The sequence below is a fragment of the Leptopilina heterotoma genome, unplaced genomic scaffold, assembly GCF_015476425.1.
Source record: "Leptopilina heterotoma isolate Lh14 unplaced genomic scaffold, ASM1547642v1 Lhet_181, whole genome shotgun sequence".
Classification (NCBI taxonomy): Eukaryota; Metazoa; Arthropoda; class Insecta; order Hymenoptera; family Figitidae; genus Leptopilina; species Leptopilina heterotoma.
Window position 1 is genome coordinate 8430 of NW_025110898.1, and position 64885 is coordinate 73314.

The 64885-nt window shown below is 24.2% G+C and overlaps 2 protein-coding genes across 2 annotated transcripts; one reads left to right on the forward strand and one right to left on the reverse strand.

Annotated features, from left to right (window-relative positions):
- Positions 1–31195: 31195 nt before the first annotated feature.
- Positions 31196–54826, reverse strand: LOC122500076. The gene is made up of 9 exons (XM_043608799.1): positions 54517–54826; positions 54376–54399; positions 54262–54285; positions 52540–52560; positions 32100–32135; positions 31894–31937; positions 31591–31708; positions 31414–31457; positions 31196–31323 (listed from the first exon to the last, which is right to left on the reverse strand). The coding sequence occupies exons 1-9, from the start codon at positions 54617–54619 to the stop codon at positions 31288–31290; spliced, it is 450 nt and encodes a 149-aa protein (XP_043464734.1). The 5' UTR covers positions 54620–54826; the 3' UTR covers positions 31196–31287.
- A 1045-nt stretch (positions 54827–55871) lies between these two features.
- Positions 55872–60724, forward strand: LOC122500074 (neprilysin-2-like). Its single transcript, XM_043608797.1, has 10 exons — positions 55872–56422; positions 57456–57553; positions 57725–57856; positions 58005–58253; positions 58392–58609; positions 58723–58863; positions 59013–59465; positions 59581–59872; positions 59985–60235; positions 60363–60724. The coding sequence occupies exons 1-10, from the start codon at positions 56391–56393 to the stop codon at positions 60699–60701; spliced, it is 2205 nt and encodes a 734-aa protein (XP_043464732.1). The 5' UTR covers positions 55872–56390; the 3' UTR covers positions 60702–60724.
- The last annotated feature ends 4161 nt before the right edge of the window (positions 60725–64885 follow it).

The window sequence follows — 64885 nt, forward strand, 5'->3', positions numbered from 1 at the left end:
TTTAATTACTCTAATAATCTGAAAATTACCTGAGTTCCAGTAGGGACTGAGCTCTACTGAATCCTACAGAAAAGTTAATTTTATTTCAATTTTTAAGTAGTAGCACCATCACCCGAACGCCATCAGACAATCAAAATTTGGTAAAAACGAAAATAAAAATTTATTTCTTCCAAATTTAATTATTCTAATCATCTAAAAATTATTTGAGTTCTAGTAGGGACTGAGATCTACTGAATCCTACAGAAAAGTTAATTTTATTTCAATTTTTAAGTAGTAGCAGGTCCACCCGTACGCCATCAGACAATGAAAATTTGGTAAAAACGAAAATAAAAATTTATTTCTTCCAAACTAAGTAATTCTAGTCATCTAAAATTTACCTGAGTTCTAGTAGGGACTGAGCCCTACTGAATCCTAAAGAATATAGAGTTTTATTTCAATTTTTAAGCAGTGGCACCATCACCCGAACGCCATCAGACAATCAAAATTTGGTAAAAACGAAAATAAAAATTTATTTCTTCCAAATTTAATTATTCTAATCATCTAAAAATTACCTGAGTTCCAGTAGGGACTAAGCCCTACTGAATCCTAAAGAATATAGAGTTTTATTTCAATTTTTAAGCAGTGGCACCATCACCCGAACGCCATTAGACAATCAAAATTTGGTAAAAACGAAAATAAAAATTTATTTCTTTTAAATTTAATTATTCTAATCATCTAAAAATTACCTGAGTTCTAGTAGGGACTGAGCCCTACTGAATCCTGAAGAATATAGAGTTTTATTTCAATTTTTAAGTAGTAGCACCATCACCCGAACGCCATCAGACAATCAAAATTTGGTAAAAACGAAAATAAATATTTATTTCTTCCAAATTTAATTACTCTAATAATCTGAAAATTACCTGAGTTCCAGTAGGGACTGAGCTCTACTGAATCCTACAGAAAAGTTAATTTTATTTTAATTTTTAAGTAGTAGCACCATCACCCGAACGCCATCAGACAATCAAAATTTGGTAAAAACGAAAATAAAAATTTATTTCTTCCAAATTTAATTATTCTAATCATCTAAAAATTACCTGAGTTCTAGTAGGGACTGAGCTCTACTGAATCCTAGAGAAAAGTTAATTTTATTTCAATTTTTAAGTAGTAGCACCATCACCCGAACGCCATCAGACAATCAATATTTGGTAAAAACGAAAATAAAAATTTATTTCTTCCAAATTTAATTATTCTAATCATCTAAAAATTACCTGAGTTCTAGTAGGGATAATAATTTCTGGGATATAAAAGAAATTATTCTCGTTATACAATATTTTTCAAACTTTTTAACTTTTTATATATATAACGATTCCATCGAACTTAATATATACATATATATAGATTCAGTTCCATAGAATAAAATACTTACTCACAGAAGCATTGTTTTAGAAAAAAGTTTTAAAATCGATTTTTTTTTAAGTTTTTGACATTTTCATTAACATTTTAAGAAGTTATTAACATTTTAAAAATTAAAAATTTTAAATGTCGGAAAAATATATAAAATTTGTTCTTTTCTTCTCCTTATGCTTCGCCATACTTTATGCCGATGGTTCAAAAATTAAAATTTAAAAAAAAAAAAGTCAAATACTGCTCTAAATTAATAGTTTAAAAAAAATGACTTAAAAAATTTAATTAAGAAACCTTAATGAATACTTTAAGAAATATGCTTCTTCTTTTAAATAAAGACACTTGTGTGGTTGGCCCTGTCATTTTGTTTGTCGAAAAAGAAAATAACAATGACAGCCGTGTCGTTTTTCCATGTCATATGCATTTTCATTTAAGGGTCTACAGATGGTTCGGAACTAGAAACAAAAAACTTCCTTAACTGAAAGTAGTTTGCCTAGAAACCATATGAAAAATTATTATCGGAAGTAAATACTTGAATTTTATTAATGATGAAAAGAAAATCAACTAATCTTCATCAAAAAGTTTATCAAAACTAATTTTTTTTTTCACAAAAGAAAAGGTTGTTTAACTTTTTAAATTAATATACAATTTGAAATAAAAATTCACCTTTTTTTAAAAATAAAATTCTTCACAAAAATATTTTTATTTAATGGGTGGGTTCGATTTTTTTTTAAAGCAAGAAAATTATTTAAATCCTCCATAAAATTAATTTTATAGTCATTTTTTTAAATGAATTCAATGCGGTCATGAAATAAAAAGGCTCGGAAAATATTTTGACCCCCTTTGAATTTTTATTTTTCTTAAAAATTGATAGACTTTAAAATCGATCGGTAATTTTCTAATAAATTATATTTTGTAACCACAAATGAAGTAAAACATTGTTTTTATTTTAATTTTAGTTTCTAAGTCTTTTTTAACTAATTTAGAAGTTGAAAGTTTTTTAAATGTCATTTAACTTCTTATATATAATTATTTTTTCTAAAACAAATTTTTTGGTAAGAAATAATTTTTATTAAAACAAAATGAATTTTTTTCAAACTAATAACTCGATTTTGAAGCGAATAATACAATTTTTATATAGTTTTGATTTTTAACAAAAAATTGTTTGCCTAAAATAAATTTAAGAATTCAAAATTAAATTTTTCACTTTTGACCTATGACTTTGACCTAAATTTCCACTTTCGCTCTTAACCTGTTACTTTTTTTTATATCTAAATTTTAAAATTCTTTTCGCCTTTTGACCTAAATTTTAGTATATGTTCTCCTTTTTTATCTATTAATATTAACCTAAATTTTAAGAATCTCCACGTCTCTTGACCTTTTATTTTTCATTCAAATTTTCAGATTATCTCATAACTTTAATCTTCGAATTTGAATGTCATCATTTAAAATTATGTATCTTTATTCAGAGGGTTCTGTCTCTGTATATAATTATTAAAATTTCCAGTCAATTTAATTTCAATGAATAATTTAATTTACAAAATTGATTTAAAATTTTGTCCAATTATCAAAAATTTTTCAAAATTGAAAACTTTTTAAATGGAAAATTTGTAAATTTTTTTGCACTGTGAAAATTTAGTAGTAAATTATAAGAAAAATTATAATACCTTTTAATTATTGATGAGAATGTAAAAGAAAAAGAAAATTAACAAAAATTAACAAATTGTACGAAAGGGCTTCAAGCCCGTTAAAAATAAATAAATAAATAAATTAATTAATTCAAAAAAAAAAAAAAAATTAAATTAAATTAAATTAAAATTAAAGTAAAGTGTTAAAATGAAAATTTAAGTGTAAATAAGAATTGACAGACTAAAAGGAAAAAAAATCAATTTCTTTCCAGAAGATTTCTTAAAGTCTTCTATCCGCATAGTTCTGCGGTTGTTTTTTACGATGACAATAAATATTGATGACAATTAGATATTGACTTCCGTTTCTGTGAATTGGATGAAACTCGAGACGAACCGCTTGCATCCGTCAAACAGGAAGTTTCGTAAACGTGAGACGAATATAAAGACGGTTCTTTTCTTTTAAAGTATATACTTAGCGTTAGTAACAAAACCAATATAGTAACGTCTGTTTGTAAGCATCTCTTTTCTCATTGTTATAATATACCTGAATCACTCTTTAAACTTGTACTACTTGAGAATGTGTGGGTTTCTAAATGGCATTTCATGAATTCATTATTTCTATTCATAGAAATTCCATTAGTTAATTAATATTCTTCTTTTTCTATTTTACAAGAATAAATAATTAGCAAATTTTCATTTTATAGCAATTTTTAATTATTACAATTTTATTGCATTTTTAATGTTTATTTTTAAATACATATCATTTTATATTAAAAAAAAAATACTCTATTAATATTAATAAATAATAATTAATAATATTAATGAATAATAATTAATAATATTAACATTCATTAATATTAATAAAATAAATAAAGTTGTTATTTAAATGCTTCTAGGATCGTTGAATTCGACTCTTAAGTCAGAATTTCAAAATCCAAAATGGCGGATTCAATATGGCGGACAAAAAAAACTAAAATCAATTGGATTTACTTGAAACTTGATAATTGAGGGTTTTTTTACCTCGCAGAATTCGATTCCAAAATTGAAGTTAAATTCTTCTAATAGTTAAGAAATGAAATTTAAAATTAAAATTTACTATTTTTAAAGAATCAAAATCTGTGGGGTTAAAAAAAGGAAAAAAAATTAACATTTAACTTCGAGAACATGTAATTTTTATTATATATACTCTCTCACGAGTAATTTGACCCGCATAATTTTTAATTTTCACGTTCCCAACCCCTCAAATCAACCCCTTATTTTTTTATATTTTCTTCTTTTAATTTAACGGGTGTCTATGAAATGCTGCGTAAATAAAAATTATGGGAGACGGAAATATACAATTTTTTACACATTGACACCAAAATTACAATTATTCATGACCTAATTATTATTATTGTTATTACTATTAATATTATTATTATTATTATTATTATTATTATTATTTTTATTATTATTATTATTATTATTATTATATTTTTCATTTTAGTTATTAATTATATTATTATAATTTAATAGTGTATTTTTTTTTTTTTTTTTTTTTAAATAATAATATTATTATTAAAAAAAGATAGTTTAAAAATATGAAATTTGTTGAAACACACTTTTTATCACAATATTTATTTAAAGAAGTTTAATGAATTATAACAATTTTTTTTGTTGAGAAAACTGTTGAAGATGAATTTCAAAAATATAATTATTATTATTATTAATATTAATATTATTATTGTTATTATTATTATTATCATTATAATTTAATAGTGTAATTTTTGTTTTTTTTAATAATGAATTATTATTTTTTACTAATAATTTTATTTAAAAAAAAAATGTTTAAAAATACGAAATTTATTGAAACACACTTTTTATAAATGATTTATATAAAAAGAGTTTAATGATTTATGATGTTTGGAGATAACAATTTTTTTTTGTCGAGAAAACTGTTGAATATCAATTTCAAAAAGGTAAAAACCCATTAAATGGTGTATAGAAAAAGGGGGAAAGTTTGGGGTAATTTGTGAATGGAGTTGGGGTTCCTAAAATTTAAAAGTGACATAGGTGAAAATACTCGTGAGAGAGTAAACTATACAAATCCCACTATCCCATCAGCTTAACGTTAACTTTCTTTTAAAACCCCGAGAGAATGATTTCTGTTTTTTAAAAATTTTTCCCATTCATTATTTGCTAAATTTAAGTATAATAATTTTTTTTTATCCGCCATTTTGGAACCGCCATTTTGAATTTATTAAAAATGGCAGATATAGTAAAAATGTAAATAAGCTTAACTCTTTGGATTTGTTTAACATTTTACTATTTTGAACGGATATAGTATAAAAAATATGAATTGTTTTATTAATAAAAATAAAAATAAATAAATAAAAAAAAAAAAAAAAATTTGTGAAACTACAAACGGGAGAGCAGTTGACAATTGTATTCAAATAGTGAGTAAAGAAAGACAATTCTACAGAGAGTACTATTTACAATCGCAAACAAAGCAAAGAGAATATTCTGTACGTTATAAAAACGAAATCCAATTTAGAATTCCTATCTGACTAATTAGGATTTAACGGTAGGTTAAATTTTTTCTTTGTATCAATTTCAATTAGGGGGTCTATGGTCTCATCTCTATATAGAACAATATAAATGCAAAACTCACCAAAATAATTGTGGTCAATGTTCGTTAGGATGCCACACTACTGTATGTAATTTCTTATCGTATTTCTTTTAGGCCTTCTTTATTGCAGTAATCTTGTAATTACTTCCTCCGTTACGTAGCGAGATAAGAGCAAAACACGAATCTAACATCCTTTATCCTCCCCATCATCGTGCAGCGTAAACTACTCGTTGGCATATCGCAGTTTGTCGTAGGCCAATCGGATACCTTCAAAACCGCTTTTGAGCACGTGATTTACACGACTTTATTTTAAATTGAGAGGAGAAAAAAAATATTCATGTCGAAATCGATGAAAATTAATCATCATTGTTCATCACTTTTAGGCAGCTTCATGTCTAAAACAAACAAGAAAAAAACCTTTTACATATAAAGATACGAAAAAAAAAAATTTTTTTTTATTTACAGTAGGAACAAGAATTTTTTTTAATTTTTAGCTAAGGTCAAAATGTAACAAACCGTGGGCAAAAAAAAAATTAGTTTACACCTTAAAATTTTTATATTATAAAAATTGTTGAAATTTAGCGAATTTTATTTTATTTAGCGAATTTTATTCATGAAAAAATTTAAATATTTATAAAAAAAATTTAATTCTTGCGAACGATTTTATTAAAACTTTTAAAAATAATTGAATTATCAAGAAAAATTTTATTATTTTTAAAAATAATTGAATTCTTGTGATAAATATTTTTATTTATGAAAATAATTGAATTTTGCAAAGAATTTTATTAAAAAAAAAAAAAAAAAAAAAAAAAAAATAATTGAATTTTCGGGAATAATATTGTTATTTATCTTTAATAATTGAATTCTTTCGAAGAATTATTTATGTAAATAATTGAAGTTTCGGGAAGAATTTTATTAAAATCTAAGAGAATAATTAAATTTTTTAAAAAAAAATTTTAGTAAAATATTGTATTTGAAAGAAATGATTTCTTTCGAACAATTTTATTAAAATATTTGAAAATAATTCAATTCCTCTAAAATATTCTAATATTTTTGTAAATAATTGAATAAAGGAATTTAAAAAAAAATATTTTTTAAAATAATTAATTTTTTCGTGGAATTGAAATTAAATTTTTAAGAATAATTATACATTTTTCGAACAATTCCTGTAAAAATGTATTAAAAAGAATTGAAATCCTGCGATGAATTTTATTATTTATGAAAATAATTGAATAGTTGCAAAGAATTTTATTAAAATTTTCAAAAATAATTGAATTCCTGAGAAGAATTTTTTGTAATTTATAAAAACAATTGAATTCTTGCGAGAATTTAATAAAAATTTTAAAATAATAGAATTTTTGAAAAGAATTTTATTATTTTTAAAGATAATTGAAATTTTGCCCAGAATATTATTAAAATTTTCAAAAATAATTGAATTTTGAAGAAGAATTTTATTATTTTTAAAAATAAAAGAATTCTTTTGACGAATTTTATTAAAAATTTTTTGAAAATAATTGAATTTTGGAGATAATTTCATTATCTTTAAAGACAATTGAAATTTTGCAAAGAATTTTTTATCAAAATTTTTAAAAATAATTGAATTCCTGAGAAGAATGTTTTGTAATTTATAAAAACAATTGAATTCTTGCGATAATTAAAAAAAAATTTGAAAATAATTGAATTTTTGAGAAGAATTTTAATATTTTAAAGGACAATTAAATTTTGTCAAGAATTTTGTAAATTTTTTTGAAAATAATTGATTTTTGGAGAAGAATTTTATTATTTTTTAAAATAATTGAAATTTTGCCAAGAATATTATTAAAATTTTCAAAAATAATTGAATTTTGAAGAAGAATTTTATTATTTTTAAAAATAAAAGAATTCTTTTGACGAATTTTATTAAAATTCTTTGAAAATAATTGAATTTTGGAGATAATTTTATTATCTTTAAAGAAAATTGAAATTTTGCAAAGAATTTTTTATCAAAATTTTCAAAAATAATTGAATTCTGTGAAAAATTTTGTTATTTTTGAAAATAATTGAATTCTTAATAATAATTTTATAAACATTGTTTAAAATAATTATTTTTTTTTTTTGAAATATAATAAATATTATGAAAATTTTATTTTAAATAATTGAATTCTTGTGAAAAATTTGACAGAATTTAGTCGGACATGGCTATAAAATTTTAATTTGAAATAAAAAAGTGAAAAAAGTCACTTCTTTTTTTAAAAAAAAACTATAGTCGAAAAAGTCACATGCTATCCGTGACCTGTTCTCTTAATTTGACCGCTAAATTAATTGCAAAATAAATGCGAAAACAAAAATACAATTTTCCCAGGCATTTTTCACTCCCTAATTGTACACGTGTTTAATCTTAAATAAAATCTTCATTGCTCCGTAATAGCAGTAAATGTCGTGACAAAGAGTGCAGGACTCAGGGTTCGTATCACTCTATATATAGGTATGCCTACAAACAAAATCATTAAAACCTTGTCTCAACAAATATAATGTATTCTATGTGTCCACCTATTATTGATAAATAAAAGTATTTACAAACAGATAATTTTCTATTCTTCAAAAATGAAATAAAAAAATATTTGTTTCATTTTTGACGAACAGACGAAAAGAAAATTCTTTTTTCATTTCATGCTTTTTTGAATTTTTTTTTTATTTTTGACAATTTAATAAGAAAAGAGTAAATACTTAAAATAAAGATTAAATTTTACCTACTTATTAAATTTTCACGTTGAAAAATGTTTAATAATAGAGAATCGAATTTTTTAATTTAGATTTTTTTTATTATTCTTTATTTTTATTTTTTATTTGCTATTTTTTATTTTTTATTTTTTTTATATAAACAAAAAAATTTATTTTGTTTGAATTCTAGAAAGACAGAGATAGAGAATTTAATTACTCATTCTTTTTGTTCAATTTGCGCTAAAATTAAGACCTGTTGAGTGATTTGAATGAAAAAAAAAAAGTTCATTTTGTCCCTCTCTTTGTGTCAGATGGAAGTCATTAAAATTCTGGTAAATAAAATGTCTCTACGCCAGGAACTTAATTTTCTGTCACACAGGATATTTCGGTAAAAATAAAATTTGTGAAACATTCTCATATTATACGTTCTCAACCTCTGATTTATTGATACACTTGAAAATGTGTGCTGCTAATTGGTTAAAGAAGAATTTTGCGCTGTTACACAGTAAATTATTGTAATTTACAAAATTTTATTCATTTTATTAATTTTATAATTGAAATAAAATAATTTTTTTTTTATCTAGGCGCAAATTTATAATTAACTGCATTAGCGCGAAATTCAAAAACAGAAAATTTAAATTAATTAAATGTTAATATTTATAATACGTAATTAATTAATATCTATAAAAAAATAATTCAGTCAAGAAAATTTTGTGACGTAAATGTTATAAAACAATATAACTATATTGTTATATGATAAATAATATTTTATTTATATTTTATTATAATTATATACAAGTGTAAATAAATATATAAATTTAAATATATTTTTTAATTAGAATTTAAAAATAGAAATTTTATAAAACATAAAATTAATAAAAGTTTTTAGACTTTATTTTAACTTTTTGATTTTTTTTTGTAATAAAAGTCAATCGCTCACTGTTGTAAGCACTTCACAAGCCATAGAACAGAACAATTTTTCCCTCAGTTACTAACGATCCATTAACAATTATATTAGAATGATTTCATGATTGAAAGTTAATCCTGACTCAGGATTAACTTTATTCCTGCAAGATTTATGGCTATTCCCGTAAAAATTGTTATGTATTTCCTGGGAAAAAAAGTGCATGGTAAAAATAGATCGAAACTTTCATCTTTTTTTTTTTTTTTTTTTTTTTTGAGAAGATACTTAATGAGACTTTAACCCTCTGGGTTTATAACGTTGACTGATCCCCACTTCAGTGCTACGAGGCACGTTCCCCATAGTTCCTGTCACGTGTCCAATTTGACACTTTTTAATTTGTTTATTTAACGACATTTTTACTTAAATATTAACAAGAATTTGTTTTTCCAAAAAAAGGGTAATTTTTTTTTTACTTTTTATTATGTATTCTATTTTTTAATTAATTGAGTAATAATTTTTTTTGTAATATAATTTAATTATTTGCTTTTTCTTTAGTTAGTTAACTATTATGAAAAAATTATTTTAATAAAAATTTGTTTAATAAATAAGTAGTACAATAATTCACTCTTATGCAAATATTAACCAAAAAAAAAAAAAAAAAAATTCGTCATACTCCTCGGGAATTTGAATTTAACATTGTAGAAATTTAACATCGAAATTTAACATTTGTTGAAAAAAAAAATTCGCCTTACACCTCGGGAATTTGAATTTAACATTGTCGAGTATCGTTTGATATTCGACAATGTTAAATTCAAATTCACGAGAAGTATGACGAATTTTTTTTTTTTTTTATGTATGTCATCTATTCTTATTTGTTATTCAACTAGCGCATCAGTCCGTTTTTTCCCCTTCACTTTACGATTATAGTTTTGTTTTATTTTCAATTTAAAATTTTTTTTTCTCCTTTTTTTTGAGTTGTGAAAACAGTAAGAATTATAAAAAAAAGATTTGTTTTATTTTCTTTGTTTCTTTATTTGTGATTTATTTTTTAGGGATGTTTATTGTTATCTTTACAATTTAATGCTTCTTTTACTTGATTTTTTCTCATTCAAGAATTTTATTCCTTTTTACAAAATATATACTTGTACTTTAAATTCTTCTGTTTGTTTTCCTATCCACTTTTATTCATTATTTCTGCCTCTTCTCTTTTCATTCTTTTTTTACGATACGATTTTCTCTTACATATACGATGCATTGAAAGTGGGTTAAGAAAATTTTATTTTTGTCCTGCGAAAAAATTATGAAACACTTTTTTTTATTTTTTAGTTTAAAAATTGAATTTAAAAAAAAAGAAAATTCACGAAAGAGTGAATTTTTAAGTTTTTGATCAATAAACCGAGTGTGGAGAGAAAGCACATTATTTATTGATGGGAATGTAGAATGAAACGTTTTTCATTAAATTTTTTACAAGCTCGAAATAATTCGTTTGATGAAAAATAAAGTAGGTATTAATAAATAATTAAAAAAAATTTTTTTTTATCATTCACGCTTTTTCATGTCGATAGAATTTTAAATATTCTTTCTGAATATTTTTTTATTAATGAAACTTTCTTAAATATGAAGCTAAATGTATTTTATTATTTTTCTTATAAAACTTTTTAGAATTAAAAGAAGTTTTCAAAAGTATAAAAGAGAAAAGAACTATTTAGTTTTATGAAAATTTTTAACAACATTAATTATTCAAACTTTTCAAAAATAATATATTAAATTTTTTCTGTAAAATAGTTTTGTACTTGTTTCTCTGAAAGAATGAAAAATAAAAATATACAAAAAATTAAAAATTTCTTTGTTACATATTAAATAAAGTGAAAGAATATTTTTTTTGTTCTTTTACTTAAAAAACGGATTTATTTTTATTTATTTACCTAAAATAATATTGAATATTTATAATTTCAATTTTTTTATATGTAAAATGTCAAACATTTTTTTTTATGTAAAAAAATTGAATATTTAGTTTCAATTTTTTTAATTGTAAAATGTCAAACATTTAGTTTTATATTTTTTATGTAAAAAAAGAAATTTAATATTTGTTTAAAATTTTAAGATAGATTAAGCGAGTATTTTTTAAGTTATGTATTTTTTAAGTTATGTATTTTTTTTTTTTTTTTTTTTTTTTTTGAGAAAAATGATTACCACTTGTACATGAGAAACAAATTAGGAAAAATTGTAATAATTTTGAGGATACAAGACATTTCTTAATTAAAGACGTATGCGTCGGGCCGTCCATCTTATAGCCTTAGTCGAAGGGATGAACGCACATGTACGACGGCGACACGACTCATACGACTTTAATTTAAAAGTTACTTTTATCTTTAAAATTTTTACCATTTCTATTTCTCTTCGCAGGGTTTCTGAAGAATATAAAAAAACTTATTTTATTTCTAATTTTATTATTATTATTACTATTATTATTATTATTTTTTTTATTATTATTATTATTGTTTTTATTATTATTATTATTATTATTATTATTATTATTATTATTATTATTATTATTATTATTATTATTATTATTATTATTATTATTATTATAATTATTATAGTTATGCAAAAAAGTTTGAAAAAAATTAAATTATTAAATTTTACAAAATTTTATTATTAAAAATCTTTTTAATTCTATATTTCGAAAATATAATTCGAAAAATTAATAATTTTGGAAAATTTGATATAAAATGTCTAGGAATTTCAATTAATTTTAGTTTTGAGAATAAAATATAATTATAAATTCTTATAATGTATATAATATACCCCCTATAACTGTCAGTTGGCCTGAATGATTTCAATGATGTTCCTGTGTAGATTAGTAATACCCGCTTTAAAAAAAATGTAATTCGGAACGTTTCTTTTCATCGGTGAAAATGAATAGCTCGTGACGCATGAATAATTCTCAAATTTCATTTTTTTTTTGTGTGAGGCGCAAAAAATATCAAGTTACCAAAAAACCACCGCGTTAGCAGGGGGTGTCTTTAATACTCTAGGAAACTCGATTGAAATTTCAAGACATTCGAGGAATCATTTCTTATTTCTCCAAGAATTTTTTTTTTAAATAATTTTAAGGGTGTATTACCATTTTTAAACACTTTTTTAAATTTATGTCTAATTGAACAAATTCTTTTTTCGATTTTAGAAAAATATGTGTAAAAGTATGAGAGAAATAAACACTTTCTTAAAAAAAAATAATTAAAAAAAAAATTTATAAAATGTACGTTTTGGTGATCTGATATAAAACATTTTTATTTTGTTATTACTTCATTTCTTTTTATCTTATAAACATTAATAACTTAATAAAAAAATTTTTTTTTATTTTAATAAAAAATTCTTTCTTTTTTACTTTTTATAAAATTTTTTTTAAAAGTAATACGTGAAAATAATAATTTCTTCGCACATTTTAGAGCACAAAAATTCAATTAAAATTAACATTTTTTCTGCTATTATATAAATTTCCCGAAGATAAAAAAAAACTTTATTGCTTTTAAATTCTAGATAAAGTATGAAGATGAAAAAAAGGCTCCCACGGTCATTTAGGATATGGCATGAAAAAATTTTGTTACGCTCATATTACTAAGGTCAAATACATATGTGAAAACTATCAAGGTACATTAAATACTTTTTATACTGTAAATTAATTTACCATCTGCTCTTATCTAAATTTTCATTACTATTGGAATTTTTCATGAGTAAAACAATTTTTTTTTTATTCATAAGAATTTTAATTCTCAAGATAAATATTCAAAATTTACATATTTTTGACTAAGAATTTTTAGATTTCAAACAAAAATGTATTTTTTTATTTATTATTTATTTATTAATTTGAATTAAATATTTTTTATTATTAGGATATAAAAAAATTATTATTTATTATTATTGATTATGATTGATATTATGTATTATTATTAATATAAGTAACCTTTTTCTTTTTTTCGACTTTTGTTATTAAATAAAAGAAAAAATTTTTTATATTGAAATTGAGATTCAAATTTTAAATTAATCAAATGACTGAATAGAAAAAATAGTGTTGTTTAAAAACTAATGTCGAATGTTCTATTACAATAGCCTCGTAATAATTCAAAGAAAAAACCGAATTAAAGTAATTCATCATAAAGCTTTCATTAATAAAAAAAAAAAAAAAAAAAAAAAAAGAATTGCGTGTTTAAAAATCATTTCGCTTGGCTATAATTAATTAAATTTCCATATGCTTAGTTATAAATCTGACAAGACTGTGTCAAAATGAATCATTAGAAAGTAAACTAAATGAATTTTAAAATCCATTAGGACAAAAAATATGAAGAAACACAATTTATTATCAATTATATATCAAAGTTTCTTTCTTAAAAAAAAAAGAAAAAAAGATTTCTCCTTCATTGATTTTAATAGTAAAAAAATTATAATATATTATGAAAAAGATTCATAGAAATAAAATTGAAAATTTCTTAAACAGTTGTTTATAGTATACATATTAATTTTCGGTCAGAAAAATTTTTGGGTAAAATTTCTAATGCCATATGATCGTTACCACATGCGGTTCGAACAATATGGGCGTAACAAATTTTTTATACCTTATACCCATAAGATGACCGTGGGAGCCAACCTTTTTTTTCCTTTTTTAGTTTTATCTATAATATCTCTAGAAATAAAATTTTTTCTCTTTTCAATCTTTTCGGGAAACAGGAGATGAAAAATAATTTAAATGCCAATTCATTTTTGTGCATCTCATATTTCGGTTAGTTTTTAAATTTATTCTATAGGGGCATTTTTATTACTATTTCATTTATTTATTTATTCAATATAAAAAGTTCTTTATAAAATTTTACTATTTTATAAATTATTCAGTTTTAAAAATAAAAATGTTTATAAATAAAAAATTATTATTTTTATAATTTTTACTTATAAGGATTTTAAAAAATTTCAAATAAAAATTTAAAATAAAGAAGCATGCAAATAAAAAGATATTTTTAAATTTATGAATTATTATTATAATATGATTATAATTATATAATTTATAATTTATTACACAAAATTTATAAACTATTTATAAGAAACAGTCTTCTATCATTTATTATTAAAATTATTTAACTTTTTTTTATTATTAAAATTCATTATAATTACAATTTGAAAATATTTTGTATTCCAAAAATAAAATTAATTAATTAATTAATTAAAAAAATTGAAAAAAAGAATTGAAAATAAAAAAAAAATTGAAAAAAAAAATTGAAAATAAAAATTTTCAATTTCTTTCAATTTTTTTTCAATTCTTTTCATTCAATTTTTCTTTCAAGTAAACAAAAACACTGAATTCTATATTTTTTGCTTTTAAGTTCTATAATTCTCTCTTTTAATTTACTTCAAAAAATTGAATTTTTAACTTTATCGTTTTTTTCATTTTTCTTGAAGAAAATTTAAAAAAAACCAACTTTACTATTTGCGTGAAATTAGAAAGAAGGAAAAACAATTAGGAAATTAATTATAATTTCTTTAATTTCAATCTATTCCAGCCTCGTTACTGGCTACATAATAAGATTTTCCGGAAGATTTCACAGGACGCTTGAATAAGCTCTAAAATTCATTAGCCGGAATTTTCTGTTTTCTACCTTTTTTTTTTATTTTTTTGGAATTTTCGTTCAATATTGAATTAAAATTAATACAAATTTTTAGTTTAAAACAATATGTTGTAATTTAATTGTATTATTATTAAAAATTTTCTTTCTTCACTTATTTTTTATTTATAGGAGAATTTTGATTAAAAAGAATTTTTAAGAGGCTTTTAAGTGGCTATTTTTCTTTATATTTAAGTTTTTATAAATTTTGACAAATATTTTTTACGAATTTTCATTTTTTTAGAATTTTGAATAAACTGAAATTCCAAAATTTAATAAAACTTTTCGGGATTGAAAATCTACATTTTTATATAAATTTTCATTTAGCCGAATTTTTACTAAACTGGATTTTTAATTTACCAAATTTTCATTTTTACTAAGTATTTTGCAAATCTTTCTTTTTACAAAATTTCATTGAAAAAAATTTTGAAAAAAACAAATTTTAAAAAAGTTTAAGTTTATAAATTTTTATTTCTTACCGAATTTTTATATTTTTCAAATTTTTTCTCTTATGAATTTTTATTTAGCAGGTATTTTTTTTCCTACTAATCTGAATTTTAAAAGTTAAATAAATTGTAATTTAGAAAAGAAAAATGACAAGCTGAAAAAAATCATCGTAATTTTAAAATTAAGTATTGGTAAATTTCTAAATATTTGCTCATTCTATATGGGATTTGGGGAATTTAAAGATTCGCGCGAGTCTTTTCATTGGTCGTTTGTTCGGCCATTTTGCAGTATTTCCGCGACGGGTACGAAAATTTTCGTTTTTTGTAAATATACTATATCAAAAGGATTGTAATTTATATCAAAAATTAAAATTTAGGTGTATTAAATAGTTTTTCTTATATTAAAAAATTCGATTTATTCGCAAAATTCTGAATAGAATTTTTTTTTAAGTTTTATTTTATTTAATATTTTAATTTTTAATTTTTGAAATATTAGCCTTGAATTTTTAATTCATACCGATTTCTTATAATTGCAAGAAAAAAATTTTCTATTCATTTTTGTTTAAATAAGGTTCAAATTTACAACCGATTTGAAAATTTTAATTTTTATACAGAAAAATTTCCATCAAAAATCAGAATTTTAACGTAAATAAATTTTATAAAGTTGAATTTCTAAATATACTGCAGATTTTTCATTCTATCGAATTTTTACGAGCTTTAAAAGAAATTTTAAAAAATGTGCGATCGAGTTGAAAAACAAAGGTTTCGGCGCGAATTTTTAAAAATATAGAGAACAAAAATTAAATATTTAAAAATTCACGCCTATATTTTCTTTTTGTCGACATTTTTTACAATATAACAATTTTTACTATTATTATAATAAAAAAATAAAGATTTCGGCGTTAATGTTTAAAAATATCAAATTAGAAGTGAAAAAAAAATTTTTTAATTTAAAAATTCGCGCCTTTTTTCCGTTTGTTAAATAATACAATTTTAATTAAAGAGTAGGTTATATAAATAATATAATTATGATTGAAAGAGTATTTTAAATAATTTTTTTCATTCAAAAATTGATTAAATAAAAATTCTACAAAGTAAAAATTTTTATTATTATTATTATTATTATTATTATTATTATTATTATTATTATTATTTTATACAATTTTATTATTATTATTTTATGTAATTTTTTTTATTTTTTTTATTTTTATTAATTTACATTTTTGTATTTTATTTTTACAATTTGGTAAAATTATCTAAATAAAATTCTGTTTTTTCAAAATAAAAATTAACCAATTTTCGCTATAATTTCGCAAAAATCTAAATGTTATAAAACTCAAAAAATTTATATTCTTTTTTTCCTCTATTTTTAGAATTAAAAATTATTCTTCGGCATAAAATATGAAATAACCTGCAAACTAAAAGTCGGTTCTTATATTGATTTTTACATGCGATATATAATGATCATGTAAATTTAAATTACCCACTAAAATCAAGGAAAACCTATAGTTTTAAGCAAAAAAAAAAAAAAAAAACAGAACCCACATGCGGAATAATTTTTAAAACCGCAAGTTGCAAATATTACTCTAGGCGCTCTTCACATATACAACTATATTCACACACATATTTTTATATATCTCTATTCCCATTGTTTTTTTCCTTTGGCTTCTTTGGCGCCCCAGGCGGTTCGGCTAGACCTAAATCCGGTCCTGCACGCGAAATCCCAAATGAAATGTGTACTAATTACGAAATATTTGTATAAAATATAACCAAAAAGTATAGTAGAATTTATAGCTAAAAAATAATTATATAAAATAAAAATTATATACTATTTATATTATATGCTATTTTTTCGAAATATTTGCTATTTCAATCTAAAAAAATCAAAAAAATTAAATCTAAAGATTTAAAAAAAAGGGTATAAAGAATTTTTCTGATATTGTTAGTAAATTTTGTTTATATTCCCCATATGGAAACTTTTGTATGTTTTTAAATAACGGACTTGTCTGCTATCTGCTATTTTGCGATTGCAACAATATTTAGTGGTTTTGATTTTTAGCGCCTGTTTTGGGCCCAAAATTTTGATTTTTACCCATTTGTTTGCAGTATTTCTTCTATATTCTATTTTTCTAAAATGCAAATTTTTAAATATTTTTCGCTATCAGGAAAATTTTCAAATCTCCAAAAAAACAGCATATGCGAAATTTCACTTCTAGAACGTTTTTTTTTTTTTTTTTTTTTTGTGATATTTTTGATATTTTAGTATTTTGATATTGTTACACATTATTCGCTTATAACTTTTCTTCAATTCTTTCTTTTTGAATATTTTTAAATTTTTAGAATTTTGTTGATACGTTGAATTTTGAATGTTGTTGAATAGCAAGAATTAAAATTCGCTTAGGTTCTCGTCAAACATTGAATTTTAATAAATTTAATCTTAATGATGCTGTAAATGTAAATGTTGAGTATTATTGAATATTGTTGTAGGATCTAATACAGAGAGCTTGTTTGGACATTGTAAACAAATTGCAGGAACGCATCAAATCTGGCTTATGTGCTATTCCTGCAACTAAAGATGAAAGAAATATGCGAGAAGTCTATACAGTTTATCAACAATTTGGCCCTAAAAATAAATTTTCCATTTCGAAAAAAAATTTTTTTGCAAAAAAAAAGGATTTGAGACAAAAAGCAGTAGTAGTAAAATTTAACTTACAAGGACCAAGGTGGTCAATATTATCCATTATATACTGATTCTCTTAATTTTCCAAATATTTCACATGCACAAACACATTCACATTATCAAAAAATTGTTGTTGTTTTGAATCTAAAGACTTTCACTAGATTTCGAGTATCATTTCTTTAACGTCTATTTATTCGTTAATTTATTCTCAAAAATTGCAAAGAATTTTCAGAATATTTGTCCGAATAACCAGGACTTTTGTATGCTACAGCCGACGCAATTTCATAGAACTTCAAAGTATGAAGCAAAAGTATATTTTCGTGCATATAAGCGTTGTGACGACAAAATATTGTAGAAAAAAAAAATTTATACAAAACAGAGAGAAAAGAGAGTCAAAAAAGAGATAGAGAGAGAAAAGAGAGAAGAGAGTTCACGTCAACCCACATCAGCCTACTGACTGGAGTTAGTCAGTCTCCTTCTATACTCGCTGAGAGCGCCAGGCTGCCAGGAGGGTTGGCAGCGGGGTGTGGTGGATTTCCACTATAGTGGGGGACATAATCTGTATCGCTGGATCCTTGTAGATACTGCGGATTGTCGTCCACTATATACGCTATATAACGAAACGAGATGAGATACTTTACATTTGGCTGTGTACTATATGCTATACTACAGTGAAACGAAAGAGATGGTTGGGAAAGAAGATGAGAGAGAAGGAAGTGCTTGAATATTTAAGATCTTAAGTGCTTTGTATCGTATTAACCATTCGTGCATTCAACCAGACTTTCAATAGATATATATTTCTCTATATAGAAATCTTCTTTTGCGCAATATAACTTAATATTATATATTTTCTGAGAATATCGTTTTTCCCCCTTTTTTTCCCCGTTTTTACCCCATATCAATTTTTATCTTTCTCTTTGAAAAATTATTGACAATCAATGTTTCCGTAATTAATCGTTTCTTCAATGACACTGTAACGGTTGTTTCAGATAAAACTCTAATGTGAAAAAATACTTCCGTCATTTAAATTTTTTAAAATCTGACATTAAATTCGTAATCACTGCTCCTAACAATATCAGAGTGACGAATTTTAACTGATTCGATGAATTTTTACAAAAATCCTCCGCCATTTTGAATTTTTGAAAACTGACCTTAAATTCATAATCAGCGACCCCAAAAACCCCCGAGTGACGAATTTTAACTGAATTTGATGAATTTTTACAAAAACCGTCCGCCATTTTGAATTTATGAAAACTGACCTTAAATTCATAATCAGCGACCCCAAAAACGCCCGAGTGACGAATTTCAACTGAATTTGATGAATTTTTACAAAAACCGTCCGCCATATTGGATCCGCCATTTTGAATTTTTGAAAACTGACCTTAAATTCATAATCAGCGACCCCAAAAACCCCCGAGTGACGAATTTTAACTAAAATCGATGAATTTAAAACAAAAAAACCTTCCGCCATATTGGAAACGCCATTTTGAATTTTTTAATAAAATTTTCGGAAGAATTTTATAATTTTATTCTTAAATAATAATATTTTTTGCGAAAATTCAAAATTTAAATTAAATTTTCTCGAAAGAATTAAATTATTTTAAAAATTCAGTTATTTCTAAAATATTCAATTTATCTAAAATTTTAATTGAAATTCATTTTTAAATCAATTTAAATTAGAAAACTCTACGAAAATACAATTATTTAAATACGAAAATTAATAACTTATTTGAATAATTGAATGTTTCTTTAAATTTATTGAATTCTGATAAAGATTACATTTTTCGAGGAATTTTAATAAAGAATTATTTTATTACAATTTTGGAGGAAAATTTCATTATTTATAAAAATGATTGAAATTTTGAAGAGATTTCTTTTTTAATTTTTGAACATAATTGAATTTCTTACAATGAATTTTATTATTTTTGAAAATAATTGAATTCTTTTGACGAATTTTAATAAAATTTTTAAGAAATTACAGTTTTCGGGCAATTCAATTACAATTGTATTAAAAATAATTGAAATTGTGCAATGAGTTTTATTATGGTATGAAAATAATTTAATTTCTAAAAAGAATTTTATTATTTATGAAAATAATTAAATAGTTGTTAAAAAAAATTTATTGTTTATGAAAATAATGAAATGATTGCAAAGAAATTTATAGAATAAATTTATAAATGATTGAATTCATGTGAAATTTTTATTATTCTATGAAAATAATTAAATGTTTACGTAGAGTTTTATTAAAATTTTTTAAAAATATTTGAATACTTTTAGATAATTTTATTAAAGTAAGTAGATATTGAAAATTATTGAATTGAGGAAAATTTTTGAAAATAATTGAAATTTTGCGGAGAATTTAATTAAAATTTTTTAAAATAATTAAATAATTGATCATTTTAATTTATTGATTTTTTTCGAAAAATTTAATAAAAATTGTGTATGAAAATAATTAAATTCGTGTGAAAATATTTAATTATTTATGAAAATAATTGAATTCATGAAACAAAATTTTTTATACGAAAATAATTGAATCCTTGTAACAATGTTATAATAAATTTTTGCGAAAGAATTTTATGAAAAAAATTTGATAATTATTGAATTTCTTCGAAGAATTTTATTATTTTTATGAAAATAATTGAATTTTTAAAAAGAATATTATTAATAATATTATTATTAACAATTTGAGTTATTTTTGATAATCTTAATGAATTCTTTCGAAAATTTTCTTTTTTTTTAATTTATTGAATACAATCGAATTTGTTAATAATAATTATATTGAATATAATTGAATTCCTGAGATGACTTTAATTATTTATAAAAATAATTTAATATCTTATTGAAGAATTTGGTTATTTCTCTAAATTATTGAATGTTTTCAAGAATTAAAAAAAAAAATTTTTGAAAATAATTGAATTTCAGAGAAGAATTTTATTAATTTAAAAAGATACCTAATTGCCAGCGTTCCCACCCATCCACGCGCCTATATCAAAAAATCAAAAAATTTGAAAAAACTCAAATAGAAAAATTTCAAACTTTAAAAATTTTTTGACTAAAATTCTTTCTCTTGGTCACGAATGAAATAGTAATTATGGATATAGAATTAAATGTTAAAATTTTCTATTAAAATTATTATTATTTTATAATTATACACTTTTTGCTTATTTATTACAGAGGAAGCTGTAAGGCTAAGTGGTCTTGAGTGGTCTTTTAAATTAAGAAATTTTTCTGAATACCCCGAACACACTTTTCTTTATCTAGAAAATGTGTTACAAGAGTTTCTGAACAAGTGCCCGGATGCGTGTGTGCGTGAGTGGTTGTCACGCTTTTTTTGTGAACACGATGACTTGAAAAAAGAGTGGATTTAAAAAAAAAAAGAAGAGATTTGGTAGGCTTATATTTTTTACATTAAAATCTCATGTCTCTGACACAGAAGCGGCTTTTATAATAAGGAAATTACTCAACAGAACACAATTTTTAAATGACTTAAAAGATTTTTTTTTTCAATATGCAGTACACACGCAATAATTTAGTTACTGAGCATTATATTAAGTTTATATAAAAATTTATATTACTCGAAAATCTTACAGCAGAACAACTTTTATTTATTTATTTAAAAAAAAAAAATTTAATTTAAGGGGCTGTAATATAAATTACGTAAGACATTTTTTTTTGGAAAATTTTACCCCCCCCCCCACTCCTTTGTATGATATTTTACATACATTAGCGCCATTTTTTCTATTGTTCGTAAGATCTTGCTGACCCCCCCTGGCCCCTAAATGTCTAACGTAATTTATGGCCGACCCTTTTAAGATATTGACTCTTATTTTTATTAAATTTGAAGTAAAATTAAAAAATATGGGTAAAATTACTAAAAAATAGTTTTAATATATATTTTAAGGGGTTTAGAAGCATAATAAAGGGATTTTTTTTAAATTTACAAGTTAGAAAAATCTTTTTTAGAGAATGTGGACATATTAAGAATTATCACCGCACATATCTTAATGGAACATCAGCCTATATGATATTCTGCGAATTTCGCGGAATATCTAAAGGACGTTCAAAGGATATAATTGTAAGGTATTTATAAAACTTCTGGGAATCGTCGCTCTCTTGAATATATTCTAAAAATGTCCAAACAGATTTGAACATCAAGGGAATACCCTAATATTGTCTATTCTGAGATATATTCTGTTTTGATGGTCGTACAACAAAACTGTTATTGTTTAGCGTCATTCTATGCCTTCAATAAAAGTTTTAGTGCATAAAGGTTAGTACTTTATTTGTTACAACATAAAATATTTATTTTATGTTAAAATAACAATGAAACTAAATTTTATGTTGAAAAACTTGATTGAAACCGAGCTTGAAACAAATAAAGTACTTAAATCAAAATACATAGTAAAAATAATGGTTAAACTAACTAATAAAATAAAAAATAGTTAGTACCCCAACTAAGATAAAAATTAGTGCAGCAAAACATTGTCCCCGAAAAAAATGATCATTGTATTTAAGTATCCGTAAAACTATATAAACTTTTTTTTTTCATTTCAGGAATGTGATTACCACACTATGTCAAACTTTTAGCCCATAGCTCTGGTATTATATTGAATAGAGCCTCGGCTGAAAAGACCCTCTCATAAAACTTATAGCGTAAATAATAAAATGGAAAAGTTTTTAAATATTATTTATGAGAATTTCAATAAAATTTTGCAGGTGTTCTATATTATTTTTAGTTTCGACTCTTTTTTTCCTCTTTCACGACTCTTTAAAAAAGATATTAATCCAGTACATTTTTGTTTAAATTTTAAATTCATACTACAAAAAATTATTTTATGTTCACTTTCACTTTAATTACTTTTCTATTTACAAAACCTCAGATTTTTCCATTTTTTATATAAATTTTTCTTAATTTGTTATTTTAATTAATTTTACTATATAAAAAAAAAATTTTAATTAAAAACGATAATAATTTAAATAAAAAAAAAAAAATTTTTTTTTTTAATTTAAAATTACTTGAGATTTTAATTATTTAGTTTGACAAAATTAGTGTATTTATAAACTTTTTTTAATTTAAGTTTAGAATTAATAGAGAAAAAAGCAATTTTTTGCGCTTTTTAAATTGAATAATTCAAAAAATAAATATCAACATATGTAAATATTGAAAATTGATATTGAAACAATTTGCCAAAAGGTGTAATTTGAATTTATAAGGGTATTGAAAATAATTTTCAACAAAGTGGGATATTTACATGTTTTCTTCTCATATCACTGAAAAGCATCTTGTCGTTTAAGCAATATACTATCTTCTAAACTGAAAGAATTTTAATTTATCGTTCGGAGAAATTATACGATCTGGCCCAGATCGCTGATAAAACTTAGGATACTCGATCAGATCCCGACTAGATAAATTTTAAATTTCCATAGGAGAAAAATATTTCTCCGCACATAAAAACTAATATAAAAGTCTCGCAGTATATTTTACTTTGTTTCTCTTCATTTATTTTTCATCAATTTTTATTTAAGAAAAACGGATTTTTTTTCATTTTCATTTTTTTTTAAATTTTATTAATTCGAATTTTTATTTTTCAGATAAATGAATTTTCTCTATGAATGAATTCATATTTCTAAATTTTTCATTGTCCTCACATTCATTTTTGGGTAATTTTTATTTTTGTTAAAATTTTATTATCATTGAACTTTTCATTTTTCATTTAATGAAAAAAAATTCTGATTTAAACGAATTTCAATTTCCTGCTTAGTAATTATCGTATGCAGTAGAATATTTTAAGAGAGTTTAAATTTTAATTTCAATTTAAATATAAAAATTTTCATTTCACAGATTATTTTTTAAATGTTTAAATTTTTATCTGCATTAAATTTTATAAATCATAAAAGTTTGAAGACCTTAAATTTCCATTGAAAGGAAATGACTCGAACAGACGAAAATATGCTAATTTTTGTCCAGTTGAAAGTTAATTTATAACGAATATTATAAACATTTGATAAAAGACATTTATTAAAAAACCCTAATTAATTATTATTGTAATATTAACAATAATTATAAAAATATTATAAACATTTATTTAAAAAAAACATTTTTAGTTAATTTATAACGAACATTATAAACATTTTATGACAAACATTTATAACAAACATAATTAATTGTAATATAAGTAAAGAATTTTAAAAAAAAATTTTATAGTAGCATGAACAACAATTATAACAAATATTATAAACATTTATTAAAAAAAAACATTTATAACGAACATTATAAACATTTGATGATAAACATTTATAAAAGAACAAAATTAATTGTAATATTAGAGTAAAGATTTAAAAAAAAAAATTTCTATTGTAATATTAACAAAAATTATAACAAATATTAAAAACATTTATTTAACAATAAATGGCTCAGAAAGAAAAAAGTGTTGTTTTTGTTTTGTTTGTTGAATTATTGTAATTTTAGTTAAAAAAAAAAAATTTAAAAAGGCAAAAATATTTTTTAATTTTCAGAAAAAGAGTCAAATATTAAATTTTTGTAAAATTTATACAATACATTAAAAAACAGAGGTGAAAAAACCTTTTGAAAATTCAAAAAGTAGAAGAAATGGTACTTGAGAAATTTTGACCCATTTACAACGCCTATTATATGAAATTTTGTTTTTGTTCCATGCAATTAGTGAGAGAGTTGAATTTTATAGCAATTATGAAATAATTTAATGAACCAAAATGTATAATTCACAGTGGAATTTCTATTTTTCTTAATAAGGACAAAATATAACATTACTACAAACAGCTCTCGGAACTCGACAAATTTTAAAGCTGCCCGAGCTTCCAGAGCACATGATCTTGTTGAGAACACGTCGAGTTGTACTTTCATTTCTCAGGGCTGCTTAGCCAAAGTAAAGTGGCTTACGTCCTCGACAGTTTCAAAAGAAAGAAAAAAAAAAAAAAAAAAAAAAAATTGAAGAACATTTTTTAGCACTTCGTCAAGTTTAGAGAGCTGACTGTTTATTACGTCTTTTTTTTATTTTTTCTCTAAAATTTAATTAAACTAGTCCGCACTACTTTTTACCTTTTTCTTCAGAAATACCAAAGAAACGCGATTTTGCGCCTAATTTTATTTACGAATCTACAAATTTTCAGGTTTTAGTTTTAATTTTCATATATTCAAATTTCTTTTTTTTCAATTTTCGAATTTTCAAATTTTTAAATTTCTTTTTTTTGAATTTTTGAATTTTGAAATTTTGAAATTTTGAAAAATTTTCCAAATAAAAAAAGAAAACAACAAACAGTTGATAAAATCTGACTAAAATTTTACCATTTTGGAATAAGAAATCGAGTTTATTTTCTATACACCCTCCTCTTCTCTTATAATACATCATTTTCAAATTTTCTTTTCTCAAATTTTATCTCGCATTTTATTTTATTTTTTTTTTTATTAAAAAAATTTTCTGTCAAGAAGTTGAAAATTTCAGCAAACTTCTTACATATATTATAAATTTTCCCTCGAGTTGGGGGTTAAAGTTTCATATATCGATCAAAAGAATCCTGAAAAGAGTCATCACTAGAAACTTGAATAGGTATATCGTCTTCTATTTTTGAAAATATATATTTTAAAATTCAAATCTTAAATATTTTTTAAAAATCTTTTTTAAAAAGGTTTTTTTTAAATCTAAAACTTAAATATTTTTTAAAAATCTTGTTTAAAAATCTTTTTTAAAATTAAAATCTTAAATATTTTTCAAAAATCTTTTTTTAAAATTGAAATCTTAAATATTTTTTAAAAATCTTTTTTAAAATTAAAATCTTAAATATTTTTTGAAAATCTTTTTTAAAATTGTAATTTTAAACATTTTTTAAAAATCTTTTTTAAATCTAAATCTTAAATATTTTTTGAAAAATCTTATTTAAAAATGAAATTTTGAACATTTTTTTAAAATCTTTGTGTATAAAAAATCACGAATAAAGAATTTTAAACTAGTTTAATTATAATATTAATAATAAAGGTAGAAATTAGATTAAAATTCTGAATCATAAAATTAAATTTAACCAACATTCGGATAAAGAATTTAAAAAAAAACTATAAGTTCATAAATTTTTGTCTTTTTTTTGCACTAAATCTTTAAAGAATCTTTTTCACATACAATTTTGACAATAATTCCAAATATTGTCAATTACATCGCAAAAAAAATTATTTTAAAATATATTCTTTAAAATTATTTAGAAAAATTGCATCATATTCAGCTGCTCATATATGTATTTTTCCCCTCTTAAGTCCTTATCTCTGTTTTTGATTAGGCGGCCTGTGATTGAGTTATGGTGGTTCAAAGACAGGGGCTTTTTTCAATAGTAGGTACTCGCGGTAAGCAAAATCGAATTTTTATTTAAATTTCTGAATATTCAAGAAAAAAAACGGCTCCATTGTATAATCAATGAAAGTTTTAGGTTTTGAGAATAGAAATAAAAATAATAATAAAAAAATAATAATAATAATAACAAAAATAATAATAATAAAAGTAATAAAAATAATAAATAATAATAACCATAAAAATAATAAAAAATAACAAAATAATAATAATAAAAATAATAAAAATAATAAATAATAATAACAATAAAAATAATAAAAAATTACAAAAATAATAATAATAAAAATAATAAATAATAATAATAATAATAATAATAATAAAAAATAATGTATTATATTTTTTCTATAACTTTTAGTTACAAGAAACTTAAATCTTCTCTCTCTCTCACCCCTATAAAATTAGAAGTGATAACATAAATATTCAAGTAAAATTTGTTGACAACTCTCCTACATTTGATCTCTTGTTTGATAAAAACGAGGGAAAGACAAAAGATTAATTGCTTCTGCTCCGTATTGACATTTCACTAAAATTTTAGCAACTTGGTCAAGCGGAACTTCCTGACTAAGAGTGAGTCATAGATTTACCCTCTAGTCTCATCGTCAGTGAAGAATAAATCTCTATTCTTCTTCCTTCCTATCTTTTTTTCTCTTCCCCTATTCTCTCCCTCCCACAATACATTCTTTTTTTGCTGCAAAATAATTATACGACTGAAAGAAACTAGCAGCAGAAATTGATATTAACATTTAACACTAGTTCTATTTATTATTAATATAATTATTATTAAATAAATAAATTATTTCTTTAATAAATAATTATTATTTTTGTTATTATAATAATAATAAAATTATTATTATTATTATTATTATTATTATTATTATTATTATTATTATTATTATTATTATTATTATTATTATTATTTTAGTTATTATAATTATTATTATTTTTATTATTGTTATTATAAGTTTTATTATTTTTATTATTATTATTATTCCTTCTCTTAAAAATTATTTTTAACTTTTATCTCCAGTTAAAAAATAAAAAAAAATTAATTTCAATATTAGACATTTTTTTTTAAATATAACGAATAAATAGTGAATGTTTTAAATATTTATAATTTTTTTTACATCTATTAATTTGTCCACTTTAGATTTATAACTTTTTGATTATTTTATTAGAGCGACTAATTAATACCCTTTTTATCGAGTTTTATTCTCTTTCAATCAATTCGTTAACTTTAGATTCTTTAATTTTTTATCATTTTATATATAACTTTTATAGGAAATTTCCTTTAATAAATATATTATTTTTTGTATTTAATAAATTCAATTATAAATATATTTTTCAATTATTCGTATATCTAATCGTTTGATATAAAAAATTTTAAATGTCTTAAAATATTTAAAGTTAAGTTTTATTTTAAGTTTTTAAGGGCATTTGAACCTTGATGACGTTACAGATTGTGCAAAGCATGTGTGACGTCATCAAGGTTCAAATGCCCTTAAACGAGATTTTTTATTTAAATTCACAAATGCTTTAAAATAAAATTAAAAGAAAAAAAAATCACAAATGTTAATATAATTAATACAGAAAACTTGAATAAAAATTCTCAATAATTTTTGTGCGGTAGAGCTTTTTTTAAATTCTATAACATCTAATGATTAGATACTGGATATTTTATTTGAAAATTTGAAAAATATTTAAATTATTATATTTGATATAAGATTTAAAAAAATAAAACACCCAATATTTCTAAAAAAATTAATCCGTGAACATCAAATTTCCTGCTATTTTTAAAGAAGAAATATTTTTTCTTGTTTTAATAGCATTTTTTTTTATTTTATTATTTTTTTTTTATTAAATTTTGTTGAAAAAAAAATGAATTTCATTCAAAAAATATTTGCAAAAGTCAGAAAAATGTTATTTCTAATTTTACGTTTTGCCAAAATCTTTTCCATGTCTTTCTTACTTTTGAAAGAGACTGTCACTCGAGACAACTTCCTTAATACTCGTGCGCAGTAGTTTTCTATGGCATCTATGGCTTCACAATAGATTTTAATGATTACAGACCCTAAAAGGTCTGGAAATATATTTTGATGAACAATTTTTAGTGCAATATTTTTTCTTAATATGGACTTTAGACGAAAATATTCTATTAACGTTCATTTTTTATTATACCGAAAAAATCATTTATTTCCCAAAATACATGAGTTTTTTTTCTTTAAAAAATACAGTAAAAAATATTCAAAAATTCAAGGCTTTTAAATTATAAAGGTATAGGATTAATTTTTAAAACAGAAAAATTAAAAATTCTTGAAATTGTAAAATTTTGTATAAAAAAATATAAAAAAATAAAAAAAAAATTTTTTTTATTTAAAAAAAATTTTTTTAAATAAAATAAAAAAAAATACACACATATTATAATATAAAAAATTGATGAAATTTATAAAAGAGGAAATTTAATATAAATTTTTAAAGTGCAGAAAATGAAAAATTATAAGTTTAATAATATGGGGATTATAGGATAATTCGTCGTCATGGCGGTTATTTATAGCAGATTAAAATAAGTTAAAGGATATATAAAACAGATATTTGACTGGGGAAAATTTACCTTTATACTTTTCCATTGTTAAAACTGTTTTCGAAAAAAATTTAATTTTAATTTTTTCTGTTGATTAAAAAAACTTTGATTTTGAAAACAGGTTTGAAAAATGTTAAATAAGTTACGTTATACCGAAAAACTGATAACAATTATTTAACAATTATTAAAATTTTGTTGAAATTGATATTATTGAGTATTTTCGTTATTTAATATATTTATTTTTCAGGAAGATTTAAAAAAAATTTTTCTAAATCAAAAGTATAAGTTTTGAATCATAATTTTTTAAATTCAAGCAATTTTGAGTAAAGAAATTTATATATTTTTGGAAAAATGTTATGCCTTAAATTATTTGTTAAATTTATATTTGGTTCACATTTTATTTTATTTATTTATTTATTTATTTGAGTAGTAAATTTTGCAAATTTTATTCTAGAATAACTCAAAGAGGATAATGACTAAAATGTAGGGCATTGATCCGAATAATTGATGATTTTGGCTGTTACAAATTAAATTGTCCCTCAGGGTGCAGATTAGATTAAACGGTACCTCGAGGGATAGTTTAATGTCGCGTATATATTTAAACAGATTTTATCATTTCAGATAATTTTCCGATTGATTTTAGAGAAAATCGTATATCGTCATTTCGTGGTTTATAACAACTTCCTGCTAAGAAGATATTACAAAAAAATATCCAAAGTAGAAGAAAAAACAAAAAAATTAACCATTTTTGTAAAATTTACATTTTTTAAAAATTAAAAAAAATTTTGAAAAAATTAAAAAATTTTTTTTAAGATTTACAAACTTTTTTCTTCTTTAGACAGTCGAAATGTAAATATTTTGGTTTGGAAAGTTTGTATAAGATTATTCAGGATCTAGTTCCTGCGTTTTGCTTTCATAAAAGGTTATTCTCACATTAAAGACTCATAATTCATGTTGGTTGTGACTGGCTGCCCACACAATACACAAGAATTAATTATCTCAACATTTCCAGACGTTTGTACTGACATTTTTAGAATATAATTTATACTATATATAAGCAAATTTTTTAAATTTTAACCCAGGTGAATATTGTACCCTGAGGAGCAAAATATTTACATGTGAAAAAAGAATTTCAACGCACTTAACTCTTGCGCCTTAAGTATTCAAAAGTGTAAAATTGAAATTATACACAATTGTGATTCAATTTGCACAATTTTTTTTATTTTTTTAAAAATTATATTTTATGAGAAAAAAAAATTAAAGTAAAGATTTATCTATAAACTGTTTATTTTGGAGTAATTGGAACAATTTGAAACTTTTGGAGAAAAGAAAAAAAGAATTGTTAAATTTAGGTTCAATTTCAGGAAACAAAATTCTGAAGAAAGCAGCAAAAAAAAATTTTTACTTTTTTCTATTGTCTAAAAAGTCTAAAATGTTTATTTTGTAGAAATTTTGATAAAATCATTGAAAACTTATGAAGAAAATAGAAAATCCAAAAAATTGAAATATTTGAGATTTAGGTTCAATTTTAGGTGCAGAATCTAAATTCTAAAAAGCGCACCAAAAAAAATTTTTATCTATTCTATTAATGCTTAAAAGTGTTAATTTTGAAAAGATTAGTTTTTAAATTTAATTTTAATTCTTAGAAAATAATTTTTTATAAAATTTTAAAACTTAAAGAAAAAAATTAATATTTGAGATTTAGGGTTCATTTTTAGGTTCAGAAACTAAATTCTGAAGACTGAAGAAAAATAAGAAATCTTTTCCAATTCTCTTTAACAGTAAACACACTTACCGACTAAGCTTTCAAGAAACATTTCTAAATAAGTTGAAGTAGAAAATATTTAGTCATTTTTCGTCAACTTAATAAAAATGCAGAAAATCACAGATTAAATGAAACTAAAAATTATTGCTCCCTTGCGAATATAATATAAGATAAATTTTATTCTACACTTATTCAAATGATTCTTGTCGCAGGAAGGTAAGGGAATTTCATATTTGTCCGTTAGATGCTGCCATCTGACAATAATTTATTCCACTGATAGTTTGATTACAAATTTCTTATTTCGAATTTTATTCATCAGAATTATAATTTAAATTAAAAACAATACAGTATAATATATGTTGTAAATGTTAAATAATTAATTGTAAATTTAATTAATAATAATTTATAATAATTATAATAATAATATAATAATAATATAATAATAACATAATATGATAATAATTTATAGTAATAATAATAATTTATATATACTGTATTTAATCAAATTTCTTATCCCATTGAAATATATAATAGATTTCTTTCTTCTTAAATTAAAATTATTGACATTATTAATCCCATCGATTGGTGTCCCGATTGTAGATATACTGGAAAAAAATTATACTATTTTTAAAAAGTTGCAAAACTTAAAATAAACTTTTCTATTTTCAAGTAGAAGAATATTGAAAGATAGATACCTGCATAGGAGTTGAAGTTCTTTCATTTTCTGACTGTTTAGAATCTAAAAAAGTGATTTTTAAAGGTTAGTCATAAAGATAAAATTAATACACATATACAAATATATTGTTTTGATGAATAACATACTTTAGAATCTTTGTTTATATTTACTGTCATGTTTTGTAGCATTTTATCACCTAAGATCATTCTTAATAAATGTGATGACATTAATTTTGGTTTATCAACATAATGCCGTGTTATACGAGTTAAATTTTCGATATTTGCATCAATGTGCCATTTCTCCAATAGTACAGCCTATATTCAAGACAAATTAAAATCATTTATCAGTAAAATTACATGTACACTAGAAAAATATTTGTTTGTCTGATTTTCAAAAGTCTTGTGCCCATAAAGTCGAAAGATTAAGGATTTTAGCCAAAGTTAATTTTCCCTAATGAAATATTATATATTATTATTATTAAAATATTAAAGATAGAAACCTGCGTATAATTTAAAGTACGATCGTCTTCTGACTGTTCAGAACCTAGAAAATTGATTTTTAAATTTTAGTTATAAGTATTAAAACAATGTAAAAAATTAAATACTGTTACATTAATTGTTTTGATTAACTAAATTTCTCTTAGTGAAAATTTTAATTAATAGAAATAAAAACTCTTAAGATATTAAATTCGTTGTTTGTAAATACTTCGCATGCCACCAGGCAAGAATTCATCCAATATATCTGTAACAAAAATAATTATATATATGGGCATATTTCTAGAACTTTTAAACTTTTAGGTATTGGAAAACTTAATTTTTCTTTTTAAGGCACATTCTTGAAATTAATTTTATTGTTTTGTGCATTGATCAAATAGTAGAAAAAACCTTGCGATACTCATTTCTACATATTGTTAACCCCTCTGTGTATGAGTTTTAACCCCAAGAAAATGTTTCTAAATGCATAGATTTTTTATAAAGTTGGATTTTCACATCAATCGGTATCTTGGGGTTTCTAGGGTAGCTGATTACGAATATGATGTTAATTTTTCAAAATTCAAAATGGCGGATCCAATATGTCGGACAAAATTTTTAAAAAATTAATGGATTTCCACAGCATTGAATATTCATGGGTTTTTGGGGTCGCTGATTATGAGTCTGTAGTCGGATTTCGAAAACTCCAAATGGCGGATTCAATATGGCGGATGAAAATTGATACCGGTCACTGTAGAGGGGAGTAACTGGATCAAAGGCCAGTTTAATTCTTTAAATAAAATTCGCATTCAGAAAGATTAAATAAAGAATAAAAGGCTCGAATTAAATAACCATAACGGCGCGGTTCGGTATTCACGTTGTGTGTGTGTGTGTGTGTGTGATCGAGAGGAATACAACTTGAAGTAATAGATGTGTAAAGTGATCGAGAGGATAACCAGCTCGATACTTTCTGATAATTAGAGTGCCGAGAGGAAACCAGCTCGGTGTTACTCTAATATTGAGAGGATATCCAGCTCAATGTAATAGAGGTGTAAAGATATCCAGAGGATATCCAGCTCGATGTAAAGTATTGGTGTATTGAGAGGATAACCAACTCAATGTATAGTAGTATATGTCCGAGAGGATATCCAACTCGGTTGGTATGTGTGGATGTCGAGAGGATAACCAGCTCGATGTAGAGTGTTGGTGTATTGAGAGGATAACCAACTCAATGTGTAGTATTATATGTCCGAGAGGATATCCAACTCGGTTGGTGGGTGTGGATGTCGAGAGGATAACCAGCTCGATGGAAAGTGTTGCTCTAATATTGAGAGGATGTCCAGCTCAATTTAATAGACGTGTAAAGGTATCGAGAGGATATCCAGCTCGATACTGTTATTGAGAGGATAACCAACTCAATACTATGCTATGTTCAAAGACGGCGGGGGGGGGGGGGGTACATGCAAATAAATGAATTGAATCGAGTCAAAAGCATGTAAAGTTTCAAAGACAGTTTATTTTAAAAGTACAAGTTGATGACAAAAGTTTAAGTATCGGAGCTCGGGAAAATATTTTAAGTTCCTAAAGACGAAAAACATTCTAAGTCCAAAGTTGAACAAAAATATTCTAAGTCCGAAGTTGGACGAAAATATTCTAAGTTCAAAGTTGAACGAAAATATTCCAAGTCCGATGTTGGTCAAAAATATTCTAAGTCCAAAGTTGAACGAAAATATTCTAAGTCCGAAGTTGGACGAAAATATTCTAAGTTCAACTTTGGGTGAAAATTTTCTAAGTCCCAAAAGTGGAAAATAGTTTAAGTCCCAAAGTAGTGCTAGTAGTAGGTAAGGCTAAGGAGAGGAGGAAGTCCAACCTCTTGTGAGCTCTGGGGAAGAACTGACGTTTTGGTCCAGTGCATCGAGCTCCCTCGATCTCAACTTCCCAAAATGTACAGTGGGAGAATTTCTCTAAGAGAGAGGGCAAGATCGCGTCTGCGCTCCCTATCTCTGACACAAAACGATGCGCGTACGGTTCACGCGTTTCGCTTGGACCAGAGGTAGAGTTGCGCGTCTTCTCGCGAGTTTTTCCTATATCTCAAAGAATTCTCTTAAAATAATATAAAATTACTTAGCCTTCCCTAATTACTAATTAACTAAATTTACTTAACTTCTAATTAAACCTAAAATTATAACTAAATCATAATGCACGGTATTATTAGATTATAAAATATTATATATTTAACTATATATATATATATATATATCAATTGGTCACTTCCACGACATCTAATTTTTAATGCTGTATATGATTGAAATAATGATTAGTAACATATATACAGCTTATTTTTTAAAATATAATAATTATTTTACTTTTAATTTGCAAATAAGTATGAATAGAGAAGTTCCACGACCGATCTATTTTTTGGCTGTATATAAAAAAGTTGTATGTTTTCTTAACTTTTTGGTAAATTTTCACGTGTATATTTGTACTGGTTATTAATTCTAATCATAATCAAAGACATGACATAGATAAAAGCAAAAATATAGATTAAAAAGTATGTTATGGGCACTTCCACGACATTTGTAATTTATGGTAAGATTGAAAACTTTACACTTTCGTATAAGAGTATTAATCGTGTACTTCCACGACAGATCTCTTATTTGGCTGTAAACTAAAAAAATGGTTTTTTTTATTCAATTTAATTAATATTATTTTAAAAGTACCTATATAAAAATAATTGTTTTAATTTGAAATTATTATCTTTTATTTGTGTAATTACAATATATCCACAAAGAATTAAGAAGTATGGAATTAGAACTTGCATAACATTGTAAATTTTGAACCAAATAATAGCCATACCCTCTTTTAATATTGGCAGTGGCTTTAATAAATTTAATTAACCAAAATAATATGCACATAACAATTATAAAGAATTTTTATATAAATATCAGCTTATGCGTGTAACGTGTTACTGGCACATTACTAAAAATTATTGTACATGATCCTGTACAAAATCTTGTACTAGATCTTATACAAGTTCAGATACAGGAAAATGTACACAGAATTGAATCAAGTTCTTGTATCTGAACTTGTACAAGATTTTATACAAGAAAATAAGATGGTACAGGAAAATGTACATGATCTTGTACACATTTTTCAAATACTTACAAATTTTTTGTATCTAAAGCTGCGGTTACACCTCTGCAGGCTGCCTGCCTGCGCAGGCAGGAGCAACGAGAGTAAGGGAGAAGTTTGAAGTCACTGACTCTCTTACTCTTGTACGTTACCATGACAACCTGCAGGCAGGCAGGCTGCCTGCAGAGGTGTAACCGCAGCCTAAAATGATAACAAGTTCTTGTATATGATCTCGTACATTCGTACATATTATTCACTTATGTCTATGTGAAGCAGAAAATTCAAACTTTAAAAACTGTACAGTATAGTTTTTAGCCACCTCAAGTGGAATGTCTTATTATATTGTAAGTTATTAAAAATTCAAAATTTTTCCAAATAACACAGGTCCACAAAAAAAATTCGTTTAAAGGTTCTGTCGACCAAACCTGGTGAATTTTATGTTTTTGGGGTGACTGAAAACAAATCTAAAGTCCGTTATGCTCCATCACGTCAGGATTTTTTCTAACCTCAAAATACATATCAGATTTTACGTGACAGATAAAATTCTATAACTATTGACGGATTTCCCCCAGTCTTGGTATTAAGGCTCTATTGGGATTGCTAATTATGAAATTAGAGACAAATTTTTAAAATACAAAATGGCAAATCTAATATGGCGGTCGGATTTTTAAAAAAATTTTGAATTTTTACAAAACTTGGTATCGAGGGGTTTTTGGGGTTGCTGATTTAATTTAAAGTCAGATTTTCGAAATAAAAATAAATAATCCAATATGCCTGTCGGATTTTTAAAAATTTCTTGAATTTTTACTGAATCTGACCGCCATATTAGATCCTTTATTGTTATTTCGAAAATCTGACTTAAAATTCGTAATCAGCGACCCCAAAAATCCATCGATACCAAGTTTCGTTAAAATCAAGAATTTTTTTAAAATCCGACAGTACAATTTCTTATACCAGACTATTCTATTGTACAAAATCTTGTACAAGTTTAGATACAAGAAATTCTTTTAATTCTGTGTACATTTTCTTGTATCTGAACTTGTATAAGATCTAATACAAATTCTTGTACAAGATATTGTACATGATCATGTATAAGATCTACAAGAATTTTAATCAGGGCAATTACAGAATATTTGTTTGATAGTAATAATTGTTGTCCAATGGCAGCGTCCATTTGGTTAATAATAATAATTTGGAAAATAGGAAAAAATTACTTTAAAGTTAAAAATCACAAAATTTTAAGAAAATTTACTACAGAATAATTGAATAAATAAATAATAAAGTTTGATTTTTTTATATTAATAATAAAAATTTAATTATCATAGTTTTATTTTACGAATTATTTATCGGAATTTCTATATTTTTAAACCTCTGACAATACTAAGATACTAATAATATCAATCCTGTGTTGATTATCTGTTGCCAACATTTTTACTACTTTCTTCCAATATTAATTAAATAGAATTTTAATATTGTAATAGACCCTACCAAAAAATAATTACAACACAGCAGAAAAATAATCAGAATTTCTAGTGTTTTTTAGCAGGGCACCTGAAATGGACTTTTCAAATTTCAAAACTAAAAACATTTCTGAAATGCGTTGACAAAAAAAACTAGAGTTCCACATAAATAATATTTATAAGTGTAGAATAAATAAAAATTTTATTTATTTAATTAGTTATAAACAAGTCAATCTATGATACGGACTTTTTTAAGACAAATTAAATTTCTTATTTTTTGAACACAAGCTTTTTGAGAAAATACAAAAATCTCATTATTCATAAGTTGTGTTCGTGTAAAATAACTAAAGAATAGAAATTTGTTAAAAAATGCTTCGCATTCATATATTTTTAAGCCAAGATATCAGATTTGATTCATTTACATAGAAACAAACCAATATCTGATAAATCGTATTTTTTCAGTTTTGTTTATTTTTTTTAAACAATGATTAATTAATAAATCCGTAATAATGCAAATTTAAAAGATAAAGTCGTCGGGTTAGCGCAATATCGTACTTATTCGACAAAGAAGGCAAGAACGTGCTTTTTCAAAATATAATGTAAAAACAAACGAATTGGCAAATTAACATTTTCAGTCAAGCAATTGTACAAAAGTACAATTTGAAATTTGACATAAAAGGTTAATTTTCGAATTCGTATGTTTTTACTTTATATTCTGAATAAACACGTCCTTGCCTCTTTTCTGAATAGGTATGTTCTTGCCTTCTTTGTCGAATAAGTACAATATTGCGCTAACCCGAAGAAGTGTTCGTTTCCATTTTTTTACTATTTACTAATTAACTGAAGGTATTATAAATACAATTTATGGTCATTTACAATGCATTTAGATGAAAATTCTATTTTCATTGTTTAAACCAAATTAGTTAACAATTACCAATCTCCTATAATTAATAGTCAATTGCACGTTTTTGATTCCTTTCATGTGATTCATAACTTTAGTTCACTAACTCATACCTATAATATAAATTAAAACGAACTTCGAATTAATTACTATAAATTTTTAAAATTAGTTAAGTTATGCATTTGTTAATTAATAATTTTAATATGCCCGTAAAAATATAAATAAATAAAAAAATATTACCAGCATTCTAAATAATTGCAGGAACTATAATTTAACAAAATGTAAGTTTATTTTCGACATAATCAGAAAAATGATCTCTTGATTGTTTGTTCCTATGTAAATGAATCGAATCGGATATCTTAACTTAAAAAAAAATATGAATGCTAAGCATATGTTAACTAATATACTTTTAAACAAATAAAATTTTTATTTATTTTACACATATAAATATTGTTTATCTTTAACTCTAGTTTCAATTAAAGTAGCATAGATTTATAGAAATGCATTTTAATAAAAAATATCCTCACACACAAATTTTTTTCTTTTGTTAAAATATATTGTAAAATAAAAAATGTTGTAAACAATTTTTAAAATTCTACCTCTACAGATCGCTGAACAATTTAATAAACTTTCATTTTAAACAAAGTTTATTAAAAACGAATAATATTTGGTGGATGATCAAGCGCTTGCACGACGCTCTTCACATTTGCTCATTTTTCAAATGTACTAAGATTTTCTTTTTTTAAATTAAAGTAGAGAAAGTGTAGATTTATGTCGTTTTTAAAATTTTTTTTCTAAACATATGAGAAATAGTTTAAATATTCATTTGTTTAAAATTAAATAAATAATTTATTTTGCATAAACAATTAAAGTTAATAAAATATTTTATTGTTATTCAAAAAGACATATTTTTTTTATATACTCACCAAATTGTATTAAATTTTATTAACAAAGAACAGGGTAATTGCAAATTTAGTGGAAAGGGAATAAAAAATCCAATTGTTAATAAATAATTAAAAAATTAATTTTTTTGTAAACGCATTTCAGAAATGTTTTTAGTTCGGCTTGCTACAAAAGATTATGAAAAAAAAAATTTGAAACTTGAAAAGTCCTTTTCAGATCGCCCAGTTGAGAAATTTTCCCCCAGTTACAATTGACCAATTCGATACGCACCTTTCTTTAACAATAGAATACTGAATCTATTGTGATATCTTTAAAACTAGAATTTTATAACTTAAAATTTTTGCATTTGAACTAATTGAATTTTGTAACATAAAAATTTAGAATCTATGGTATTTTACGATTCCAAATATCTAAAATTTATTTTTAAAAACATTTGTTAAAATAATTTATTAGGTTTGAGTGATATTTAAAAAAAAATTTTTTTATTAAATTTTAGATATTTAGAATAGTAAAATGTCGCAGATTCTAACTTTTTACATTACAAAGTTGAATTAGTTCAATCCCAGAACTTTTAAGTTATAATTTCTTTACTTAAGATATATGTACATATTATGACAATAGATCTGGCAATCTATTATTAAAGAAAGATGTGTGTCGAATTACTCATTGTTGCTGAGTTGAGTCGAGCGGACAAAAGAAGGCAATATCCTGTGGGTTTACAATTTTTAACAAAAATTTTATGACTTGAAATTTTTTTAATTTAACTAATTGAAGTTTATAATTAAAAAATTTAGAATCCGTGAAATTTCATAATTCCAAATATCTAAAATTTATTTTCAAAATATTTATTTAAAGATATAAAAAAATACCCTTTAAGTATGGTCAGCCTGGTTTATGAAGTGAATTGAGAAGCTGACTTACAACTCACAAAACATCAAATCCATACTATTAAATTATGATACTCCACACCACCTGAGTGACAATCCTTAACTGAGAATTAGTGAGACTTTTTGCTTCGCAATCAATTATATTTTTAAAAAATTCTGCAGGATATCTAACTGCAAAAGGCATTATTGCTTCTTTATTTTTAAAGATTTTAAATCACCGTTAGAAATGTTTTTTATACTACAAAACCTTTAAAATCTACCGTCAACAGGAGTAATTATGGAACAAAAAACGCGATTTTTTGAGTTTCTTTTTCACTAAAAATCTAAATTGTACAAAAAAATTTTATTAGCTATTCAAATATATTGTGAACATTCTTCTAAAGATTTCCTTTAAGTTCCATTTGCAAAAAAAAAATTTTTGACGGAGTTATTTAAACATAAATATTGCTCCATAATTGCCTCGCATTTGGGGAAATTATAGAACAAATTATTATAATTAATATTATAAAAGCAAGTATAACAAATTTTCTTTGACTGTATATTAAGAAAACTTTATTTAGTACTGCAGAGTAAAATAATAATAGATAATAATAGTAAACTAAACGCGAATTTAATTCGAAGAAATTAGTAGATTTTTACACTTTTGTGAAATAACCTTTCCACTTTTTCGATGTTTAATAATTATTTTCTCGTTGCCAATGACAATAAAAATAAAAACATCTGAGTAACTTTGTAGGCAATATATTAAACTATTATTTACAACAAGAACCAAATTAAAATAATTTACCACAAAAATTTTACATAAGAAAGAATTACGCGTTACATATTTACCTCTGATGTTTCATAATTACCCCTGTTGACGGTAATGAAAACTATAACAAAATTTTTTGTAAATAAATAATATCAATAATTATTATTTTTTTTTTTGTTATTAAGTTTCAAAGTTTCTGTAACTAAATAGTTTTCCAACGAGTTATTGAAATTTTAAAAAATTAAATAGTTATTTATATACAAAGTAATGAATAAATGTAGTTTTTACACAAGGTATTTTAAATGAGTGCGCAGTGCAATTAAAAGTCTATTTCAGCATTTTTTAAATGTTTTTTTGTAACTTTTTGTAGGATAATTTTTAAGGAAGTTGTTGTTATTTGTTTAAAAGAAACCTCTTTTTTAATTGCTAATAATATTTTTAAACCAATTTGGTTTGGAAAAACTTACGGCGAAAAAACATTTGTTTAAATTTTACTTAGAAATGTTGAGAAATTTGTTTATAATAAACAATAAATAGTCTTAAACATTTTTTATTTTTCTTTAATATCCATTTTTCAAAAAGCTTTATAATTTTTCAAAACATTTTTAGGAATGTTTCGGAATTCTGGAATTAACTTTGTTAAATTAAAGAGGATGAATAAATTAATTTACATATAGTCTGTCCTACAAGAGAATGATATTTTTCGATGCATCTAGTTGTAAAAAATTGGGGTTTTAAGTGACATAAGCGTTTTATATTTTTTTTCTCAAAAATGTATCCAATGGTGGAAAATATTTGCAACATATGATTGTTGCGTTTCCCGCGACCGCTTGTAAACGGTTAAATACTATTCTTTACTTTTTCACTCTTTCCGCTTTTTGAGTACAAAGATCTTTTAGGTTTTATGGCATTTTAGTGCAAAAATAAAAATCGTCAAATTTGAAAAAAATTATCTTGTAAGTATTATATTTGGAATAAACAAATTTTTACAATTCCAACAATGTATAATTTGATAATAAAATACTTATCTACATGTTGAATAATACATTTAATATTTAATTAAAATATGCGCTAATTTTCAGGTTATCATATCAAATTATATATCAATGGAATCATAAAAATTCGTTGATTTCAAATCTAATATTTAGAACATGATTTTATCAAATTTAACAATTTTTGCTTTTGCACTAAAATGCCACAAAACCTAAGAGATCTTTGTACTCACAAAGGGAACAATGAAAAAAATAAAGAATAGTATTAAATCGTTTACAGGCAGTCTAAAGAAAAGAAAAATCTTCAGTTGACTGTCGATCCACATGTTTCTTAAAATTAAAAAAAATTAAGAAGTTAAACTTAAATAAACTGTTAGTCATTCGAAAATATTTTTAAAAGTAAACAATAGAACATTTTTTAAAGTACTTATCAAGGAATCAAAAATTTTAATTTTCAGAAAATATTTTACATTTAATGGTAATTTAATTTAAAATCCATTTGTGTATGCTTGGGGTGAGACATCTTCTATCCATCATAATTTGTTTATAACAATGTTATGAACAAAATACGACATGGATGAAAAAATTTCCCGTACAAAACTTCCTTAATTTTTCATAAACTATTATTAGGGTCCCCTATAGAAATACTTAAAGGTATTTGCTAAATACTTTTAGTCAGATTTTTTATATTTGTTGTTAAAGCCAAAAATGCACCCTGGGGCGAAATGTTAAATGTATTTTTACATGTTGTTAAACATGATTTTTACATTTTTCATTTTTTGGGTTTAAAAATAAAAAAATTTTTTTTGTTTAAAAGTTATTTATTTGACATTAGGCAAGTACTCTGTCAAAAAAACAAGACCGTTCATGTGAAATAAACCAAAAATTTTTTTTTAATTTTAATTTATTAACTTTATAACTGTTCTAAAGCTTTTGTTAAATAAACACAGATCTTTTATTAACTAAATTACTTGTTTACGTATGCTTTAACTTACCTACTACTTAAAACCTATCAGAAAATAGTTTTAGTATAGGCTAGAAATAGAATTTAACATTTAGCCTCAGCCATTTAAAAATCAAGTTAAAAAATCGAAATTTTCAACAACAAAAAATATCAGAAACTTTTTATTGAAAGTTGTAGAGAACAAGTTGCTCTACAATATTAATATATGAATATTTGTATCTAAGCAGATTATATTGTCTAAAAAAATCATTTATGAAAATTTAACCTTTCGCCCCAGTCTCCCACATTTTTAATTCCGACTAAAAGATTTGAAAAGAGTTTCAAATTTTTAAAATATTATTAGTAAAGATTAAATTTATTTTTCTTAAATTAAATATCATTTAAATAATCAAAATATTTTCTTAATTGTATTTTGGATTATAAAAATATTAATTTTTATAAAGACAATTCTAACATACAAAATGACTCTCTACAACTTCACTGTGGGGATTTTCAGACATATACACCGTCTAGAAAATATAATTATTTGTTAAACAAAACTGAAAGAAAACTTCAAATCATGTTTTAAAGATTATGTAGAAGCGATATGACTTTTTTTTACCATGTACAAATTATTATATAAACAAATAAATTTGATAGGTTTAAAATTATTTTCTTTAATAGAAAATACAATAAATTAAGAAATTATTTCAAAAACATTGATAAAGGGAAATTTTTGGAAATAAAAATTATTTTAATTTAATTTTGAACTCTTCGCAATTCAGTTCATCTATAGAAATCTCAAAACATTTAAATAAATTTTGAATAAAATCTAAATTAAAAAAATACATTTAATTAGGTAAGTTTGTAAAAATGAAAGTTACCAAATCTAAAATAAATACATATTAAAATAATGAAGTACTAGGTACACAGTTGAATTATTTTGAAAAATAAATTATTAATATTTATATTTAATAGATTATAAAATGATTTATTCAGTTTTTTAATTTATGTAAAGTTAAAAATTGCAATTATAAATATACAGAATATTATAACTTAAAATTAATCTTTATTTTTTAAAAATACGTTTGTTGAAAAATGTAAACGAACACACGATTACACGTGTTATAATGACAAAAAGAAAAAATAGCAAATTATTATAGTTAATTAAAATGTTTGAAAATAAGGCAAAAAATATAAACTATACGAAGAAAAATGTTATATTTTTAAAATAACTTTTTTTATTCTATTAGCAGGCTTAAAAAATATTGTAAAATAAATATTAACGTTAAAGAACACCACATTCACATATAGAAGAAGAAATTTCTTATTTATTATAGACTTAACTAAAAAAAGAGCAAAACGAAATCCAAAAATTCTCTGCTTCTGAAGTAGTTAAATTTAAGAAATTCACAATTGTCATCCAATAATAAAATTAAAAAATAGGTGATTTCTTATTATTATTATTATTATTATTATTAATTCTTTATTGGATCAAATTTCTTATTTTCCTTATAAAATTCGAAAAAAATTGTTGTATAAAGAAAAAAAAATTCTAATGGAAATTTAACCTGGAATGCCTTATATTTATCAATTTTTTGAAACATTTAAAACAATACAAAAATTAAATATTACTGAATATGAATTTACTTTTAAAAATTTTAATGTTATTGTTTTAAAATGAATATATATTACAAATTTTCTAACATTGACTCTGTATCGAGAAAATTTCACATATATTCTAAATCTATATAAAAAAAATTGTGCTGTAAAACCCATAATGCAGACAACAAAAACACTCATAGATGGTCATCCTAAAAGAACCAGATGTTCCAAATATTTCCAAACCGGAAAATAAGCATTTTTATTTTCAGTTTAAAGCGAAAGTATTTTGTTTCACCATTTAAAACTCAATTATGTTTATTCTATTTATTCGACATAGATAAATAATTAAAAAATACATTTAAATAAAGTAATGGTAAATTTATTAATCTTTTTATAATTTACTTATTATATATTTTAATATATTATAATTATTAAATAATACTTGGATGTTTCAAAAAGATTTGAGCATGCTGTTATAAGTAAACTATAAAATTAGAAATAATTGATTTTAATTAAAAATTATTTATTAAAAACGCAAAACATGCATTTTCAAAAACAAAAGATTTACTCTAACTAGATTCATAACTTTTCTTTTGTATTTAAAAATACGGACTTTACGGACCAATTATTACTGACAAAAATATAAGCAGTCCAAGTCAAATAGAAGACTCGGAGTTATCCATTTTTTCAAGTTATATAATAATTAAAGATGAAATAGTGATTAAAATCATTCATTTATATTATATAAGAATATTGTTATATTATAACTTCATCAAAAATATTTTTACTATTTCAATTCAATTATTATTTTCAACAATTTTTAACTAAAATTCTTTTTCAATCAATTATTTTAAATAATATTTAAAAATATTCTTTGACAATTTTCAAGTATTTTCAAATAATTACAATATTCTACAATATTAAATTTTACGAAATTTTAATTATTCGTAAGTTCTTTATATGTTACAAAATAAAAACTTCAAATAATAAAACACAATTCTTTTATTTATTTTAATTTATTCATTTATTTTACAATTCAATTTTACAAAATTTCAATTATTCGGGTATTCTTTAATTACCCGTGTAGAAATTGCCCTACTAGGGCCATAGTAAGGAATGAAACGCCGCGCCCGATCAGGGCCAGATCGGGGCGACAAGAAAATGTGGATTTCCAGATCAGGGCCATATCGAGCGCGGCGTTTCATTCCCTAATAGGTCGGCCCTATCCGGCCCTGATCAGGGCCCCAGCGAAATTTCTACACGGGTAAATGTATATTTTAGAAAATAAAAACTTCAAAAAAATATTTTCAAGTAAAATTCAAATAAACGTTTTAAAAAAAAATTAATTCTTCTACAGAATTGTTAGTTAAAAGTATGAAAAATTCAGACTTTCAAAGATTTTAATATAAAACCTTTTAAAATATTTCTAAAAATTCATGCTATAATGCTTTAAATATTCAATTATAATCTAAAATTATAAATGAATTTATTTTCCTATAAGGAATTTTATTACTTAAGAAAATAATTGAATCTCTGTAAAAGTTTTATTACTTGTGAAAATAATTGAATTATTGCGAAAAATTTATAAAAAATTTGTAAATAATTGAATTTCTGTTAAATTTTTAATATTTTATAAATATAATTAAGTGTTTGCGTAGAATTTTATCAAAATTTTTTTAAATAATTGAATTCTTTTAGAAATTTTATAAAAATAATAAATATTGAAAACCATTTAATTGAGAAAATTTTTTTTAAATAATTGAAATTATGCCAAAAATTGTATTAAAATGTTTGAAAATAATTTAATTTTGAAAAAAATTTAATATTTCTATTAAGATATTTGAAATGACGAGAATTTAAAAAAAACTTATTTTTACGGGCTTCAAGCAAATTCATGGACCTTTACGGAATTTACGGACCTAGTTCGAGCCCTGGCTAAACGATCCAAGAAAAAATGTAATTACACTCTGTAACAAATAAAAAAATGTATAAATACTACTTTGAAACTAGGTAAAAAAAAGAATGTTTCTTGTTTAATATACTTTTGAATTATGTTAACAAAAAAATTATTTGTGGATTTTTTTCTAAAAATTAACAATACTCATAGTTTTTGCAGTAGGGGAGACTAGGTGCAGTTGTTACAATTTTGATAAAAGCAGTTACTGTGATTAGAGTTTAACTCTAATTTGTTTGGTCAAACGATTAAATCAAAGGTATTATCTGGTTTTAAAAGGCCATAATTGATTTAGCTTTATATATCTATTATTTAATTAACTAGAAGTATTTGAGTGACAGCGTGTAAATTGTAACAACTGCACAAAGTGAATGTCGGTTCTTACAATACCAAGAATCATCTATAACATTTCTAAATTGAAGACAAATAATTGAGGGCTGGATGCTATAATGTGTTACGCGCCATTCACTTAACATGGCGCGTAACACATTATAGCATCCAGCCCCTCTATTTCTTATAACAACTTTCATTAATTATTTATAATTTTTGACTCAACGTAATAGTACGTGACAGTTCCATAGAGGTGGCAGTATTAATAATGTTTCAAAATGAAAGAAACTTTAAAAAGTTTTTTTTTTATTAATTTTGAAGACGAATTTAGAAAAACAATATGAGATGTTTCATAAAAAACGAGTGTGATTACATTTTTGACAAATATTTTACATTTCAAACGAATCTGCTGAATTTTGAAAAAAATATCTGTCCTCATTATTAGTTGTAACAACTGCACAACAGGTACATTTTTTACAATAAAACACTTTATTAAAAAAGTATACACTAAATGTGGACAACCAAGGCAGTTTTTTAAAGCTTAATCCTCACAGAATTGATATTAAAAAAATTTATTTTCTTAAGTATAAAGGCCTATTAATTATTAAAAAAATATCAGGCAGAGAAATATTTACTTTTGGCATCTAAAAACCAATGTGCCTATTTTTTTACTTATAAAGCTTGCATATAATTTTTAAACATATTGCAGTAAGTTCGTACCTAAAAACTAAACATTTTTCTCTTTGGAACCCCATCTCTATAACTAACTGTTTCTGAAATATTCCATTTGTAACAACTGCACAGCGCTACAACCGTACCTAGACTCCCCTATAATTTTTTTTATTTCGCTGTAATTAAATTTTAACATTTATTTATTTAAAATTATTGATTATATTGTATAAAAACGTCTAAGCTTAGAAATACTTCATATGTACACATAATGTATGTTTTCATATGAAAAATAAATATTACTATGAAAAGTCTTTTTTAGTACTTTCAAATCTTTTTATAATAATAGTGTGACCAAAAAGAATTTCTAAAAACATAACTAAAGAAATATTTTATAATACTTTTAAATCGATTAAAATTTCACGGTAAATCGTTAGGTGTTAAAATAACACCAAAATGGATTAAAATAACACTAAATTGGATTAAAATAACACTCAATTAGATTATTTTAATCCTTTTTGGTGTTATTTTAATACCTAACGATTTACCGTGTTATTAAAATAAACTTATTAAAAATATTTAATTTAAAAACTTTTTATTATTTTAAAAAACAAAAGTAATAATAATTTTTATATTTACTATTATTTTGTAAAAAAAGTTCTCAATAATGAAAATTATAAAATGAGACATAAATTAAAAGTTAGTATATTGTATAAGTATTTCATATTCTGAGAAAATACAATATGCAAATCAAATAATGTCGTGGAAGTACACAAATGTGGTAATTTATGATATACACAAGGAAATTTTCTTTATAAATTACCAACTGGAACATCCACGACTGTCGTGGAAGTAAACGATGTATAGCTGGCACTTCCACGACTGTCGTGGAAATGGACAACTGTCGTGGAACTGAACGATTCATATTAAAAGTGTCGTGGAAAAGCACGTTTGATAAATATATATATATATATATATATATATATATATATATATATATATTAAAATATAACCTAATAACCCATTAGCATTATACTCAAAAATACATTTAAAATTGTTAATGAATGTTATTTACTAGTATTGCTTCGAAAAACCCTTTGTTTAAACAATATTTGCCGTGAAAGAATGTCTAAAAGAAAGCCTAAAAAGTAAACTAAAAATGGCATTACAATTTTCTTTTAGGATAGTAACATTGGCTCGACCAAGACTATGCGGGAACGAAAAATAATATTTTGTTTTTTCCTTACCATTTAGTGACCTGTATCAACTCCCTTCTTGGAAAGACAATAGTTACGAATTGAAAAGTTGTTCGAAGCAGACTGGTAGATACGTAGTTACAGATTTTATTTCAATGAAGGAAGTTCGACGGTATATCTTCTTTGTAGATGTTTTCTTCTCTTGGATCTTCTTCTTGGTTGTTGGTTGTTGGCGAGTTGGACACGTGAGCTTTTCCAGCCACATGTGTCATTGTTGCAGTTCTCTGGAATAGTCCTTGAGTAGTGTTGTCGTAGGCTGCTTCAGCTACGCGTTGCATCAGGGCCATCCCGTCCGGGAGACCGTAATTGTAATTAGGTTTCGTTACTAATTACAATTCAGAATTAAGGGAATAGGGCTTAGCTTGTTCAGCCTATAGAGAATCAACTCGTCCGAGTTGACAGCCGTTCACCTTGTTCATCTGACGTGCGTTTGAATGTTACTCCGATTGGAGCGTGATTATATTAGGGCAACGATGCTATTCACGAACTCCGTCCAGAGATTCGTGAATTGTTTAAAGATGGTTTAAAGAAGATTTGGTTTTAATGCTTTCAGACAAAGGATTGTTGTCCGTTTCTTGTTCAGAAAATGGGGACTAGAAACTTTGGTATAAAGTCTGAGCATTTTTTATTTGAACGTAAAACTTGTTCAGTTCTAGGCTCTTGATTCGAAGATAAGATAGTACAAATCGAACTAGAAAAGGATTACCCTGTATATAGAAGAATTTCTCTGTTAGGATAAATAAGAATAGGTCTAATATGGCTTGTTTCTGATCTGTCTCATTGGATGGAATTAGTCTGGTATTGACCCTTTGTGACATCATCCGATGTCACGTCCTGCTCCTAATTTTTTCAGCTTTTTGGAGGTAAGCTTGTCATCTTGGGGGCGATGCATGCGATCACCAATGACTTCACTTAATAATTAGTCATCAGGCTTGTTCAGCCTATAGTGACTAGATGGAAGCTATGAACCTTGCTTGGTCCAATAGAAGGGAGGAGTTGCTACGTCGAGCTGGCGTGCAAGAAAGGGCATGCTTTCTTGGCTATGAGCTGGTTAGACAACTTCGCTTCCTTGTCATTTATAACATCGTCCGATGGTATAAGTTTGTAAACTTACTGATTGACTAGGATGGCAATAGACTTGTAGTCACAGACGTGAGAGATAAGTTTATTCTTACAGAGAGATATTAGGATATAGAGTTATAATGTGGATAAGTAAGAGCAAAATGTAGTGAGTGGATAGCAGAAGAGAAGTAGAATTTCTAAATCTAACTTAAGAAATGTATTAATCATACTGAACTAGTAGAATGACTAAGTACCTTAAAACGAGATCGAAAAGATATAGTGGCAAAGTACATGGTTAGTGTGAGAACACTATGGTACCTGTGTACGAAGTTGTGATAGACGACAATGATTCTAGGGAATTCATTGTTTTGGATGTGGAGGAGCAGACCCGCTCAGTTTTAAAGGACTGAGGCGTGGAAAGCAATTCGTGGAAATAGATAGGCAGAGCGAGTAAGAGGAATCTTACTAGCTTGAAAAAATCAGTCTCGCCCCCTTTTTGGAAAATTTAGGCTCGAGCGGTGAAATAGAGAAAGGTCTTAAAGGCGTAGAAAAATAAGAAAGAGTCTTATAAGCTAGGTTATCAGTGCCCTCCACCCATTTAGAGGATGGAAGTTAAACATTGTGATAACGAGAGATGATGTTTGAGTGCAGTTAATAAGGCTGAGCCTTACTGCTTTGATAGGAATCGCCCCCTTTATGGTGTCAGGACGTACCAGATTGTAAAAGGGTAAAAAGCGAAGGTCTCATAGTAAAGACTAAGAGTGGAAAATTTAGGCTTGAGCAGTAGCGTCCCCTTTATGGAGAAAAGGCGGACTAGGCTGAAGTCAGAAAGTGCGATAGTCTAAAAAAGAACGTAAAATTTACAAACTGACCAGCAGCGCCCCCTTTATGGTGGTTGGGCGTGCTAGATTGCAATGTAAAAGCGGAAGATTCTTAAATAGCAAGTAAGAATGGGACTTATAAGCTTAAGAGGCAACACTTCTTAGGCAGTGGAAGGGCAACCTGGTCCGTAAAGTGGAAATGCTATGATTTAAAAGTGCGCGTAAGTATGGGTCTTACAAATGGCGACACTGCGTAGTGGAGTTAGCGTAAGCTACGAATGGAAACTGAAAAGTAAGATTTTTGAAGGCGTAACATTATGTGACGCAATCTGCAAGATCTGTGATACAGATCCTGTTTGTACAGAAACTAGAGTGCGGCTTGGGCAAAAGCATTAGATTGCTCATGACTGACCGTGCTGAGACAAGGTTGAGCGCCACCGGGTTTTAGTAACCACTCCCGGAAGTGGTATAGAGAAATGGTAGAGGGGGGAGCAGCCGAAGGAGATTAGCCCCCCCTATTAGAGATAAGAGCTCAAGAAAGAGCTCACTTAGTAGTAGAGTTCATGTTAGGTTGGCTAACTCAGTCGGTAGAGCATGAGACTCTTAATCTCAGGGTCGTGGGTCCGGGCCCCACGTTGGGCGCCAATTGATACCAGTCAAATTGTAGGGGGGAGATTAACTGGCTCAGAAATGGACAATTGAGATTGTCGGTAAACAAAGGTTCGATGATGAGTTGAAAAGAGAGTTACTAATAAGCGCTTAATTGATCTACTTGATAACGGAGTTCTGTCCTGAGCTCACCTAGAGGTTGGTCTTCCTCCTCCGCTCAGCCTAACCACTACGTTATACTTATACTAAAATTCCGAAGTTTGTACTTAGAAAATTTTCGCACAAAATTGGACTTAGAAAATTTTCGAAGAAATTTGGACTTAGAAAATTTTCACCCAAAGTTGAACTTAGAAAATTTTCGAAGAAATTTGGACTTAGAAAATTTTCGAAGAAATTTGGACTTAGAATATTTTCGTCCAATTTTGAACTTAGAATATTTTCGTCCAACTTCGGACTTAGAATATCCTCTCGGACGCACAACATCATACGTTGAGTTGGTTATCCTCTCGACATCCACACATAACAACCCAAAGTTTTCACCCAAAGTTGAACTTAGAAAATTTTCGAAGAAATTTGGACTTAGAATATTTTCGTCCAATTTTGAACTTAGAATATTTTCGTCCAACTTCGGACTTAGAATATCCTCTCGGACGCACAACATCATACGTTGAGTTGGTTATCCTCTCGACATCCACACATAACAACCCAAAGTTTTCACCCAAAGTTGAACTTAGAAAATTTTCGAAGAAATTTGGACTTAGAATATTTTCGTCCAATTTTGAACTTAGAATATTTTCGTCCAACTTCGGACTTAGAATATCCTCTCGGACGCACAACATCATACGTTGAGTTGGTTATCCTCTCGACATCCACACATAACAACCGAGTTGGTTATCCTCTCGGACACACAACATCATACGTCGAGCTGGTTATCCTCTCGACATCACTCCGTTATCAAGTAGATCAATTAAGCGCTTATTAGTAACTCTCTTTTCAACTCATCGAACCTTTGTTTACCGACAATCTCAATTGTCCATTTCTGAGCCAGTTAATCTCCCCCCTACAATTTGACTGGTATCAAAATTTAAAAAATAATTCAATTTACACAGAAGTGGGTATGAAGGGGTTTTTGGGGTCGCTTATTAATATGTATCTGAATTTAGTTTTTTAAAAATTTTAAAAGTGGTTTCAAAATGTCATAAAAATTAATGATATTTTAAATACTGTTTTGAAAATATTTTGGGATTAATTATCATTAAAAAGCAATAGAAGTGAACAAATAAATATCCACGAGATATAATTATTTTAATATTCTAAAAAGTTTTCTAGTTTTATTTTATATTAAAAGTACAAACAGTATGAAGAAAAAATGAATAACGTTTTAATTGAAAGTTTTACTTCCCTTTCTTTATCCATAATTAATATTATTTAAATAAAATACATAATATCTACATTCGGCAATCAAAACATTTTGACACATTAAAAACAATATTACCATGGAAACTTAGAAAAAAAGAAGTTTACAATTCTAAAAACAGAATAAAATTTAAATAATAAATTAAATGAATAATTTAAAATTAAATTACGCTTATGAAAATAAAATGAAATTTAAAATTGATTAATTCTTGTTTAGATAAATTCTTTTTAGGAATAGTGTAGAGGTTAACGATTTTTCTGTATACTTTTATAACGTACGAGAAGAGATTACAATGAGTTATTAAATGTGATTAGAAGTCAAATTCAACATGTGCCCTTCAAAAATGTGGGTTTTTATTATGAGTTTCGTTTTTAAATTTAACTTTTGAAGTCACTGCATTCCTAATGTATAAGTGGCACATATTCGTGTAAGGGTTCAAATTATTTCTTATTATGTAGACAATGTAACCCCGTTTTATGGTTACTTAAAAATCTTCGTTAAAAAAGTTATATCAATAAGTTAATTGCTAAATTGTCAGAATTTAAGAAAAGTTGTCTCGCAAGTTTGAAGGTACACCATTTTTATTTTAATTGAGGCACATCATTGTCTCAATGATTTTTTGGTTCCTTGTAATCCCCACTACATCTACTATTAGTCACAAAATATATAATGACTCGTTAGAAAAGTTATACAATATAAACTGAAAAAAACAGTCAATGTCACACACGAGATTTGGCGATTTCGTCACTTTTACTTACTTTTGTCGTTCCCTACCTAATTAAACTGATTATTATACACAAGGTTTTTATATTTAAAGAGCACAATAATTTATCAAATTATAGTACTGCAATATTATTTTTATAATTTTTAAAATATAATAATAAACGGAAACAGAAAGTTTAAAAGTTCTAGAAATATGCCCATATTTTCTAATGCCCACTGGATTTTTTTTAAGTCTATATTCTAATATATACCCAATATACCTGAATCTGCATCTTGAAATTCTGAAACATTTAAAAAATTTTTAATGAATATTATTGATAATACTTTAGAACTTGTTAATGACAAAGTTACTTAGAATTTTCATCATACACGGAGAAAAATTTTCTGTTAATGATTACAATAGTCAAACAGTACTGCTCGGATATATGACCACTTTTCGTAATGCCTAAAGTAGCTTCGTTGTAACAATTCTGTAAGTCGAACGTACTCATTAAAAATTTATTTGAAATAAATACGAACTAAATATGAGTTAGCACAAAGTCTATGTGACTGATTACAATAGTCTACGTTAAAAGGAAATCTTGGATTCTATCCATATTTGCAGCAATCTAAGGGAATCAGTGACACAGTCTGTAGTAGTCTTTACAACAGGACTATTGTAAAATAAGGTGACCGCGGCTACCTTGCCTTCTTATTTTACTATAGTTCTTCGTAAAGACTACTATTGCTATATTTCTGATTACAAATGACTGTTGTAAAGTTAAAAAAGAAAATTTTCAACTAAAATAAATTTTTTTTGGAATTCATGACTTCTAATCATGTATTGCACATTAATTTCACTCTTCCAAGACTACCCACTTCAAGATTAATTACATTATTAAACTAGACAATTTCACTAAACCCTAAATACATAAATCTAACTTAAATACTAAACGCATAACATAATAACGATCGCTATTTAGTATTTACACATATTTATACATGACTTAAACTTCCTTATATACTAACTGCTATGAAAGTTCACCGCTTGCGAGAAAGACTTATACACTTTAAATGTAAAAAAATCACTTCGTTCTCAATATTTAATACAATTATTGTTCATTGTTAGTCTTTAATATTGTAAGGTCTATTTTTTATTACATTTCCATAGTGAAAATTTTTTTTCTAACACACGCACCGAAGGTAAAAGATTTCTTGCCTGTATAAATTGTTATATAATTTTCACAACTTACGTAAGTTACATAACTTACGCAAGTTACGTAAATAACAAAAGTAAGTTACACAAATAAGTAAGTTAACTTACGTAAATTACGTAAGTTACGTAAAAATATAATTTACGTAAATAATGTATGACACGTAAAAATATAAGTTACGTAAATAACGTAAGTTGCAATTTCGTAAATAACTTAAGTTACGTAATGGACGAATTATTGTAAATTGCATTAATTAGGTAACTTACGTACTTTACGCAAGTCATGAATTACAAAAAAAATTTATTTTAGTTGAAAATTTTCTTTTTTAACTTTACAACAGTCATTTGTAATCAGAAATATAGCAATAGTAGTCTTTACGAAGAACTATAGTAAAATAAGAAGGCAAGGCAGCCGCGGTCACCTTATTTTACAATAGTTCTGTTGTAAAGGCTACTACAGTCTGTATCACTGATTTCCTTAGACCGCTACAAATGTGAACAGTATCCAAGATTTCCTTTTAACGTAGACTATTGTAATTATAACAAGTCTCTGCAAGAATGCCTACAGTACCCTTTCTGAACCAGTACATCTAAACTATTAATGATTCCCAAAAATAAATTTCAACACGATTAATACAGCGTTTGGATTCATTAAAGTAACTATAGTAATCGCTCCTACTAAATTCTTAATAAATTACATAGTTTTCGTAATCATTACAAAAAGTGGTCACATATCCGAGCTGTAATATAGACTATTGTAATCATTATTAAAGAAATTTTCTCCGTGTACCAATTCCGTACATTTCCAGTTCATCTGTAAAGTGATATTGCATTTTATATTTTATGTGTAATAATGTATAGATATAAAGAATTATAATATAATAAATATATAAAAAATTCATACCTCTTCCTAAATCTGGCAATTCGTCTATAACATGAAAATATAAATATTTAGGATTCTCAAAAACTGATATTAATGGATAAAAGTTATAGATTTGTGCAAAAAGCACGAAACTCGATAGAATTTTTTTAAACTTAAACTTACTCAGATTATCCCATTCATCCATAGTGTTCACAACAGTGTTAGACCATATTGATAAAATACAGAAAATAACGCAAAAATTGCGCAATACACGATTTGATGCCATTTTGTTTAAATGAATAATTACAAACAGCAACAGCGTGGTATCCTTAATGAATCCTTTCAATTTAATCCACAAAGTCTCGCCCCAAAAATCTATTAGTTGCAAAATTTGAATAAATATTGTATTCTATGTTAAAAATCATTATTTATTGTTAATATTTTTAAAAATCCAGTAAAAAATTATTATCTATTAAACGTGAAGTTTCAATAAATTCTACCATCCCATAAACATATAAAAAAAACTTAATAGCTTCAAATACTTTACGTAAATTTCAATCAGTTTATCTTTTTTTTCAGTTAAAAACATTTTCTTATATTACTTCAAAATACTTTAACGATTTTAAAATTCAGAGTTTTGTTTTATCAAATTTTTATCAAAGAAAATTTCACTATTGCCAACTTTTGTGAAATTTTTAAATTCCAATTTCCAAACTTACAATGAATCAGAATTGAATTATTTTATAATAGGTATAATATTTTCCTGTATCACTCTTTTCTTTTTTTTCAAATAAAACTATTTGTTTAATATTTATTATTATTCTTCATAAATAAAAATTACTTAAAAAAAATTTTTAAATCAGAAAAATTCTAAAAAATAGTTATAACATCTAAATAGAGAAGTTCTAATATAATAATAGTTAATAGTTTATTTCGCGTATAGAATAGAATCAATACATTTCGTTTCCTGTTAATTTCCTTTGAGAAAAGAAAAAAAAATTCAATCAACCACATAATCTTGGAAGTACATTCACAAAATTAATCTTTTGAAATCAGAACTGAAAAGAAATTAAATGGGATTGAAAAAAAAATTCCAAATCCTGTATTTATTATAGGTAGAGAGATAATTTCTTATTTCTTCTAATTATGAAGCATTGAATAAAATTATAAAATACACAACTACTTTTTTCTATACTAAAATATATTTAAATATATTTCCTTTTTTTTTGCGACACCCAAAGCATGATTTCTAATTTTTGGTGCAACGAAGGTCTGGATTATCTGATAATAATGTAGCTCTTTGAAGAAGAAAAAACACAAACGAACAAGTAAAGATGATTTTTTTCAAATATTACGATCCACGTACCGGAATTATAGTAAAAATTGTTTTTTTGCATTAACAATTATTAAAAAAAAGCTTAGAACTAAAAGGCTTAAAATTAAAAACTGACATCCTTCATTTAAAAAAGATTAGAAAAATAAGATTTGAAAAAAATTTAAAAGATCAGTTAAATTCTTGGAGGTACAGTACTTGGAAAACAACAAACTTTCTAATTTGAAGAAACGTAATAAATACCAGTGATATCATACAATAGTTACAATAAGATTGAAAAATAAGAATTTATTTGAACTCTACTAATTATACCCTTTTACAATAAACGCTTATAACGATATTTTAATCTGAATTTTAAATTTATTCTTCGAAATTCCATAAATCATAACGTATTTGTTAATGGCCTAGTAATATTTGATTATAATATCACTTTTATCATTATAACTCGATCTTATTTTTATTTATATTAGTAAACACTCAAAATTCTAGTTAAGTGGATGACAAATTAATGACGTTCCCAAAAGTATATTAAGATAATTTGTACAATGGTTTGCATAGATCTCGTCTCTATATAATATTAAAAACACGTAGAATACATAACATTTCGAGTTTAGACTCAGACAAGTGAACATATTGTAACTAAAATATATTATTTTGCAAATCTATCAAAGGTTAAATTTATAATTGTATGTGGTTAAAAAAGTGTATTTTTTAAATTTGCAAAATGCTCAATAGCGAAGAGGGAAATTCTGACAGGTAAGGTATTTTTTTTAATAAGCAGAAATAAATTGAAAAAATTAATTAATCTAAAGGTGTGAAAGTCAAAAATTTTATTGAACATTTAATTCAATTGACATAAATTTCATTTAACATGAAATATATTTGATATAAATTTCATTTAACATAAAATTCGAATTTGATATAAATATCATTTAACATGAAATATATTTGACATAAATTTCATTGTGTATAAAATTCATTTGACATAAATTTCATTTAACATAAAATTCGCATTTGATATACATTTCATTTAACATGAAATATATTTGACATACATTTCATTTAACGCATGTAATTCATTTGACATAAATTTCATTGTACATAAAATTCATTTGACATAATTTTCATTTAATATAAAATTCATTTGACATAAAGATCAATTGACATAAATTCCATTTGATATAAGTTTAATTTCACATGAAAGTTGTTTGACATAAAGATCAATTGACATAAAATTAATTTGACATAAAGATCTATTGTATATTAAATTCATTTGACAAAAATTCAATTTAACATGAAATTCATTTGACATAAATTTCATTGCATACAAAATCCATTTTACATTTTCATTTGCATATAAAATTCATTTAACATGATATTCACTTGACAGAAAATGCATTTAACATGAAATTCACTTGATATAAATTGCATTTAACATGAAATTTATTTTACATAAATTTCATTTAACATGTAAAGATCTATTGACACAAAACTCATTTGACATAAATTTCATTTAACATAAATTTTATTGCATATAAAATTCATTTGACATAAATTTCATTTAACATGAAATTCATTTAACATCAATTTTATTACATATAAAATTCATTTGACATAAATTTCATATAACATGAAATTCATTTTACATAAAAATTAATGCGCGAATTTTAAAATTGTCAAATCCCAATTTCCTGATAATATCAAATTATAGCTACTTTTAGAATTCGCTTAATTTTTTTTTTAAAAAAAGATTTATATTTATTTATTAACAAAAATCTGTTTTCAAAAGGTGTCGAAGACGATTAGGATTAAAACATGGATTAACAGTTTTATGCCTTGTAGTCTTTGTTAATTTATCAGAGGCACAAAATTATAATTCACAATTTAGTAAGTGTTTTTTTTACCAAAATATAATTAATATTCTATATTTATTAACATCATCTTTAAAACTTTCCTGTGTGTTAATAAACGGAGTGTTAATTTTTAAAATATTTTTACTTTTCTTATAGAATTATTATTAAGGAAATTATTTTTAAAACTTTCTACATCATTTTTTAGATTTCAATTTAAATTTATCTCCGTATCCATTATCAAAGACTATCAATGGAAGCATTCCAGAAATGAATGGTGTTAAAAAAATATCAGATGATACAACTAAGTATTGCATTAAACCTGAATGCATTCACACAGGTTGGTATATTCATTTTTAAAAACTATTTCTAATATTTACATAATTTTTTTTTTTATTATTTATAATTATGTCATAAATGTTTTCTAAAATAAGAACTAGAACAAGTGTATTTAAAATCAAATTTTACTGAAAACGATTCATTTACAGCATCAAGAGTAATGAATTATATGGATGAAAGTTTAGACCCTTGTGACAATTTTTATAAATTCGCCTGTGGTCAATACATGAGAAAACAAGTACTTTCTGATGACAACATTTTTATAAAGGACAATTTTAATTCTATCGATAAGGAAATTAAACAAATGATGAAAAATATTCTAGAACAAGATTTAAAACCTACTGATGCAAAATATGTGAAATTAATTAAAACTTTTTATCGCAACTGTATGAATTCAAGTAAGTAATATTTCACATTATTATTATTTTAATCGACTTTTGATAATTTTTTTTTAAAAATATTTATACCGATAAATAATTTATATAACTTTTTCGTCGTATTCTAATTTTTAATTTATATTTTCCGTACATATAAAGCATTTGACGAGAAAGAATCAAATTCAAAAGTGACCGTTGATCTTATAACAAAAATTAATGGATGGAGCTATTTAAAAAAAAGTCATATGAAAAATGAGAGTTTCCATTGGGAAAAATATCAGTTAAAAATAATAAAAGAGTCTAGTCTCTTAAGCGCAGCTTTTTTTAAGGTGAACCTTCTATTGGATACGAAAAATAATTCAAATATTGTTCTTAGGGTATGTATATGAAAATATTTTCTTATAGCAGATAAAATTAATTTTTTTAAAATTAATTTTCAAGTGCAAGACATAAAAATTTATGTTAGAAAATAATTAAGCTCTTATTTTAGCTTGAACAACCTTCGGATCTTACTGCGTCTACCAGTGATTTTAGTGCACTAAAATACTTTTTTCCTGAACTTATAAAACGCAAAGTACCATTTGAAGATATAACCAAACAAATTAATGAAATAAACAGTATGCTCATTAATGTAAGTATATTAATTTTTAAGATGAGTTCTGAATCTATTTTTATTTAGATTTTTAGTTCTTGTTTTAAAGTTAGAATTAAAAAAAAAAATTTTGTTTTTTTAATTTTTACTTTTAACTATTAAGAAATAATTTAATTCTTATTTTACAGATGTCTATTCCCGAAAACGACAGACAATCGCATATTTACGATAGAATCACTGTTAAAGAACTTGAAGGAAACTATTCGAATATTTTATGGAGGGAAATTTTTAATGGAATATTACAACCATCGACGGAAGTTAGAGATGACGATATTGTACTGGTTTCAGATAGCAGTTTCTTTAAAAAATTTAACGAACATATTAATAACATTTCAAAAAGAGATCAGGCAATTTATGTAATATGGACATTCGTTAAGGATATTCTCAATGGAGATTCTGATGTAAATCTCTCTGAAATCAATGAAAAGTGGGGGACATGTTTTATATTCACGAGACAAGCATTCTTGTCTAATTTAGGTACACTTTATATCAAAAACTACGTTAATGAAGAATCTTATAACAAACATGTTGAGGAATTGATGAATAATATATTCCATCAATTCTATATCATCATTAAAAATGTAAGAACAGTATTGAAAAATCTGCCATTGATATTGGTGTATAGAAACATTAATAATAAAAAAAAAAAAGTTTCAATGTCAGATTTTTAAATTGTTTAAATTCACTTTTATTCAGGTGGATTGGTTGGACCAGAAGACAAAGGACTATGCTCTAGAGAAACTTTCCTTACTCCATGCTGAACGACAAAGGAATTTCCAAATTTCTGATGACAATGAAATTGATGAATTTTACAAAGACTTGGAAATTACTGCAGGCGATTTTTACCAATCTATGTTGAATATTTCGAAATTTAATCATAAATTACTAACTAGTTCGTTTAGGGTACCTGTAAATAGGTCCAGCATGTTGTTTCGGCATGATGCAACACATGTAAATGCATTCAATGTTATCAACAAGAATAGTTTTAGTATGTTAATTATACTGTTAAATTTTTTTAAAAATAATTATTACTGTTAATTTTTTTTTTTTTTTTTTTTTTTTTTAATAAATATGAAAATAAAATTTTTCCCTTAATTTAGGTATACCACCAGGAATTTTTCAAGGAATATTCTTCAATGAAAGCAGACCAATGTATATGAATTATGGTGCAATTGGAAGTATTGTTGGTCATGAATTTACACATGGTTTTGACTCTCAGGGTAAACATTATGATAAAAATGGAAATTTAAACGATTGGTGGGAGCCTACGTCTCAAAAACAATTTGCAACAAAAGCACAATGTTTTATTTCTCAATATGGAAACTATACAGTTGAAGATGTTAATTTGAATGTTAGTATAAAAGAATCTACTTTTTTAAAATTCTACTTTTTTTTTATTCAATTTTTAACGGTTAATTTTTTAATTGTAATCTTAAAATTTATCATATTTTTAATTTTCCATTTTTTCATATCTCTAGATAAACGGCATTCAAACACAAGCTGAAAATATTGCCGATAATGTAGGATTAAAAATAGCATATTTAGCTTATCAAAAATGGGTGAAGGATCATAGCTCAGAGCAAATGTTACCTGGTTTGAATTATACGCAGTCTCAACTTTTTTGGATTAGTTTTGCACAAGGCTACTGCGAGAAGGTAACTCCAAAAGTTCGAAAATTATTCCTCAATCAAGATGTTCACAGTCTAAAGGAATTTCGAGTAATAGGTTCCCTAGCGAACCGTCCAGAATTTGCAAAAGATTTTCAATGTCCTCTGGGTTCAAAAATGAATCCTAAAACAAAGTGTTCTGTTTATTAAATTTTTATATGCTTTTTCTTAAAGATTTTTGAAGATTTTTAATGATTTTTTTAATTACTTTTGATGATTATAGAAGATTGATTGATGATTTTTAAAGATTTTTTAAAATATTTGATAATTTTGGGAGATTTTTTATAATTTTTTGAAAATTTTTTATGATTTTCAATGACTTTTGATGATTTTAGAAGATTTTTTAAAGATTTTTAAAGATTTTTTATGATTTTAGAAGATTTTTAATAATTTTGGATAATTTAAAAAGATTTTCTTGATGATTTTTAATGATTTTTGAAAATTTTTAAAAATATTTAATGATTTTTAGAGATTTTTGATGATTTTAGAAAATTTGTTAAAGAGTTTTGAAGAATTTGAAGATTTTTTAAAGATTTTAGAAAATTATTTGATGATTTTTGAAAATAATTCATGATTTTTGGAGATTTTTGATGATTTTAAAAGATTTTTTAAAATTTTTTAAAGATTATTGAAGATTTTTGATGATTTTTGATGATTTTTTAAATAATTTTGAAAAGTTTTGAAGATTTTTGAAGATTTTTTATGATTTTAGAAGATTATTTGGTGATTTTTTGAAGATTTTTAAAAATATTTGAAGATTTTTGATGACTTTTAATGATTTTTAATAGATTTTTAAAGAGTTTTGAAGATTTTTGAATATTTTTGATGATTTTAGAAGATTTTTTAGAATTTTTTGAAGATTTTTGGTGATTTTAGAAGATTATTTGATGATTTTTGAACATTTTTGAAAATATTTGATGATTTTTGGAGATTTTTGATGATTTGAGAAGATTTTTTTAAAGATTTTTGGAGATTTTTGATGATTTTAGAAGATTTTTAATGATTTTTGATAATTTAAAAAGATTTTTTTGATGATTTTTAAAGATTTTTGAAAATATTTGATAAATTTTAATGATTTTTGAAGTTTTTTAAAAATATTTGATGATTTTTAGAGATTTTTGATGATTTTAGAAAATTTTTTGAATAGCTTTGAAGATATTTGAAGATTTTGTATGATGTTAGAAGATTATTTGATGATTTTTGAAAATAATTCATGACTTTTGGAAATTTTTGATGATTTTTGATGACTTTTAATGATTTTTAAAAGATTTTTAAAGAGTTTTGAAGATTTTTGAATATTTTTGATGGTTTTAGAAGATTTTTTATAATTTTTTGAAGATTTTTGAAAATATTTGATGATTTTTGAAGATTTTTGATGATTTTAGAAGATTTTTTGATGATTTTTGATGACTTTTGATGATTTTTAAATAATTTTGAAAAGTTTTGAAGATTTTTGAAGATTTTTTATGATTGTAGAAGATTATTTGATAATTTTTGATGATTTTAGAAGATTTTTTTAAGATTTTTGAAGATTTTTTAAATATTTTTGAAAAGTTTTTAAGATTTTTTAAGATTTTAGAAGATTGTTTGATGATTTTTAATGATTTTTGATAATTTATAAAGATTTTTTTGATGATTTTTAAAGATTTTTGAAAATATTTGATGATTTTTGATAGTTTCTGATGATTTTTGGAGATTTTTGATGATTTTAGAAGATTTTTGATGACATGATGATTTTTAAAATATTTTTGAAGATTTTGGAAAATATTTGATGATTTTTGGAGATTTTTGATGATTTTAGAAGATTATTATATTTTTGAAGATTTTTGAAAATATTTGACCATTTTTGGTGATTTTTGATGATTTTTTTGTAAGGGTAGGAAACTGTCATGTAAATAAATGAGATATTTTAGAAAGTATGAAGTAAATTTATTTCTTTTTAATTCAAACCTTTTGTCGCTTTTTGACGTTATCGTTTAAAATTTTATTGTTCTATCAAGTATTTTTAGCGAAAATAAATTTTCAAAACCATATTGTGAACAACGAATTACATGGAATGTGCGGTTTCTTATAAAGACTTTTTTTTGCCAAAACATCCTTTCTACTTTTACTTTTTTTTTAAACATAAACTAATAATTTTTTTATACAAAATTCGATGAATTTAAGAGTTGTTTGTAAATACTTAGCATGCCACCAGGCATATGAATTCATCCAATATATCTGTAACAAAAATAATTATATATATATGGGCATATTTCTAGAACTTTTAAACTTTTAGGTATTGGAAAACTTAATTTTTCTTTTTAAGGCACATTCTTGAAATTAATTTTATTGTTTTGTGCATTGATCAAATAGTAGAAAAAACCTTGCGATACTCATTTCTACATATTGTTAACCCCTCTGTGTATGAGTTTTAACCCCAAGAAAATGTTTCTAAATGCATAGATTTTTCATAAAGTTGGATTTTCACATCAATCGGTATCTTGGGGTTTCTAGGGTAGCTGATTACGAATATGATGTTAATTTTTCAAAATTCAAAATGGCGGATCCAATATGGCGGACAAAATTTTTAAAAAATTAATGGATTTCCACAGCATTGAATATTCATGGGTTTTTGGGGTCGCTGATTATGATTCTGTAGTCGGATTTCGAAAACTCCAAATGGCGGATCCAATATGGCGGATGAAAATTTAAAAAATAATTCAATTTACACAGAAGTGGGTATGAAGGGGTTTTTGGGGTCGCTTATTATTATGTATCTGAATTTAGTTTTTTAAAAATTTTAAAAGTGGTTTCAAAATGTCATAAAAATTATTGATATTTTAAATACTGTTTTGAAAATATTTTGGGATTAATTATCATTAAAAAGCAATAGAAGTGAACAAATAAATATCCACGAGATATAATTATTTTAATATTCTAAAAAGTTTTCTAGTTTTATTTTATATTAAAAGTACAAACAGTATGAAGAAAAAATGAATAACGTTTTAATTGAAAGTTTTACTTCCCTTTCTTTATCCATAATTAATATTATTTAAATAAAATACATAATATCTACATTCGGCAATCAAAACATTTTGACACATTAAAAACAATATTACCATGGAAACTTAGAAAAAAAGAAGTTTACAATTCTAAAAACAGAATAAAATTTAAATAATAAATTAAATGAATAATTTAAAATTAAATTACGCTTATGAAAATAAAATGAAATTTAAAATTGATTAATTCTTGTTTAGATAAATTCTTTTTAGGAATAGTGTAGAGGTTAACGATTTTTCTGTATACTTTTATAACGTACGAGAAGAGATTACAATGAGTTATTAAATGTGATTAGAAGTCAAATTCAACATGTGCCCTTCAAAAATGTGGGTTTTTATTATGAGTTTCGTTTTTAAATTTAACTTTTGAAGTCACTGCATTCCTAATGTATAAGTGGCACATATTCGTGTAAGGGTTCAAATTATTTCTTATTATGTAGACAATGTAACCCCGTTTTATGGTTACTTAAAAATCTTCGTTAAAAAAGTTATATCAATAAGTTAATTGCTAAATTGTCAGAATTTAAGAAAAGTTGTCTCGCAAGTTTGAAGGTACACCATTTTTATTTTAATTGAGGCACATCATTGTCTCAATGATTTTTTGGTTCCTTGTACTCCCCACTACATCTACACTGAAAAAAAAGTTCATTGAATCAAGTAAATGCATTTTCTTGACCTGATTTATTTGAAGCAAACCCATATTTTCTTATTGGAAGAAATTTATTTTCTTGTGTCAAGTAATTTTGAGCATTGATCAAAGTTATTGGAATAAGAAAATATGGGTTTGACATAAGTAAATATCTTACTGTTTCAAACGAACTGTTTTACATGCGCCAAGTCTCGAAAAAGTATTGAATCAAGAATATCATGTTCTCACGTCAAGTAATTTACCTTGAGTCATTTGGTATCTTGAGTCAAATAATTTTTTTATTTCCTTTAAAGCAACTATTTATTTCATCCAACACCCATAGTCTTGAGCCAAGAAAATGGGAAGATTAATACAAGTTAATAATTGTTTCAACTCAATTAAAAATTATTTTGTTTCAAAGAAATATTAATTAATCTAAGCATTTCTTTTACTTGAAGCATTTCTATATTATCATGTTTCAAAATCATTAATTTCTTGCGAGAATTTTATATTTTCTAGAATGAAATATTTTATTTATTCAATTCAATTAAGTGTAAGATCTTAATATAAGTAAATATTTGTTTCAAGTTGATTAAAAATTACATTCAATTAATCCCATATTTATTTGAAGAAAGAAATTCATTTTCTTGTGTCAAGTAATTATT

What these genes read in the sequence shown, in the direction of transcription:
- LOC122500076 (XM_043608799.1), bottom strand. Translation starts at nt 54,619, where the DNA reads ATGGCATCAAATCGTGTATTGCGCAATTTTTGCGTTATTTTCTGTATT. An exon ending in ATTGCCAGATTTAGGAAGAG is followed by an intron (nt 54,286 to 54,375) that starts GTATGAATTTTT and finishes ATCACTTTACAG; the next exon opens with ATGAACTGGAAATGTACGGA. An exon ending in GAACTTCAACTCCTATGCAG is followed by an intron (nt 31,324 to 31,413) that starts GTATCTATCTTT and finishes ATTTTTTTCCAG; the next exon opens with TATATCTACAATCGGGACAC.
- LOC122500074 (XM_043608797.1), top strand. Translation starts at nt 56,391, where the DNA reads ATGCTCAATAGCGAAGAGGGAAATTCTGACAG. An exon ending in TCGCAACTGTATGAATTCAA is followed by an intron (nt 58,254 to 58,391) that starts GTAAGTAATATT and finishes GTACATATAAAG; the next exon opens with CATTTGACGAGAAAGAATCA. An exon ending in TCTATATCATCATTAAAAAT is followed by an intron (nt 59,466 to 59,580) that starts GTAAGAACAGTA and finishes ACTTTTATTCAG; the next exon opens with GTGGATTGGTTGGACCAGAA.